Genomic DNA, 72089 nt, shown 5'->3' on the forward strand with positions numbered 1-72089 from the left:
TTGGGGCAAGGATACGGAGTGGCCATATTGGGAGATATTTCGCTAACTTTGTTTATTAGCCACTGTAAATAAAAGTAATATTTAGACTTTTTAAAAAAAATCAAATAATACAGAAGAGTTTATGTTGATAAACTATCAGTGTCACTCTCTTCCACCCTCTTCCTACACTCTCACTTCTTAGAGGAAGCTTCTGTTACTGTTTCAGTTTTTAGTTCTTTTTAAATTACCTCCATCATTTTATATATGTTTTTAAAATTACTGATTAATTTATCAGTGATAATGTCTATTGGCTGCATGCTGTTACAAATGTGTATTTTACTTACTTACACAATCACTCTCCCAATTATTTATATGTGTATTGTTAATTGAATTTTTCTATTGTTTACTTCTATTATTATAAGTATCTCTAAAATTCTGTTTCTTGACTACCTACTATTAACACCCTTATTTTTTTCTTAACTTCAATCTACTTTATTTCATCCAGCATTATCAAGGTTGAAGACACTGTATTCTGCTCTTTAACCAAATTTAGACCTCTCACCTACTGAAAATCACAATTTAAAGCTTGAAGACCAATATGTAGAATTTAAATTATTATCATGCAAATATTCACAACTGATGAAGTTGGAAATGTGCTAGTACTATATTCCTGTCTACAATTGCAGTGTCCTGGCCCAAAGGGCACTGGAAAGAGCAACTCCTAATATCCAGTTAGTTGGGTTCTACTTTCCTATACACAGTTACTCAAATTCACATTACAGTTTAGCTTTGTTTTTTTCTATTTAAATGATCACTTTCTTGACCAGGTTTTAGATTTTACTATGCCTTTTATATTTCCCTGAGAGGAGAAATTCGTTTGTTTTCATCATCAGATAACTAAAACTGTAGCATCTCTATATTGTTTAGAGTCTATTTCATTCAAAGGAGAAGTCTTCTCAGAGTTCCTTGATTTCCTCTTCTAATTTGAATTGATTACTTTATAGGCCTGCTTTTGAAGTCTTGCCTTGCATATTGCTAGCTATTTGGTTCTCTATGGTGGTATTATAATTTTGAGATTCACCGAATTCTGGGTGAGACCCACCATTTTTCATGTTATATATTTCCGTTCTTTGACTTTTAACATATTTGTATCTTTATATTTAAAGTAGATAGACAGAATATAGCTGTTACTTGCTTTTTATGTAACCTGATAATCTCTGCTTTTTAACTGAGGAGTTTAGACCACTTACACTTAATATAACTATTGATATAATTGAGTTTAAATCTAGTATCTTGCTATTTGTTTTCTATTTGACCCATTTGTTCTTTGCTCATTTTTTCCTCTTATTCTATTTTGAACTAATTGAGAATTTTTATGATTTATTTTATCTATTTCATTGGCTTATTAGCTATACTTCTTGTGTATATGATTGCTTTAGCATTTATATAATACCTCTTTAATCACAGTGTAACCTCAAGGAATATTGTACTATTGTATCATTTTACAAATAGCATAGAAATCTAACAATATTATGCTTCCATTTCACTTCTCTTGCCTAGTTTCCTACTATTGTCATAGGTTTTACTTCTCTACACATGCTATAAACTCAACAGTAAAATGCATAGCTATTATTTTTGCTTGAAATAGTAAATCATCTTTTAAACAGTTTTGCACAATAAGAAAAATGTATTCTATAATTGCAGGTATAGTTACATTTCTGGTGCTCTTCATCCTTATGCTTAGATCCAGATTGCCATTTGTCATCATTTTCCTTCTTCCTGAAAGGCTACCATTATACTCCCTGATTCAATTCTTTCATCTTTTGAATAGCTGAGATATTTTTTATTTTGCCCTGATTTTGAAAGAAATTTCATTTGGTATAGAATTTTAGGTTGATCATATTTTCCTGTAAGTAATTTAGGAAAATACACTGTCTTTTCACTTGCAGTTTTTCTACAGAAAAGTATGCTGCCATTTTTATTTTTGCTCTTCTATATGTAATATCTTTTTTTCCACCCACATAGCTTCTTTCCAAGTTTTGTTTTTTTCACTGGTTTTAGGCAATTTGATTATAATGTACTTTGGTATAGGTTTTTGTTTGTTTGTTTTTAAATATTGTGTTTAGTGTTTTTTCAGCTTCTCGAATCTGTGTGTTTATTACGCTCAAATTAGGGAAAAGAATTAGCCATTATTTTTCCAGTTGCCCATAGAACCCTTGATGTTATCTCAAAGTTCATTATACTCTGTTCAACTTTTTTTCTTTTTTCATTCTTTCTGTGTTTATTTTGGATGAATTCTATTATTATATCTTCAAGGTCACTAATCTTTTCTTTTGCAATGACCAGTCTACTTTTAATTCCATATGGTCTACATCTCAGGTAATTTTAATATGTCTTCTATGTCTTTTCTTAAGATGTTCATGCTTTTCACTACCTTCTTAAACATAGGAAATATATTTGTAATGGTTATTTATAATCTTTTGTTCCTAGTTCTATTATCTCTGTAATTTCTAGATCTGTTTCTATTGATTGATTTTCTTTTTATTATGGGTGGCATTTTCATGCTTCTTTGCATGCCTGGTAATTTTTAATTTAATGTAAATGTTAATTTTATGAATTTTGTGCTAGAGGTTTTTTTGTTTTGTGTTGCATTTCTTTACATATTTTTGTGCTTTATTTGTCTAAGGATGCAGTTTAATTAATTGGAAACATTTTGACTTAATATATTCCTTTAAGCTTTATTAGATGGAACCAGCTAAACCTTTATTTTAGGCATAATTTGGCTTCACTACTGAGGCAATACCCTCCAACTTCTCAACCCTATATATTACAAGGTTTTTCCACTCTGGCTGGTGGGAATATGAACTATTTCCAACCCTACACGATTCATAGAAATTGTTATGTTTCTTCATTACTGGATCTTTTCTTGGTCATAATATATTATAGTATGTGTATAACATAATATATACTATATTATGCACATTTTATATCCTAGTGTTATGTGTTATACTTTACTAATTTCCATAATGTTATACCAATTTTATATTATAGTATTAATTTTATTTATTTACTTTATTTTCTTATATAAAGCTCTATGTAAACAGGTACTTTGCATCCTTATTCATTGCTGTATCCTTATGCCTATAACAGTATCTAGTGCGTAGTAGCAAAAAAGTATTTGTCGGGTAGTTTAATGAATGTCCTGAACTAATCTTTGATATTTTAAATTTGTGCTTCTCAAATAGAAGTTTATTAGAAGTTGTTCTAGAAGATAACAGGTTTTCCATTGGGAGGTATTATGGAAAGAGATACAGTGATAGAATTTAACAGGGTGAACCCATTTTTAATTGGGTGGATAAGATGGATTTCTTTAAGAAGATTGGATTTAAACTGAACACTAAAGGAAGATGTAGGAACACCTGTGATTGTTGTAAACCAGACTACGTGTGTGTGCTGCAGGCGTGTGTATCCACAGACAATGCAGTACAACTGGTCAATTCAATGACAACTTATTCATGCTGCTCTTATGCAGCATTAATTTGTAAATTGGTAATTTTGCTTTATCTAGTTGAAGTGTCATGTAAGCACAGTCTATGTTTTCATTTTTAGTGTATTTAGCTTATATGTCATATTGGCTTATCATGTAGAAACGGCATGATAATATCTTCATTTTGAAATAAGGATTAAAAAATAGCTGATAGCTCTTACTAGGATGTTGTAATGATTGATGTGGTCACCTCAATAGTGTTGGAGTTTCACTAAAATTTTTTCCATGAGGCTTGCATAGGATTATGAGGAGAAAATACTTGGATTTGAATCCCAACTCTGCCTTTAATAGCAGAAGAACTGGGCAAATCAATCAATGTAGGATTCTCTTTGCAGGTAGTAACAACATCAAAATCTCATCATTGTTATAAGAATTAAGTGAAATCATGTTATGAAATTGAAAACTGTGCTTCTTGTTCCTCTTTCCTATATATTCTTACTCACCTGTATCTTATTTCTTTTCTTTGCAAAATAATATTTTCCCTACTATTATGGCTAATTTTCTCCACTTAAGATATTTCTTCAGAAACATTTTAGCATTGATTTTCCCCCAATTTTTAAATGATTTTAATTTTACCATTCTAATAGCTTTTTCTTTTTATCAGCACATACACATAATCAACTCTTTTCTCATTCTTAAATCCTTGTTGCCATATATATAGTTTATGTCCTACTTTTTTTTTCTTCACAGCCCAGGTTCTTGAAACAGATGAAAAATTAACTTCACACTTGTAAAAATAGTTTTACTTGACTCTCCACTATGGTGGTTCATGTCCTTGTATGGTGTATAATATTTAGAGGCTACTCTTCTTCAATGAAGGATGTTTTCATTGTAAGTGCTCTGAGTTATGGAAGCAAGTTTGAAGGGTAGATTTACCTTTGCCTCTCCTGAGAACCTATGAACTTCTGAGAAGCAAGACTATTTTCATTCTAATTCCTCACTTTGGGTTTCAGGAATTATACAATAGTTTTTGTACCTGGAGTTTTCACTTGCATATATTGCAAATTTGGGATTACAACTACTTATGAGTGACTTTTAAGAAATTTACTGTCCAGTAAAGTTTTACTTTTTCTGGCTTTTGCGATGGGTGGTAATGAAGTTATCCAGGAAGTTGAGCTGATAATAAATAACTTCATTGTGCTCAGACCTAAGGCCTTGTCTCACATTCTCCAGCAGGCATTAAAGCACCAGCCTCCACTTTGCATCTTGATTTCCAATATCCTTGTGGATCACTTGAGTTTAGTTACCATTCTTTTCTCCGGCTTTGAGGTTCCTCCTCAATTGTGGCATATAAAATTTTTTTTTTCTTGAAAGTTTGGCTATAAATGTATATTTGTTATTGTAGGGAAGAAAGAATAATTATTTCCTCTAGCCTTCTGAGTTCTTAGCTGAGAGCCCCTGTGATAAAAAACAGACTAACAAGAGAAAACAGAAGTTTATTAGCATGCATGCCTCATGTATACATGGGAGATACCCAAGTTAAAATGAGTAACTCAAGGAGATGGCTTAGAATTCAGGCTTAAATACCATATTAATAGGGGAAGGGGATGGAGGATGTAGGCCTCTCAGCAGAGAGTGAATGAAAGATGAATGGGTCCTTAGAAGAATAGATGGGTGGTATGATAGTTTGTGACAAAGTATGTCTGGGAATCTCCTCCCCTGTAATGAATCAATCCTCCCTGGTTGAAGAAACTCCCTGGGAGGGGATTTATGACAATTGAATTCTTTTTGGATTTTCTGTTTTTAAGCAGATAAGAGGAGTTCAGAGAAAGCCTCTCCCTGCATTTGCTGTTTTTCAAGTGCCTACAGCTTTAAATAATATACTAAAGTGGCATATTTTGGGGTGGCATGTCCCTACTGCCTACAACCCCTACAGCCACATTTTGGGACAGCATGGGATATTCTTCTACTCTCAATTACTCAATTATTTTGTTCAATATTGTTATTTATTTCAATACTGAAATAAATAGGAAATTTCTGCAGCAGTTCTCTATGACATACTTAATTCTTAGTTCCCTGCAATACAGTCTGAGTCTGAACCCCTCCAAAGATTCTGTTTTTATTCAAGTCACCAAATATATAAAGACAAAGAACACATACATTCATTCCCAGACTTGGTAGCTAACTCCTTTTTGGCTTCTGGGATATTAGCCTGTCCTGACTTTCTACACTTAGAGGCATTTTACTGTTCAATCTTATCACTGGCCCCACTCCCCAAGACTTTCAATTAATTTTTCAAGGTCTATCCTTGATTTTTTAATCTGCTGCTTATGGATAATTCCATAGCTGCAGACTATAATAGGCTGATTTAAAATTTTATGTTACCAGAGATCTCTCTCCTAAGATTCAGAATGAATTTATCTGACTGCTAGTTATCTACTTAGGTATCTCCTAGCAGATAAACTAACTGTTTAGAAACTGCTTAAATTCACATGTTAAAAATGAAACTGATCACCTTACATACATGAGACCACCCTGGAAACACCTGCTTCCCACTCCCTCCCTACACGTGATCATCCTTGATGTTTTAAGTCTAGTAAATGCCACTCCATTCATCTACTTACTCAAGCTACTTCCCTGGGAATCACCCTCCTCGCGTCCCTCTCTTTCTGCTTGCATCTTCAAGGAAAATATGTGTCATGTCAGTTTTCTCCTTTGAAGCTCCGAAATTCATCCTTTTCTCTCCATGACCATTCACACTACTTAAGAAAAGGCCATCTTTCTTCTCACCTTGGTTTATGGCAAGATTTTTATTACCTGTCTCCAGTCCTCCAACTTTGCCACTCCACAATAAAGTCAACTTCTTTTTAGAGGATATCTTCTGTTTAAAATCTCTTACGCATACTACTGCCTCAGCCTGTGATCTCTTTTATGCCCCCTCCTCTTCACCTGGAGAACTCCTATTTACTATTCAGTACCTATGTTACTAGTCATCCAAGAAGCCTTCTCACAACTCCCAAGGATGACTTTATCACATTATGTTCTACCTGCAAACAACTGAACTAGAGAGAAAGCTCTTTGAATGCACCCATCTATATCCAGGGCTATGTACAGAGTCTTGCACATAGAAACTGAGTAAATATGTGTTATATATTTAAAGAAGAAGAATCTCAGTATCTATGTCATTGTAACCAAAGCCAATGAAATGTTTGGCAAAAAATATTTCCCATTCCAAACATTGTTAAAACCAAAATAGATTCTATTTAATGTTAATTTTAGTTCAACACACATGTATCTTGAAAGTAGTAATGAAATATGCATGAAATATCTTATTCTATATTTGCTATAGGGTTTATTATATTTTCAAGGACTTTACCAAGTTCTTGATTATATATAAACAAAATCTGATAAATGGTCTTCTATGATTTAAAGTTTTCACCAAAATAGTCATTGTGCCAAGCTAATAGACTCTGCCAAAGAATGATACCTAAAGTTATATGCTTTACTGTGTAATGTTCTTACATAATTGGATGAATTATTTTGAATTTGTGAAAGTGCTATTACTTTTTTATTTCTGACCATTTTAGGAGTTTATATGAGACTTTATTTTCATGAATACTATAATTGATTTCCAAGAGTAATGCTTCATCACAGGGAAATATTTAAAATGATCTTCAGAGATATCTCACATGAAAAGATGAATTATTCACATATTTTACTATGGCAACCATGTATCAAAGTATGATAAGTATGGACTGTACAGTTCATATCTTTAGACCCTTAAATCAATGTGGCAATCAAATGTCTGATGGCAGCTTCACATAAAGAACACCAGAAGAAAAGCAGGACAAAATATTTGGAGTAAACTCTTACAATATTTTTCTTAAAACTTTATTCTATATGGTATTATAATGGCTATGTTGGCTATATTAATATCCGACAAAATAGGTTTTGAGGCAAGAAATATTACTTGAGACAAAGAAAGTCATTTCATAATGATAAGAGGGTCAACATATCAGGAAGCTATAACCATTATAAGTGTATACACAGCTAGAACCAGAGCCTCACAATTCATGAAGCAAAAAGCGAAGGAATTGAAAAGAAAAACAGACCATTCAAGAATAATAGAAATTTTAATACCCATCCTCAGTAGTAGAAAGAACAACTAGACAAAATCAGCAAGGATACAGAAGACTTGACTAATACCATCAACCAACCTGACCTGTTTGACGTCTATGACTATAGAATGATCCACTTGGACAACAGAACATGTGTCTTTTCAAGTGCATAGGACACATTCTCCGGATCATATGCTATGCCATAAAACAAGCTTCAGTCAATTTTAAAAGATTGAAAAAAAAATCGCCCAAGACACAATACTAAAAACCCAAAACAGAAAAGACAAAATTTCCCTCTCAAAATGAGTATGTAAATCAAAATTCCAATATCCGTTAAATCATGTAATGCTAAGAAAGAAACAAAACAGTAACCATTGATAAAGTTATTGATAAAGAACAGACTAAGGTTTAAAATATTTTTAGTTAGAATAATCAAAGGTAAAAATGAAGCAATAACACCATTAAAAGCAGCAAAAACATAAAGCTAAATTATAGAACAGGTGGAAATTAAAAAATGGTATGAATTGTTGAGAAAAAAATGCTAGCCATTAAAATATAAAGTAGGATATGGTCAAAGGTAATTTACAAATAGTAATGAGTGATTCACCTAAAACAGTTGCTTCCCTTTTCCATTCATGCTTCTCTGTTGATTGGTAATGTCCAGAAATATTGCAAGGTTTGCTTTGCTTCTTGTTCATCTATTCTCTCACTCAGCAGGTATTAATAAGCATCTACTGTGGCAGGCAATTTTTTAGATGCTTTCCTGGAACTTACATCCTAGTGGGAAGAAACACACATTAGTTTTTTTTTTTTAATAAGATAATTTCATTGTGTGGTAAGTGATAAAGAAATAGCACTTCTGCATTTGAGATTAATATGACTTCTGACTCTAGTCATAATCAGAAAATCAGTTTTGGACGCTTGTCTAAGTAAGCAAGTCAGGATTGTCTATGGTTATTCAGCAGGGGAGTTCCAAATAGCTCCCATTAGTGAATATAGCCCAAGGCTTGTGCTGGCTAGGGGGTGGATCATTATGGTAGTTAAAATGTCATTGCACCCATAAGTGCTTCTTCTTTGGAAAGCATTAACTAGAATTACAGATATCAAAACCAGTACAAGAAATCTAAAAATATAGGTTCTAACAGCTGTTTAACAGTGTATCAATGCAAGATTTCCTTCATATGCAATGCAAATGGAGAATTAATGGAGGAGAGAAGAAAACCCAAAGAAGAGGCATGGAAACAGTAGAGAATATTTGATTAGGGTGCTTTCCTTTTCCTTTTATTTCCCTTGTGTTAATTACACTGGTAATGCAAGGTCATAAGTTTCAAGAATGGTAGTTATATATCCAAGTTTATTGTATGTATGAATAACTTTTTTCTTACTTTGGATGGTAACTAGTTTATAAGCCACACATTCCAACGAGCATAGTGACTATTATTGCCCTTGTAAGCCATAAAGCTTATTTTAGAAAAAAAAAAACAAAAAACCCACATTTTATTTCTTATTTATTAGTTGCATTTTCAACTAAACTGCACAAAATGATGATTTTAAAAAAATCACTAAAAATAACTTGTATCCCTATTTAGTAGCCAAAATTAATTTATCTGGATTAAATTTAAAACTTCCCAAGATTCAGGTCTAAGTCCAACCCAAAGTAAATATTATTATCCAACTTAATCCTGGAAGTAGTGAATTGTACCATGTTTACTATAGAACATGTTAATGACCTCAATAAACATTCTAATAGTAAGAAAAAATATTTTAGAAGAATGGAATCGTTTGAGGAAAAACTGCCATGCATGCTAAAAGGGTGAACCTTTCATATCAGCCCCAAGTGACAAATCAGGATCATATTTTTTTTCCTTCAAGAGACATTTGGTGGCCTCGGAGGAGCCAGGCAAAACACCTAAACACATTAACTAATGCTTAACTCAGAGCACAGTCATATTTATTCAAAGATCTTTATCATTCCCTTAGGGAAACTCTGATGTTGTGGAAAATTATTGCAAGGAAATAATTTCCAAGAAAGGACATCATTTCAATGGCTTCTGCATCTTACAAGCCTGATAAATATAGGAGTAGGAAAGCATAACTTGATGTTCAGACTAAAGGAATGATGCTAGTTTTAGTCGAATATGGAAAGGCTGCATTTCAAGCTCAGACCAGCAGACAGGGAGGGAGCAGAAGGAGTAGACAGGGAGGGTAGTTCTATACTCTGAGGACTATTCACACCAATATTATCTGCAGGAATCTAATGCAGCTACTCACACATCATCCAATGAGAAAACACAAGGTTAGAGCTAAAAGACTGAAGTGGTTTGTATGACTCTATGGTTGTGTGATTTCAAAGAAATTACTTAACATCCACTTTCTCTCTGAACTCACTGTATTGTTAGGAAGATAAAGCAATGGGGATAAAACCCATGATGAAGTTAACTTCTCTGGAAATGTATCCTAACTACCCAAACAGGTGAGCTCAATAAAGGTTTTACAGGAATCAGTAAAACTTTCCCAAGTTAATATTTGCCATCTGTAGGTGCATTATGTTTGAAGGTATCTTTCCTGTTACATTAGACCGTGTTTCCCTGAAAATAAGACCTAGCTGGACCATCAGCTCTAATGCGTCTTTTGGAGCAAAAATTTATATAAGACCTGGTCTTATTTTAATATAATTTTAATATATTAAAATAAGACCTGGTATAATATATAATATAATATAATAATATAATATAATTAATATAATATAATGTAATAATGTAATATAATAATATAATATAATATAATATAATATAATATAATATAATATAACCGGGTCTTATGTTAGTTTTTGCTCCAAAAGATGCATTAGAGCTGATGGTCCGGCTAGGTCTTATTTTCAGGAAAACATGGTAGCAATCAGTACAGCTCTAAAAAAGGTTGTTTCTCAAATAAGTAAATTAGCCAATCCAGTTAATTAGTACACACAAACTTTGAGAGAGAACCACTCTAGCATAAGAAATTCAGTATATAAGATGTGGGTAAGTTCCTGCCATGAAATCATCTTTTTCCCAAGACTTTTGAATTGGGGACTGCACACCTGAAAGTCCTTAGTGGTGCCATCTCCAAATCCCATCCCGAGCTCTGCCTACCAGTGCTAATCTGTGTACCCCAGGTGTGCGTGCTCTGGACTTCACATAGAAAAGAATCATGAATCAGCTTTTATCTGTTTGCCAGAGAGAAGAGGTGATGATGCAATCATTTTATTGAAATAAAACGGTCTGCTGAGACTAGTGTTTGGCCAAGTGTCTCAATTTTCAAGTCTATCCGTTTCCCCTCACCTCCCATTCCAAACTCCATCCTCTATAGATGCATTTCTATAAGAACAATAAGTTCATGGAAAATACACTGATGAGGTAGGTTCCTGAGCCTCTTTCCAAAATTACAAACACATTTTTAGTACAGAAAACTCTTGTGTGTGTAGTTTTTTGTTAGATATTTCATGAATAGGTTGGAAATCAAGGGTACTCATGTCAAAACTTACTCTGCAAAATGCATCAGTGATTGTCGTGCGGGGCGGCCTGCGGGGTCTCTGGTCCCGCTCCCCACATAAGAACGCAGGATACGGTGAGGCCAACAAGGAACACCCACGGAGCCATAGGTAGGGGAGCCATACCACCACGGTCTCACTGGAGGCTGGGCCCACCGGACGCCGACCTGCCATCCGCTTTTCCGCCAACCAACCGACCGACGACTCTTCTCCACTCTCTCCTCTGTTCCTCTCTCTCGGCTCTCCTCTTCCGCTCTCCTCGGCCCTCCTCTTCCGCTCTCTTCAGCTCTGCTAGGCTCTGCTCGGCTCCTCGGCAATCCTCGGCAATCCTTTGTAGCCGCAGCAGTTATACCAGCGGCCAATCGGCCAACCGGCCACAGCTGACGGCCAATCAGCCACAGCCGACGGCCATTCACCACCCGAGCCAGCACCCTTCGACGTGAGGCCGAGAGCCTGTAAACTACTCTCTGGGGCTCTGTCCCCACAGTTATACCCTATGAAAATGGTTTACTTATTCTTTGGAGAAACTGTTTCCAACTCAGTAGAAAAGAATACAAATTTTAATTGTAATCCACCTGTAAGTAGAAAGAGAACATATTTTCTTAAGTCTTAACCATAATATTTTTATTTTCCTAATTTTAAAATGTTTCATGGATCTCTATTCATAGCCTTGCTTTGAGACCAAGCTATTCTCCTGCTTGCAAACCTGCTACATTTCCAGTGGCTTGCACAATAAAGTTCAATCTGTCAGGTGTTCAAGGTATCTCTTGATTTAGCCCAAGCTATATTCCTGCTCTTAAACTTCCTGTTTCCCATCTCTCCTCTGCCTGCCATGGCACAATGCACTGAGTTACTCCTAATTTCTTTAAAATACTCCTCTCTCAAAATATCCAAGTGTAAATTTGCTCACATATTTTTATCTAATATGTTCTCCATTCTTGCTGCTTACTAAAACCTTCCACCTCATCAAAGCTCAGCTGAATGTGATCTTCTTCATAAAACCTATCCTAGCTTCTCTAGTTGAAATATAAGCTCACTTTCCTCATCGCTCTCATCTTTTTGTGTACTTCTTTCATGGCATTGTTTTGTATTTAGATAGTTATGTACCTGATCATCCAACTCCATAAGTTGCGTGATCCTTAAAACAAGAGAGATCTTTTATCTTATGGGAGTATAGAATTCCATTGTGTATATATACCACATCGTGCCATTTGCAACAGCATGGATGGATCTTGAGATTATTATCCTAAGCAAAGTAAGTCAGAAAATGTCAAGAACCATATGATTTCACAGATATGTGTATATAAAACTGAAAACAAGAAAGGAACAAGACAAACAAATGAAAGGAAGCAAAAGTTCATAGACACAGACAATAGTTTAGTGGTTACCAGAGGGTAAGGGGGGAGGCAGGTGGTAGAAGAGGGAAAAGGGGATCAAATATATGGTGATAGAAGGAGAAGTGACTCTGGGTGGTGAACACACAACGTGATATATAGATGACGTATTACAGAATTGTACACTTGAAACCTACGTAACTCTACTAACCATTGTCACCCCAATAAACTTTAATAAAATAAAAAAAGATCTTGATTTGTTCTTCTTTGTTCCACTTATAGCCACTAGCAGAGCCTTGAATATTTACATACAGAAATTGACAAAAGGAGACATTTTCATAAATAAAGAGAGAGGTTCCAAGCATGATCATTCTTGGATTATATGGTGACCAATAGAATCTTTTGCTTTGTCTCATCCATTCACACTCCTGCTTTCTGGTTAACTAATAGTAGTAAAGTAAGAAAACCTGTGAAGTACAGATAGAGAAGTATATGTGGCCAAAGACAATTGTAAATAACTTTTTGACTGGGGTTATTTGGAGGCTATTTGTCCGTGAATGTATCCTCCGCAAAGATGCAAGGATCAGTAGAGCTCAAGGTCATTGTCTCCCTTCTAGGTGGCATTTTTGTTCATCCTCACAATCAGTTGCCATTGATGGTTTCAGTCTACAGTTCTTTCGCTTTTATTCTTCTATTTCTAAACTGGTACTTGAAGTTCAGCACAGACCAAAAATCTGAGATTATACAAAATAAACTAAGGTCAGAGCTGCTGAGCAGGAATATTTGTAGCAGGATCACCTCTGTCCTCCTTGTTTTAAGGTTAGTAATGAGTGATCCCTTCACAACGGGGTAGCCATTTCCAGCTCTAAGATGCCTTGAGGAGATGCTTGGAGAAAACAGTAATAAGGCAACAGAAAAAAACAATACATGAGGATAGCTTCACAGGAAGTTCTTTCCCCTATTTCTCTTTGTTCCATCAGAGGCATGCAAATCTCAACAGGGACAATAGTTTGGGAGATATTAATACAATTTGTTTTGCATTTTGTATTTGTGCATATGACCTCCTTCTTCCTTTCAACCAGAGTTATGGATCAGTCTTGTAGTGGGGAGGTAGCTGGGAACGAGGGATTAGGATTGTTACAGGCAGAATGTGGAGAGAAAGAAAGATAATATTTTGCTTCAGACATTCAAAATAAGATTTATAGCAAGATAACAGTCTTATAAGCCAGACTTTTCGGAAAGTTTTTGTGTCCCCCCTTACATCCCTGTATCTCCTCCACTAGCATGTCAGTAACCAGGCCAGGCAAACCATAAGTTAAAAGGCAGGTCCTGATCAGACTGAATGAAGGTTGAATATCATGTTATAGACTGGAATACTTGGGGAATACTGAGAGAAGCAGAGAATGAAGGAGTTTATGGGTACAAATATTCCCAATCTGAGATTTAATGTTAGAGAATGCCTAGACAATAGGCTTTTGTCTGATTCATATTTAGAATTATGGGAGGAATAATCTTCTGCTGCCTCTCACCTTTGTCTATCTGGAAAGTGACCCTGTCAAATGTAGACAGTAGCATAGAATGGTATGGTAGAAGAAGGACCAGAGTTTAGTGTTCAGTGTAGCCCTTGGATCCTGTGCATTATGGGGAGGACTCAGAACTTCCGGTTAAGGCTTTAGAGGTTTGTAGCTCATCTGGAAGTAATCTTGCTTTGGAGAGAGGAGAGCTGATCTGACAGCATAGCTGGGACTGGATCCCTAGATGATGAGCTCAGTGAAAGACACAGAGCCCAGGTGACACCAAGTGAATCATAGAGTACCATCGGTGGGGGGAGGGGGCCGGGGAGTGGGAGAGGGAGGAGAGAGAGAGAGGACCGAGGAGGAGGAAGAGAGAGAGAAAGAGAAACAAGGAGGAGGCGGAGGAGGGAGAGTTGGAAGAAGAAGAGGAGAAAGAGGCAAAGGAGAGGGAGAGAAAGGGACAAGGGGAAGGAAAGAAAGGGAAGTTACACCAGATTTCAATGTTAGTAGGGCAAACGATGACTAGGTGGACAAAGATCATTGTCACAAAACATAGGAACCCCAGGACAGTACAAGGACACTGTTTTTGCACAGGATCTCCTCATTGCCCCTGCCAGGAAGTTAGAATAAGCCTCACCCGACCCTCACAGCCAGACAATGTGCAGGAAGGAAACATATTAGGGTGATGACAATCTTAAAAGATTAACTTGTTTTTTAAGCCTAAACTGACTAAAAATTATAAGGACTAAATTCTTGCATTGGATAAGGGTTACTTTAGCATTAAAATGTTTAAACTATAGATTGAGACTAAAAGCTTTTCTCCTGTCTAGAGGATGGGGTTTTATTGTGATGATCACATTATTTAAGAGGTTATGAAGAATTTGCATTCTCTGGAGTCATCTGAAGGTAGTCTAAGTGAACCTGCCATCTAAGCACGTGGAGAAGTATGGCTTTGGCCCTTATTGCTCTACGGATGATTAGGGTTGACTGGTCTGAACGGCTAGGTGGGCTCCCCCTTTTTCTGACATCTTTAACACAGCTGGGCAATGGGTCAAAGAAGAGAGCATTCTCAGATCAAACAAAGCTGCTCCTCTAGCTATAGGATGCTTTTTGGCTGAAACTTTGAGTAAACTTCTAAGAAGTATTAGTTGGAGAGTGTTGGGTACTGTCTCTGAACAGACAGAAATTCATACTCTGTTTTATCTCCTTTTTATTCTCTTGTTTATTATATATTTTCTCTCTACCATTTTTCTCTTTGTTCTTTTCTCTTTCTTGGAGACATTTTATATCATTGCTAAAGCTTTCAAAAGTCTGCTATTCAATTATAAATTTCAGAAATCAGTATTAGTTTTATTTTTAAATCACCAATGCTATAGTTTCTGTCATATTTTAACACATGAAAACAAAGACACATACAAAATCAGAATCTGTATGATGTAAATACAATTTAATTATTTAATTTACTTACAGCTGAGAATAATAATTTCATTGCAATATTAACTCATGCAGTAGCATCATTGCCAGTAAAACTTCATAAATGCATCTGCCCCATGTAGTAACTGATTAAATACAGTTCTGTGAAATCTAAGCTACCTTAAGAAGGCTTCGTTTTTTAATTTAAATATTTTTTTGAAAAAACCCTGTAGTTTATTGGAAAATGTTAACGATGACTGAAACAAAACACAGTGTTCATTTTATCATGCACGACCTGTCGTGTGCAAGTATGATTGTGCCTTACAACCCTTTAAGACAGGCCCTCCACAAGCACCTTTTATCCAACAGTCAGTTCTGTGTGTATGAAAAGTATTGAGGATCAGTGCTCTCAGCTATCAATATAGGAGCTATAATCATCACCTGAAAGCTGATTGAAACATTATAGAAATAAAAGTCCCAACAGGCCAAAAAGTATTTCTGTGTTCTTTTCTTCTGGAATCTTTTCAAGTGACATTTTCTATGCCTGGAAGTAGTCTCTGTACTTTTGTTTTTTTGTTCATTTTTATTAACATTTAAATATACATGCTATCGATGCATCTCGAGCATTTTGGCTATGACTCACTGGTTTAGGTTATGTATACACTATCCATTTAGATTATGTATAACCTATCCATATAAATTTTTAAAAGATAGAATAAAAATAATGTAAAACAAAAAATTTTATACCCATCATATTGTTCCAGATAACCAGAAGGGGAGCAAAAGAAACCAGGTCTATAATGGGCATAATAGACATTCCAATAATACACTGTTTTTTACAATAATAAAATAAAGTTATCAAAAACAATAGCCAACATAACTAAAAATTGGTGAGAAAACACACAAAAGGGAGAAAGCATACAGGATCTGAATCAATTCCTTTGTGTAGAATATAACATGTAATGAATGTTAGTCTTCTAATATTCCCTAATTATAAGCTCTTAACTTCTGTATTGACCAAATTTTTATAAATCTATGAATCCTTCACAATGATTTCTAAAACTCTTAGACAAAGATCAGGAAAGAATTCAAATCCAAGTCTCTATAGACTAACACCCCAACATATGTACACTCTCACATATCAGCCAGGATGATTCCACAGTTACGATCCATGGTTAGGTAAATGTCTGATATAAGTAAAGAAAAAGGTATGGTGCCCAACCTGAGAAAACAATATTTCTACACACATTTATTGCTTGAGTTCAGCTTTGTAAAAAGAATGAAGTGTCTTATAATTACCAAATTGTGTTTCTGGGACTATTTTGGAATCTATATCTTTTTCTTTCATTTGTTTGGATAACCTGGAATTACTGTCTGTATTTCTGAAATCCAAGTATGTATTTGCCTCGTTCCACAAGAATGTTGCGGAAGCTTACCACTTATTTTATCTTTATACAAAACTTTTGTGACTCATCAGAAACAGTCTTCCGAAGTTTTACATTTTTTTTACCCTTCCTTGAGATAAAGAAGCCCTAGTGACTAAAAACTCTCCACTGAGAGAAGATAAAAGTTTCATTCTTGCTTGCTGTCTTACCTTTCCTCAGAACAGAAGAGTTGCTAGCCAAAGCAGCCATGAATGAATGAATGAATGAGTGAATTAATGAATAGGTAGATAGGTAAACAAGAAAGAAAGACATGTTAAGAAATGAGACAAGTTGTAGTCTCTCTTGGTGGATCTTTGGAGGGATACCCCCTGATAACAAGAATGATTCTTTATGTGCATACGAGATAATAGCTTTCATACTGTGTTTCCCCAAAAATAAGACCTAGCCGGACCACCAACTCTAATGTGTCTTTTGGAGCAAAAATTAATATGAGACCCGGTTTATTTTAATATAAGACCGGTATAATATAATATAATAAATATAATATGTAATTAATTTAATACCGGGTCTTATATTAATTTTTTCTCCAAAAGACACATCAGAGCTGATGGTCCAGCTAGGTCTTATTTTCGGGGAATCACAGTACTAATTCAACTATTCTGTTACAGAAACCAAAATTAATTTTTGACTGTAATAAAGGATAAAAAGCATTTATATGAGCAAAAGAAGTTGCAGTCCAGGAGGCAAAGATTCAGGTAGCAGCTTAAATTGTGTCCCACTGAGACAAAGGGGAAGCTGCCTTTTATAGTGTAAGTTCCCACCCAGGTACTCAATCAGTCTGTTTTATGTAACTGATGTATCCAAATTGTGCCATTCTTATTGAACAGGGCAGGTCTCAGTCCGTTGGTAGAAAGAGGAAACCAGGGTTTCCTTGCAATGGTTGATTATGATAGTGGAAACAAACTGGGCACTGTGTGAGAAGCCGAGAGTACGGTCTGAGGTTCTGCCCAGTAAACAGAGTACCTGAGGAGCCCCGGTCAGCAAATGGCTATTAGACTCTCAGTCATAAAACGTGGGTCCTTGGTTGAACATGGGGAGTTCATCTCAGCAGATAAATTCCTTCACATAAAATGCATCTTTCCTTTCAAGGTCCACAGTTAGACCTGAGAAGTAAAAATTTTCATCAGTGAGGCACAGGTCCATTAAAGCAATTACATAGCTTGTAAGAGTAGCAAGACTCTCCGTCTAACCCATGTCTTTGGGCTCTCAGTGTTGTGCTTTGTATAGGACGCCTGCATTACCTGCGGGGTCAGCTTTTCTGTGTATAACTCAGGTACTTTTTTTGTGCCTCTTATGCCAATACTCTTTCAAATCCATATGCAGTTAATAATATGGTTATCTTTCTTTCCTACTAAAGTGCATGTTCCTTACCCAGTTTCTGGGAGCAAGGGCTGCATTATAAATTTCTCTTTTTAAAAAAATCTTCCATATTGCACAAAGTAAAGGTTAATAATTGTTTGGTGAAAAACTTGAATGAATAAATCCCAGGGGACCTGGACTGACTTTCCTTATCTCAGAACAAATCCTAGAGATAGGTAAGCAATGGATTGGGATGTTGTTTGACCAGCTTAACTGTCTGATACAGGAATCTTACACCTTAAATTGGACGAGCTATTATTTTGACCTATTTATTCCAATTAACTGATAAACTCAAAGAGGTCAGTTTTAGAGCACTCCTAAACGATTCAGTGAAGACGCTAGAAATGTTCATAGTATATTCTTACTAAATGCTTCCTCTTGATGGTGATGATAATACGAAGTGTATCATTTACATGTAACTTCTTGCAAGATGAAGTGTTTCATGACGATAGAAATTGCAGTGATATTAGGGAGTCTGTACTTCCTGTCTGGCACTAATCACGCTGATGCCTAGACACAGGGCTATGACAGTGGCTTGCAGGCAGGAATTAGCATGAGAACAGTCCTTTTGTGAACATGCAGAGAGGTCAATAAGTACATGATTATAAATTAGCTTGGTGGACTAGTGTGGTCATTAGCTGGGTCGAGTGTTCCTATTTCATATAATTGTTTGCTGCACCTGAATTAATTTGAGCGTTTAAATCCTGCATATTCATTCTGTGCTGCAGGATGTAAAGCTTTGGACTAATCCCTTTAATACTCTTCAGTATAAACACCTTAATCAAGCAACAGCTTTATAATTAGTTCTCCTTACAGGCTGGATATAATTTACTAGTTTTACAGCTCATAAGTTACCGCAACTTTTTAATCATAGTAATTATGCTTTAGAATGTAAGCATAAATGGACTTTTCTAGTTTATTTTCCAAGAATGAAACTAAGGCAGTCAAAATCAGGAGATTAATAAAATCCAATATATGGATACACTTGGTATTTTTATGGCAGCTCAGGATCACTCATCCTTGGAATTTAATCACCAGATTAAAGTAGGCTATCGAGCTGAGAAGGTGATTTTGTTGTTCTTTAAAAGGAAGTACAGTTCTCTATATATTACATATTTCTTTTGTTGGGTGTGAAAAATGCTGCCGTGATTTAATTTTATCGCAGCAGTGAGCACTCTAACAATATACCTCTCCTGTACTAAACCGAGTAAGTAAATAACGGGTTAGCTACTAAAGATGTGCTAATCTGTTTTTCTTTTTATTTGTTTTATTCCACGAGAATTTTAAAGTACAAATCATTTCTGGCATTAAGGACATTTGTATGATCTGGCTGCACAACACTTTAAGTCATAAGTAGGCATTTAAATTAAATTTATTGAGATATATTTATATTAATTAAAGTAAAATTATTGAAAACAGTTTATTGAGGTTTAGGAATATTATAAAAGGTAAGGATCTACCTTTTATTAAATCTACCTTATTGTTAAACTTCAATAAATATACATTATTGGTTGATCTTATATACTTTAAGTATATAATCACTGTCTTCATAAATCTTGCTGAAATATGTATTAGAGATTCTGGTGCAAGTTCAACACATAGATAATTCTTCTGAGAAAACGTCATTAAAATAGGCTAAAACCTTTCGGGTTTCAATCTTAAAATCTTTAAGTATATGAAATAATATTTGTATATGTGTAGATACACATAATTTTATGAAAAAATATTTGTGTATATACATATATGTAAATATAAATAGTGAGGCTTTGTTATAATGAAACACAGAGGTTAAATACTTTGTTTTGAGCACTCTAGCAAAAGGTGTTGATTACCCTGTGGTTAATTTGGTCATAGTAAATTGTATTGATTATAAAGGTAGTCAAAATAATTGACAATGTCATAGACCAGGTCAGAGGTTGCATATCACATGGTTACTCTGAGGGTCCTCCAAGACTAGTCACAACGATCAAATCAAGTATCTCTTGCTCAGCATAATGATGTTATCCTCACATAATTTATAATCGATTGGTGTTATGGACATTTGGTTTGCTAAACTTTTATACTATTGTAACTCAGAGCTCTTTCACTTTGCTTACAAATATTTGAGGAAAGTTCCAGAAATGAGGGAAAATCCGTTAGGATGGGGAACAGACTGGAATGTGACCAAATTCTGGGATAAACAGTCTGACCAGAGACAAGCTGAAGCTAACTGGAATCTTAGAGATTGCAGAAGGAAGACTTGATCTGCAAGAAGAAAGATACATACAACTCATCAAGCAAACTTCAGGTGAACCGTCCCTGGCTCTGAGGAGTGGGGGTCTCTTAAGAATCCTTGTTTGCTGCTAAAAAAAAAAAAAAAAAAAGAGAAAGAAAAAAAAAAAAATCCTTGAGGTTGTCTGTGTAAGCCTTAAATCTGTGACAGGCCCAGAAAGTGCTAAACCAGCATGCTAGCCCTAGAGGCATCATCAGAAACAGTTGTTATTCTGTGGGATAGATACTGAGCTAAAAAGAGGAAAACACCAGGGCCCTTTGCCTTGTCATTTTCATGCCAGTGGCAGGCCATAGTTGGGGGAGAGTGAGAAATCTCACCTTTGAATGAAGATTGAAAAGGAGATTATCATGTAGGTCATAAAATAAAATATATGTAACACTTCTCAAAGTGAGGTCTGCAGAGTCCTGGGGGGCCTTAAGAAACCATTCCAGGTGTTCTGAAAGATCAAAGCTTTTTTCATAATAATACTAAAACATTATTTCTCTTTTTCACTATGTTGACATTTGTACTAATGTTTCAAAAGCGATGATGGGTAAAACTGCTAACTCAGTCTGCATCAAGGCAGTAATGCCAAACTGTACTAGTAGTCATTGTGTTCTTCACTCTTGCTCACTGTCAGCTAGTGATATGTTAAAAAATACTAGTGCCAAGTCAACTTTACTTCCATTGCTAATGTGGCTAATGCATTTCTTACAGCCAGATTTAGCATTTTCTCTTCTCTTTCAAGGCCTCCTTTTTCTCTTCCTCACTACTCTAGCTGACTTTCCATGCAAACAACGCATTCCTCCAATCATCTGACCCCTTCTTACCTCCAGTTGCCCTCTACCTCTTTTTGAGAGATTTTTACTAAGTCTTGATCTCATTGGACAAATGTCTGGGATTCTGAGCTACTCTCCTGCTCCTCTCAAATTACCCTGAGCAGTGTCCAATTGCTTCGGGATGCCGTTTTCTGAGTTTTGAAATGACAGCAAAGTGTTTTGATAAGATTATTCTTAAAGTATTAGAGGTTACAAATATTTTTATTGATTCCATCACCCCTACTACATGGCCCTGCCCTTATTAGATGGAAGACACCTCAATTTATTAAAGAATTCTTACGGCATTATGTGGCTGAGTTACATTTTCATGAGTTTTGAGACATTATGGATAAAAGAATGGTGTCCAGGATAAAAGTACTCATGGGCCTTATCTCTTGACAAACAACATGCAGGGGTTCAAAATGGCAAATAATCTAAAATTATGCAGTAGTTTCCCCTTCTCCATGGTTTCGTTTTCCACAGTTTCAGTTACTCGCAGTCAACCATTGTTCAAAAATATTAAATGGAAAATTCCAGAAATAAGCAATTCAGAAGTTTTAAATTGAGCATCCTTTGAACAGCATGATGAAATCATGCCATCCCACTCTAGCTTAGGACATGAATCATCCCTTTGCCTTGAGTATCCACACTGTACACGCTGTCCACCTGTTAGTAACTTAGTAGCTGACTCCATTATTAAATCAAATGCGGCAGTATCACAGCACTTGTGTTCAAGAATCCTTTATTTTACCTAACAATATTTCCAAAGCACAAGAGTAGCTTAACGCTATGTCATGATTCCTACATCGTTCACTTTACTTCATCTCATCACATAGCATTTTATCATCTCACATAATCACAAGAAGGGGTGAGTAAAGTAAAATAAGATATTTTGAGAGGAAGAGACCAAACACATTCACGTAACTTTTATTAACTTTCATTGGTAATCTCTTCCTGTACCTAATTTATAAATTAACCTTTATCATAGGTATGTATGTATAGGGAAAACCATCGTATATATAGGGTCCAAACTATCTGTGGCTTCAGACATCCACTGGGGGTCTTGGAACGTATCCCGTGCAGATAAGGGGGAACTATTGTATTATCAGGCAAACAGAGGTGCTTAGCCCAGCAAAAAGAAGACAGATGAAGTTCTGTTAGCTGAATACAGAGAGTTAAAGGGCAGATTCGTGATACCTGGCCTACAGTGGGTGCTCAAAGAATGCTTCAATAAGTGGGTAAGCAACTATGACACATGCCTGCAAATGTGCACACAGTCACGACTATACTCACCATTGGATGGGTGAAGTTTCTGTCTTCCTATTGACGGCCCAGATCTAAGCTTCCCAATCGGTGTATTCAATCACATTTTAAAATGAAATCCTAAATCCATGAATATTTTTGTATTTAATAGATTAGAACAGAATACTGAAACTAAAGGAGTATGACATGAATTTATTGTGGGTTTTGCTAGAACCCAGGGCCAGAAGTAAGGTAAGGGAAGTTTGTTTAACCTAATATAAACCTTGGTTTTAATTTTTAAACTTCATCCTTTTATACATTTTATAAATTTATATTTTTGGATGTTACATGATTCTGCTATGATCTCTTTTTGTTGCCAACTATGTATTAACTATGAATGGAAATGAAGTAAAAGGGACAAACTCTTAAAATTCCGTTTTTATCTCTTTTGATTTCCTTATTGGCAAAGCATTATCTAGTCAAGAAAGACATCCTCCAGCAGCCTTTTGGGTGGTGTTCTTTGTTATAGGAAATCTTTTATTTCATTCCAGCAAAGAAATGAACCAATTTGATATGATCCTTTTATCCCAGAGAAAGGGCACAACTTCTTTATTTTCAAGGTTGTGCATTTTTTTCAACTGTAAAACATACTGTGCAATTGAAGCCATAATTATATGCACTTGTCAATCAATCTTAACCTACTACACTATGGTTATGGCATTTTATCTAAAAAGAGAAGGATTAAAGGCTTTGCGTGAAATGAAAGGTACACACAGTCAGGGAAGTATAATGCATATCATTAGCTATCTGGGAAGAGAGAATGGACGGAGACAGATTACCAATATTTGATTTCTCACAGGCATTAAAGAAGTATTTAAGGCTACCTACAAAATAATGTTAGGGAATTTGACACTTTGATTTCTATTTTGTTCTCTTGGCAATTATTTAAAAGAGTTCCTTCATCCAGCGGCTGCATTAGTCAAATTTGGAAAGGATAAAATTTTAAACTGAGTCTGAAAAAGGGGAAAAAAAAAATCCTGTTTTAAGTGCCACAAAAATTTAGGAGAGGATTTTAAATGTTATTTTCTTCAAACACATTTTGTTTCTTTGGATACAGTTTTTACGGTGGCTGGGGTATCTGGAATTATTTTTAGATATAGTTGCTGCCCTTTGGATCTCTAAGCAGCACTGTGTCCATTGGGAAGGAAAAGCAACTTACAAAAAGACACCAGAAAGGAAGCCAAAACAGAAGTGGTGAATTTATTTTCTTAGAAAGATTGATCTGGTGGGAAGTGCCAGCTCTGTTCAACACTAAAAATATTGGGAAAACACTAGTCACGAGGACTCAAGAAGCAAAATTGTATCTGATGACCTCAGGGAGTGTTTTGAAAGTGAGACTTTTTGCAAAAATCTTCTCTCATTCAGTTGGTTGTCTCTTTATTTTGTCGATGGTTTCTTTTGCTGTGCAGAAGCTTTTAAGTTTCATGTAGTCCCATTCATTTGTTTTAGCTTTTACTTCCATTGCCTTTGGAGTCAAATTCATAAAATGCTCTTTGAACCCAAGGTCCATAATTTTAGTACCTATATTTTCTTCTATGCGGTTTATTGTGTCAGGTCTTATGCTTAAGTCTTTGATCCATTTTGAATTAATTTTGGTACATGGTGACAGATAGCAGTCCAGTTTCATTCTTTTGCACGTGGCTATCCAATTCTGCCAGCACCATTTATTAAAGAGGCTGTCTTTCCTCCATTGTATGTTTTTAGCTTTTTTGTCAAAAATTATCTGTCCATATTTATGTGGTTTTATTTCTGGGTTCTCAACTCTATTCCATTGGGCTATGTGTCTGTTTTTCTGCCAATATCATGCTGTTTTGATTATTGTAGCCCTGTGTATAATGCTTAGCGAAATAAGTCAGACAGAAAAAGCAGAGAACCATATGATTTCACTGATATGTGGTATATAAACCAAAAACAACAAAAGAACAAGACAAACAAATGAGAAACAAAAACCCATAGACACAGACAATATTTTAGTGATTACCAGAGGGTAAGGGGGTGGAGGGTGGGAGATGAGGGTAAGGGGGATCAAATATATGGTGATGGAATGAGAACTGACTCTGGGTGCTGAACACACAATGGGATTTATAGATGATGTAATACAGAATTGTACACCTGAAATCTGTGTAATTTTACTAACAATTGTCACCCCAATAAATTAAAAAAAAAAGAGAAAGTGAGACTTGCTTATTTGTAAACAATGGAATTGCAAATTATTATTAAAAATGTTCTGGGTAAAAATTGCCTGTGCAACTCCCAAGAAATGTATTTTGTTGTTGAGCAAATGTGTTCCATATTGAAAAAAAAGAAAAAAATGGAAGACTGTACTTGAAACTTCTGTTTTTACAAGTACTGATGGTTACTTGCTTTGTCATCTCTGTGTGGCTTTTTAATAAAAAACTTCAACAACCTGATGCAGAAAACTAGTTGTGCCCAGCTCCAAGAGGTCTGCCAAGTCCAGAAAAAAATGATGGAAATCATGACCTAAGAAGGTAGATAAATGACTTGAAAAAAAGTGTCAGTGAGCTGATTCCAAACAACACTGGGGATGACATAGAATAGCGTGGTAGGCAGTCTATTTACCTCCTTCAGGACATGTTGGTTAGAAATAAACCATGAAATGGTAAAACTTAAGGAACTCCATGGTGAAGGCAGTAGTTTTGGAAAACCTGGATAAGACAGCTGGATGCTCAGGTTGAGTAAGTTGATGGAGACAAGTCACAGAATGTATTTAAAAGTCAGAAAACTTAAATGATAAAAAAAAATTGCTTACCAGCAAAATGATACAATAATAATCATTGTGTGACTTTTATGCAACTAAGAAGCTACAGAGTCATTGAGGTAAAATTCTAATTAAAATAAATCTATTTAAATTGCAGTTGAACTAATACACCAGTACCACCATACCTTTTAGTTACTCCATCTGGTTTTCTAATTTTCCCTGGGAAAAAGGATATGAGGTGGGATCAAAAATATATGGTGAATGTTTAAACTTAAAATAAAAAATTGCAGTAAAAGACACATTGCCATTAATTCCTCTTAAAATACTGCCCTCACTTTGAACACACTTATCCCATCATTCTTGCCACTTTCTGAAACAGTTCTCAAAGTCCTCTTTCGTGAGTGTCTTTAGTTGCTTTGGGGTGAAATGCTCTAAAAACATCAATTAAATCCATCTGGTCTAATGTGTCAGTTAAGGCCGCTGTTTCCATGTTGATTTTCTGTCTGGAAGATTTCTTCACTGATGTCAGTGGGGTGTTAAAGTCCCCTACTGTGACTGTATTACTGTCGATCTCTCCCGTTGTGTGTCAGTATTTGCTTTATATAGTTAGGTGTTTGTACAGAGGGTACATAGATATTTACGAGAGTAAATATCCTCATGTATCCTCTTGTTCGATTGATCTCTTTATCATTATGCCTTTTTTTGTCTCTTGCCACAGTCCTAGTTTTAAAGGCTGTTTTGTCTGCTATAAGTATTGCTACTTCACTACTTTTTTCCCCATTTCCGTTTGCACGAAATATCTTTTTCCATCCCTTTACTTTCAGTTCGTATGTTTTTTAATCTGAAGTGAGTCTCTTGTAGGCAGCAAATGTATGCCTACAAGAGTCTTGTTTTTTTTTTTTTAATCCATTCAGCTGCCTTATTTCTTTTAATTGGAGCATTTAGTCCATTTACATTTAAAGTAATTATTGAGAGGTATGTAGTTATTGCCATTTTATTGTTTTCTGATTGTTTCTGTAGTTCTTCTGTGTTCCTTGCTTATTCTCTTGTATATTGATGACTTTCTATAGTGTCATGTTTGGATTCCTTTCTCCATATTTCTTGTATATCTCTTGTAGAGTTTTGGTTTGTGGTTACCATGCCCTTCCTATATATCAAGCTATGTTTGTAGTAGTCTATTTTCAGTTGGTGGTTGCCTAAGTTCGAACAAGTGTTAAAATGACTACAATTTTTATTCACCTTCTCATTGGTAATGTTTTTGTCATTATTTTTTACTTCTTTTGTGTGTGTGTATGTTTGTGTGTGTCCCTTAATTTATTTTTGTAATTACAGATGATCTTCCTACTTTTGCCTTTTATCCTTTGTACTAGCTTTAGAGTTGATTGATCCACTCTGGAAGTTTATACATTTTGTTTCCCTTCACCCATTTTGCCAATTCTCCATTCCTTTTTATATTCTCTTTTTGAAATAAGTTCTCATCTGATATTATTTCCCTTCACTGTGACCCTTATGAATATAAGTATCTCATATGTGTCGTAAGTATCTCTTATGAGTCTGCTGGTGAATTATCTTTGCCTTCTGTTATCTGGTAAAAGCACTTTGCTTTCATTTTGTAATAATCATTGTCACTAGATATATAATTGTTTACAATTTTATTTTTCTTTCAGTTCTTAAGAGATGTCACTCCACTGTATACTGGCTTCAAGTGTTTCTGATATCAGTTATCAGTCTTATTGTAGTTCTCATAAATACAATGTTTCTCTTTTAAAGCGCTTTATGTCTTTCTCTTGTTCTTTGGTTTCAGCAGTTTGACTTTGAAGATCTTAGTTGTGGATTTCTTTGTGTTTATATTTTGAGCTTTTCCAATATCTGGGCCACTATTGCAATCATATATGGAAAAAAAAACTTGGCCAATGTTTCTTTAAATTTTTTTTGTTTAATTTTGTCTTCACTCTCTTGGAGACTTCAATTACACATGTGATAGATCACCTCATACTATACCTAATTCATTGAGTCTTATTTCTTTCAATTTTTTTCTCTCTGTGCTTCAGTTTGTATAACTTCTATTATCCTATTTTTATGTCCATTGATTATATACCCTCTTGTGTCTAATCTATTGTTGTTTACATCTAATGGATTTTTATTTCAAATGTTATGTTTTTTCAGTTCAAAGATTTTCGAGTTTCCTTTTCCTTACATTTTTAATATCTGTCCTAAATGTTCTCATCTCTTTACTCATTATATCTAAATTTTCTTATTCTTTCTTTAGCATATGTATTAGGTATTTTAACATTCTTGCTTATTAATTTCAAAATATGGGTCATCTCTATATCTGTTTGTATTGTATATTTCTTCTTTTAATAATGATATTATTTTTCTGTTTCTTTATGTGTCTACTAATAGTTGATTAATAGACATTGTGGGTAGTACATTGTAGAAACCTCTTAGTTTTATCTTTCTCTGAAGGTTGCTTCTTTTGCAATGGCAGGCATTTAAATTACTGACAGGTCATTTGGTCAAAGGGAAGCTTGGTTTAAGGCTTTGATGGATGGGTTTACGTACATTTGCTTTTAGTACTAGGATATATCCTTTAGTTCTGGGACATGATCTTTACTCCTAAGTTGTGGTCTTAATAAGATTTCAGTGTATAACTCAAGGTGTTTTCCAGTCCTCTATCACTCTGTTTGAATTCCTAACTCTGTGTCCCAAGTGGCAGGCAGCTTCTGAAATCATCGATTAGCTCCTTTAATCTTTTAGCTTTGGTTTCTCTGTACTTCTTAGAATTTGTCGTCAGTTACGTGTAGTTCAAGAGTCAGCTAAGTATTTTAGCAGTGTATGTACTCAGATTTTGGACTTCCTCTCCTTTGCATTCCTCCATTACATGATTCCTCCTTCAATTTCTTGGAAGCCTAGGACTGCAATCATTGACTAATCCCAGCAAAACTACTGTGTTTTGATACAGCTGTATCACCTAGATAAGCACATCTGGAAACTCTCCTTAAGGGTAAAAACAAACAACCATCACAAAACAGATAAATGTGGATCTCATCCTATATAGTTTCTTTTTTCCACATGTCCTAACTCCTCTACTTACTTCCTAGTCTCCAGCATTTTCAAGCTTTTCCCCAAACATTTTCAAACAGCTTTTTAATATTTTGTCTAGCAGTTTAAATTGTTATGGGTAGAAGAGTTTTCGGACACAAGCCACTCTGCCATTACCTGAAACTAAAACTATTTTAGTATTTTTGTTACAGAGTTTGGAATGGAATTTTTACTATTATCTCAGAATTGTGGCTGAAGTCCCAAAGGTCGGTATAGTATGTACCAAATAATCTCTATATGCTCACCAGACCTAATGTGGGTAGCAGAACATCTAAATTAAGAAAGAAAATCACAAGAGAACTACTAAGAGATTGGGAGTGACTATAAGAAGGAAAAACTGGTAAATCATTTTTTGGTTGGATAGCTCCTTAGGCGATACAATTGCTGACCTATCTGTGGCCTGTTTGTACATAAAAAGGAATAGGACTAATAAGGCAGCAATTGAGTTAAAATATAACAAGTTTAAATTTGTGTCCTGCTAAGTTCAGACTGTTTAATATACTGTGTACATCATATTCGTTGAATCATGAGGATCTAAGTTAATACATGTGAAAATGAAATATTCAATGGTTTCAGACAGGAGAGAGCTTTGTTAAAACAGATTCTGGAATGGATACAACAATCTGGTTCCTACTGCAAGACCATTCAACTGAACCATAGATGCTAGGTATCTGTAGTGCTGTCAAAATACTTACTCTTTAACCATTGATTTTTATAGACAACGTTGCTCCCTTCCAATTTCCTCTCAGATTACTAGCTGCCTACTCTGTATGGAAGAATCTAGTTCTTTGACCCCTTTCTTCCATTTGGTCTTTTCTGTAATCACCCCTTACAGGAAGGGAGTTTTGAAATCTAATTATACATTGAAGTTATGCTGAAGCAGGGATCAGTATAAGCAAAAGAACAATGCCCCACTCTAAAAAATGTGAGAACACTGGGTAAACAATTTTCTTGTGCCTTCATTACAAGGGGGGCTTAGAGCTCTCTGGCCCTTGAAACAACAGGTGGTAGCAGTTAAACCAAGGCCTTGGCCAGGGTAAGTGAATGATAAGAATGAAAGAAGGCTAAAATTAAAAGACTTCAAGTATGTGACATTTATTATACTTCACATTATCTTTGATATCAATATCAAGATTTAGAAATTGCAGCCCACAGATGATTATGAAAAATGTATTTCATTTTAATGATGTCCAAACCACATATTTCTACTGTACAAGAAAAGTGATCATTGTTTGAGTGACTAGGAATATTAGGGTTCTCATGTTAAAAGGAAATGCAGTTATTGTAATCCTATGCCTAGCAGAAACCCTTTCTATTAGTGTATGCCTTGGTTCTGACAATATGGAAAATAACGTTTTGGCTTTTCTGTCATCGGAATACATTGCACAAAAAGATGTTACATACTAGTAATGCTCTATACCTTTCAAAGGTCAGATCTCTATATGGCGATGTTATATTTTATATTTTACATGTTCTCTTAGTTAGGGTACACAGACCTTGCTGTATAACTGACTTTTTTTTTTTTTTAAGTCGTCCTGTTTCATTCAGAAACAAAAACCCAGATATGTAGTACATAATAAAAAGGCAATTTTCTAGAGGTCAGAGAAAAGGTGAAATATCACATTAATGATAGTTCAGTGAAAACGTATTTTTAACCCTCCTGTCATGCATTTTAGTGCTAGTACAATTTATTTAAGCAACATGTCCTTAAAGGGAGCTGAATCGTACATCTTATGTTAAAACATTTCACCAGGCTGGTTTTATGAAAAGCTCCTGTTATTGGCTTTTAACCCTCTAAAATCCCCAATATATTAGCTTTTCCAAGTCCAAGTTCACAGTGTTTGAGCAATAATTATATAATATACTTATCCATATTTATATATTCATTTTTATGAATATTCTACTATTTTAAATCAAATTAGAAGACTGTCTTAGAAGATATTGTGTTCTCTGTACAAAAGCCAAAAATAAAACATTGAATTTTAAGAGAAGCATTTTTTCAAGAAAAGATACAATTTATTTGGAAATTTCCCAAATTAATGTATTATTTTTCTTAAAATATTGCAGCTGTACTTTTTATGAATGCTGAACATAACTTTTGGATGACCACTGGGCTTAGTGGCACATGTTATGACTAGTACTGTTTTTCCACGTCTGTTGCATTACAAAAAGCTCCAGTTGATCCTTGCGTGCAGTGTGGTTTGTCTCTTTTGAGCTCCCAGGCAACAATAACCTCTCATCATGATTACAGAGTCTCTTGCAGAAAGACGGTCCTAATCCCAGTGCTCCATCAACTCCGTAGTAATCTATTCCAATCAGTATTTGATGGATTTGACAGGCCATCTCTATCCAAGTGAGACAGAATCAGGCAGGTCAAGCAACTTAGAGGTCTGCTGCAAAATATTGGGGAAAATCTTTGTGCTACATCAAAAATTACATACACTATAATGTCTTCTGGTCTCTTCTGTTAACAGGGAACAGATATGAAAAATTTCCACATCCACAGTTCAAAATACCACCATTTTTGTCATCATTTGACAAATTCATTTAACGTTAAAAATGAAAGATAACCTGGTATTAGATTTAATCAACAGCAATATTTTAAAGTTATTAATTAAGCTAATTGTTTCAATGCATGAATTCTGCTTAGTGCTTTTTATTTTTCTAACACAGGCATAAACAAATCCCTGAATTCTGATAATCATGAATCAAGTCTCACAATTCAGTTTCCAAAGGCATACATCAATAAATAAACAAACAAATATTTATGTTTGTATAAAAGTCTTCTCCAACCCTGAAGGTTGGAAATATGTGATATTTTATGTAATATGTCACATCTGAGCATTTCATTTTAATTAGGGAAGATTAGTCTCACTTATGTTTTTCCTTTTTATATTAGCACTTACAGGAATAGAATTTAGAAACCTGTAATTTCTCAATACATATTTATTGCTATAGCCAATAATAATCATAGTAAAAACAGTGTACAAATTGTCCTCTAGAAGAGACAGAATCAAAACTTAAAATTTATAGATAATAAGCAGTGTTTCATGTTTTCATCCTACGGACAAAACTGAGCTGCGAATTTGAAGTATTTCTTAAGATAAAAAGAAGTGATGTGTAATAGTTAAACATTATCTTATTTCAGAAGCCTTTATTCTTTTTAAAATATACACCCTGGCAACTTACATGAAGTATGTTTGATTCAACTGCATTTGAAAGATTTCAACATATTCCATGCAGTGGAATGAAAACAACTTACTAAATGTACTCCGCTTTAATGTCTGATAAATGCAGGTTTAGAGAAATTTATGAAGCGATATCAGTTTAAAGTGCTTACATTTCTTGTTCTACTATTTCCTGACTTTTCCCCCCAAGAGCTCAGCTGATTACCATGACTTCACAGCAAGATTTAAATTTTTAAAAAAATCCTACTCTATCCTTCTTTGCCTTCAGGGTAGATTCTACACAGTGGCTGTCAATCTAAAAGTTTTATCTAAGATTTCAAAAAGTAGCCTCACATGTGATGTGAAAGTAGCATAACCTCAGAACACTACCGTGTTTCCCTGAAAATAAGACCTAGCCGGTCCATCAGCTCTAATGAGTCTTTTGGAGCAAAAATTTATAATATAATATAATATAATATAATATAATATAATACCCGGTCTTATATAATAGGAGCCTGGGTATAATATAATATAATATAATATAATATAATATAATATAATACCAGGTCTTACATAAGATTGGCTATAATAATAATATAATATAATATATAATATAATATAATTAATATAATATAATATAATATAATATAATATAATATAATATAATATAATATAATATAATACTGGGTCTTATATTAAAATAAGACCGGGTCTTATATTAATTTTTGCTCCAAAAAAAGCATTAGAGCTGATGGTCTGGCTAGGTCTTATTTTCGGATAAACACGGTAACAGGGATTTCCATTTTCTCAATGAGAACGTAACTCCCAGAAGCAGAATTCTTGTACAACTGTATCTTGAGTCTTCAGTGGCCACATGAGTATAAGAGTGTACATCTTAATACCAGCATCTGTTCCTATTCCTCTCCCCAGCACCAAGTGGTAGGACTTGCTTGAAATACCTAGAGGGTGGTGGGAGGGTGTCTGGTTAAAAATGCGTTGGAAGCTAACTATTTTATAGCAGTACTGAAATGGGTCTTTGTTGTCATGTACCGGCCATAACCTTTTTATATGCTAATGTCCTTTATTATTGGGTTTCTGCCCTGGGCTCATTCTCAACCAGTAGTGATTGGAGACTATTCTTAGGATTGGATCAGGTTTGGCAATTTAATCACTGGAGTACATAGCCAAATTCCCTACTGCCCATAATAAAGGAAGTAACTGGTTTTAAATGAAAGAACCCGTCATATAATAAAGGTAAAATTTAAGGAATACTAGGTAATATGTCTGGTTTGGTAAACACCAAATAGATTTTGCTGTGATTGGGTAAGTAAAAATATGTTTAAAAGCTATTTAGTAAGATACATCTAAGGCAAGCATGAGAAGCACAAAGGAAAATGCCACAGTCAACCTGTCAAAAAGATTTGGCATATTTGGCATATCCTTGTTTTCTTCTTATCTCAGGAAAAAGAATGCCTTTTAAAAAGTTTTCTTTTCTTTTCTTTTTTTTTCCCCTGGACTTTTCAGTCATCATTTTTTTTCCCCCCTGGACTTTTCAGTCATCATTTTTGTGTTTATAAATTTCGTCAAGCTTCACAGATGAAAATTGTAGAATTGTTACTGGAGCACCAGTATTGGGCTAAGGTTAGAGGTAGCACCTCACTTAGCAATTAGCCACTTAACAGATTCCTTCTACTTACTCGGAGACTGAGAGGACAACTTAGGTAGAAAACAGCCCCAAAGAAGCAGGCTAAGGTCACTGAGCTGTGTAATTCCACCCTTGACCACACATGTCATTGCAGTCCCGCAGAACCTTGAACTGTACCTGCCAGAAATCTGTATTAAAGTCCTGCACTGACTCCCACTGCCTTTCAAGAAGTTCTGTGGCTGAGCACAACCAAGATTAATATGTGCTGAAAAATAAAATGCCCTTACCACATTTTTGTCTGACCTTTGCACAGTTAAATAAAAATATTTCCTCACTGGGAGTTTTTGGCTTCATGTCAGGTTTGTAAAAGGAGAAAAAAAGAAGCCCTCACAGCATAAGGAGAAAGGGACAGTCATAAGTAAACCTTGACAAATAGTAGTAGAGAAGTGATTCCAGTCAGGTTTGTCTCCCCTTCTTCTCCTCTGCACTTGGTGTTCTACTCTGGGGCAGAATAACTGATGGAAAATTACATCTGTAGGAGACTTGAATATTGCCTTAAAATGCCAATCAGACAAGGTTGGGAGCAGACAGCAGAAGCTTTATTTCATTTTATTTTGCTCTGGAATGCTTTGTATGTCAAAGCTCTGAGGCTCTGGGTGAGTGGGAGGAAATCAGACTTGTTAAAAGTTAACCTTGAACAAAGAAAACAACAAAAGCATCATGTTGTCTGCTATCCTGAAAGCTTTTTCAGGGACCCAGCTAAAACAATTGCCATGAAGTATGTGGGTAACACAAATGCAAAGACTTCCCTTACTTTGTCGCCTCTCACAAAGGTTCTTCATAGTCCATTTATTTCTCCTCCTCCTCCTTCTCCTCCTCCTTTTTCTCCTTCCAAATTGCCTCAGGGTAGCAATACCTGCTAGTAGCAAGAGACTCACATTCCCTTTGTCTTGTGAACACAGGGAAAGCTTTAAGAGCTAAGCTGGGTCCACCAGTGGCCAGGCTGCTCCCTTCTGTCCAATCTTTCATCTGTGGAACTTTGGGGGACTCTACTGTCACTTTCTTCTGGGGGTGATTTTAGAAAAAGAATAAGCAATGCATGTAGGTCACCATGTGTGGAAGCCATGAGGAGAGAGGGAAACAGACTGTTGATCTGAGAGAATGTAGCTCTGAGAGGGGCCAGATAGGAGGGCTGGGGTTGGTTTCATGAGGCAATGGGGAATCCTACTGTGTGGTGGGGTAGGAGTTTAGACTCTGTCTAGCCTGCGGACCTAATGTTGGATATGTGTAGGAATATTGCTTGATCACAGGAAGCAGAAGCCAGGATGTGGCCCACAGTCAATAAGGAGATTGGGGGAGGGAGAAGCAAGAAGTACTTAACAATGTTAACAGCAAAAGCAATCTCATTTTGAATAGAAAAGCTTTCAACTTGTTTTGACTATTAGAAGAAAGCCAAATAAGGAAAATAAATTTTAGTTCATTTTTTCCCTTTTCTTTCTTTCTTTCTTTCTTTCTTTCTTTCTTTCTTTCTTTCTTTCTTTCTTTCTTTCTTTCTTTCTTTCTTTCTTTCTTTCTTTCTTTCTTCCTTCCTTCCTTCCTTCCTTCCTTCCTTCCTTCCTCTCTCTTTTTCCCTCCCTCCTTCTCTCCCTCCTTCCCTTCTTTTTTCCTTCCCTCCCTCCCTCTCTTTCTTTCCTTCTTCCCTTCCTTCCTTCCTTCCTACTTTTATAAGTAATAGAGAATAAAGTTGAATATATTTGACCTTCAGAAATTTAAGTCATTGTCCAGTTCTAATGGGAATTTACTTTTTTAAAACATGGAAGTTTTGGTGATCCAATTTAGTTGGCTATTTGATGTTTCTATGCGTGTGTGTCTTTGTTTTCCCAACAGAGTAATCATAGCATGATTTAGTTGAAAATTATTTTTTGCTGTGAAATATCCCTGGGACCATTTGGTGAGACCTGAGAATAAAAGATGTGATGAGATAAGTACTTCCCTGGTGTTGGCGTATCTAAAGGGTCAAATTAGCTATCCTGTCAGAAGAAAAATGGAAGCTGTAGCCATAAAACATTATTCCAGCAGCAATCTGAAGGGTCCTTTGATATATTAAGATCGTTAATAATAAGATGTCCTCCATTTCTTTTTGGGTTTTTAGGTAATATGAGGATTATTTGATTTGAAAAAAAAAAAAAATTCTTGTGGATAGTTGTTTACTAAATTAAGTTTGGCATTTTGTGGAAGTATTCTTCTTAATCATTAAAATAATTCACATTGCCAACACAGCTTTTAAAGATTAAATTGAACGTACTTTGGGCTAATTAACAAGAAAAATTACTTCATAGCCTGGAAATAGAGATTCTTCTGTTTTTTTGTGTTTTTTTTTCTTTTCAAACCTGGACGTCTTTTCAAAAGGAATGGTTCTGTTAGCTTGGGTCAGTATATTCTCCTTATTTTTTTCCCCACGGGGAAACATTAATCAGATTCTAATTACTGTCTTCAGCTTGTCAGGAGGTGAATGGAACTTTCATGAAGAGTCTAAGAGAATTTGTAATCTCTAGCATGGGGAATTGAATAAACACATTAAATGTGGAAAGTCAGTCACCAGGGTAATAGGCTAGGAAGAGCATTTAACTACATTCTGCTAAAAATAATATATTTTTTAGGAGCTCAAAGAGACATGGTAGGGCTTTAGCCAAACTACCTGCATTTCTTTTTGCCTCAGAATTTGGGCTTTTAATATACGAGTATATAGAGACTATCAGTTTTACATAAAGTTCAGAGAAAAATTAATGTTTATCACAATTCAACAAAATACAGTCTTTAAAAGTAATATATTATTAAGACGAATAAAACTGCAAACTTACACTAATGTATCTCTTTCCACTTGATGAGGTATAGGTTGAGTCAGTCCCATTCAGATGTGTTTTTTTTTGTAAGTTATTTCTTTTAAGATAGAAAATTATTCATTTTTATAGGTCATTGAGAATGTCAGCAAGTGCATCATGACTGTAAGACAGTTCTGCATATTTTTAGATCAAACATTAACCTGAAATTATGGAGAAATTTCTCACTGATGATATAAGTTAACATTCATACCACATTAAAAAAATTGAAGCTTGAATGTTATTAACTTGAGAAATAGTAGCAAATGAACCCTCAATTTCCTCCTCGGTTATAGATAATTTAGAAACATATTCATTCATATGCTGGATATAGTTTGTATGTTGCCCCAAACCATTATTATTGATTTCCTTCACTAATATGGAGAGGAAATCACTAATATCAGAGAGTGAAATCTTAGATGATTGAAGCATTTGCATCACAGCTCAGTCTTTTTAAGAAACCTTATTATATTACATATCAAATTAAAAGCTTTGCTATTTCATCCCTTATCTTATAAGTTGAAACTATTTAAGATATTGCTGTATTGCTGAGGCATACCACTTGATCAAGCCAACTGAAAGTATGGGCATGGTACTTACCAGCATGATCATGTACATGAAGAAATGTTTTTGTCACTTGCTATAGGAATACCTTGGAGATATTGCGGGTTCAATTCTAGATCCCTGCAATAGAGTCAATATTGAAATAAAGCAAGTCACACACATTTTTTGGTTTCCCAGTGCATATAAAAGTTATGTTTACAGTATACTGTAGTCTATTAAGTGTGCAATAGTTATATGTCTAACAAACATGTGCATACCTTAATTAAAACATACTTTGTTGCAAAAAATGCTAACCGTCATCTGAGCCTTCATCAAATTGTAATGTTTTTTGCTGGTGGAGGGTCTTGCCATGATGTTTATCGTGACTGCTCAGGGTCATGGTCACTGACAGTTAGGGTGGCTATGGCAATTTCTTAAGACAACAATGGAGTTTGCCACATTGATTAACTCTTTCATGAGCAGTTTCTCTGTAGCATGAGATGTTGTTTGATAGCATTTTACCCACAGTAGAACTTCTTTCAAAATTGGAATCAGTCCTCTGAAACCCTTCTGGCTCTTAATCAACTAAGTTTATATAATTTTCTAGATCCTTTGTTGTCATTTCAATAATCTTGCCAGCATCTTCATCAGAAGTCAATTCCATCTCAAGAAACCACTTTCTTTGCTCATCCCTAAGATACAACTTCTCATTCAGTAAAGTTTTATCATGCAGTTGCAGCAATTCAGTCACATCTTCAGACTCCACTTCTAATTTTAGTTCTCTTGCTTTTTCATCACTTCTGCAGTTATTTCCTCCACCGAAGTCTTGAACTCCTCAAAGTCATCCATGAGGGTTGGAATCAACTTCTTCCAAACTCCTGTAATGCTGATATTTTGACCTCTTCCCATGAATCATGCATGTTCTTAATGGCATCTAGAACACTGAATCCTTTCCAGAAATGCTTCAATTTACTTTGCTGAGATGATCCATCAGAGGAATCACTATCTGTGGAAGCTATTTCCTTAATGTATTTCTTAAATAATAAGACGTGAAAGTAAAAAAATCACTCCTTGATTTATAGGGTGCAGAACAGCTGTTGTGTTAACAAGCATGAAAATGACATTACTGTGTTTCCCCAAAATTAAGACCTAGCCAGACCATCAGCTCTAAGGCATCTTTTGGAGCAAAAATTAATACAAGATCTGGTATTATATTATATTATATTATATTATATTATATTATATTATATTATATTATATTATATTATATTATATTATACCCAGTCTTATATAAGACCAGGCCTTATATTAATTTTTGCTCCAAAATACACATTAGAGCTGATGGTCCCGCTAGGTCTTAGTTTCAAGGAAACACGGTAATCTTGTTGTACATCTCCATCGGAACTCATTGGTGGTCATTGCATTGTCATTAAGCAATAATATTTTGAAAGGAATCTTTTTTTTCTGAGCAGTAGGTCTCAACAGTGGGCTTAAAATATTCAGCAAGCCATGTTGTAAACAGATGTACCCTCATCCAAGTGTTGTTGTTGCATGTATAGAGCACAGGCAAGTAGATTTAGCATAATTCTTAAGGGCCCTAGAATTTTTGAAATGGTAAATGAATATTGGCTTCAAATTAAAGTCACCAGCTATATTAGCCCCTAATGGGAGAGTCAGCCTGTCCTTTGAAGCAGGCACTGATTTCCCTTCTCTAGCTATGAAATTTCCAAATGGCATTTTTTATAACATAAAGCTGTTTCATCTCCACTGAAAATCTGTAGTTTAGTGTAGTGACCTTTATTAATTATGTTAGCTAGGTTTTCTGGATAAGTTGCTGCAGCTTCTGTATCTGTACTTGTTGCTTCACTTTCCACTTTTATGTTATAGAGATAGCTTCTTTCCTTAAACATCATGAACCAATCTCTGCTAGCTTCAAACTTGTCTTCTGCAACCATCTCATTTCTCTCAGGCTTTGTAGAGTTAAAGAGAGTTAGGGCTTTGCTCTGGATTAGTCTTTGGCTTAAGATAATTTTGTGGCTGTTTGATCTTCTAAAACTCAGCAACAAGGCTGTTTTGCTTTCTTATCGTGTGTTTATTCACTGGAACAGCACTTTGAATTACCCTCAAGAACTTTTCCTTTGAATTCACAACTCGGCTAACTGTTTGACCCAAAAGCCTGCTTTTCCACCTATCTCTTCTTTTGCCATGCCTTCCTCACTAAGCTTAATCATTTTTAGCTTTTTATTTAAAGTGAGGGACGTGCAACTCTTCATCTCACTTGAACACTTAGAGGCCATTGTAGGGTTATTAATTGGCCTGATTTCAATATTGTTGTGTGTCAGGGAATAGGGACAGAGAGGAACAGAGATGGGGAAACAGCCAGTCGGTGGAGCAGTCAGAACACACACAACACTTATCAGTTAAGTTTGCTTTCTCATATGGGTGAGGTTTGTGTCACCCTAAAACAATCATAACAATCATCAAAGAGCAATGATCACAGATGACCATAAAAATACAATAATAATAAAAATTTTGAAATATTGTGAGAATTACCAAATTGTTACATGAAGTGAGGAAATGCTGTTGGAAAAATGGTGTCGATAGACATGCTCGATGCAGTGTTACCACAAACCTTCAATTTGTAAAAAATACTATATTTTTGAAGTTCAATAAGGGGATGTGCAATAAAACAGGGTATGTCTGTACTCATTTCAAACACTCTTGAGTGTACCATTCTCCTTGGCTGATCCATAATTCAGTGTTGACGCATAACTTTTGTTGTTGTTTGTTATTTTGGACAGTCTCTAAAAGTGTATATTAAATGAGTTTGGTTTTATCATCTTCTAATTTCACCATTGTTCAATACTAAACTAACATATGAAGGCGTATATTGTTTACTAAAACAGTAACATAGTGTAGGGATTGACATTCAACACAGTCTTATATTATTCATTGAACAACACCTGGCTTTGTTATCATATAACTGCTTCGTGAGCACTGATTTCAGTGCACATTTCATAATTTACATCACGACTTATAATAACATTGTTAGTTAAAAAAAAGTCTTCTTCCATAGTATGGACTTTTGGTAATATTTAAAAAATTGTTTGCCACGTACTTCTTCCCTATATTTACCACACTTATACCAAGAGCTCTTGTTTTGAGTTAAAGGCACTTGAAAAACAGCAAATAAAAGAAAAATACTCCACACTCTTCTTAAAAGCAAGAGCTGCAATTCCTGTATGAAAGATCTCTTCCTTACACCAAAATGCAAGTAACATTCTTATCAGGGATGAGATGCTGACACTGAGAGAATGAACATTAATGGTTCCATCCAACTGTGAGATATCTAGCAGTATGGTTTTCAACATTTTAAGCAAGTGATAGTATGTGACATACCACAGTCATTTAAGGTAGGAATCTTGCCAGTATTCCAATCTGCTTTCTTTCAGAGGAGGATCTTTTTCATTTCATTTGTAGGTGGCTTTGCTTTTTCATATTCTTATAGGCAGCACAACTTCGGATGGTGTCCCTATAGTTTTGATTGCTTTTCTCTTCCTTTAGTGACAGAAGCCATACATTTCACATTATAAAACTATTTTTAGGATTTGTTATGTAAAAATTCAGTTGTTGACTAGAAAGTTTACTATGTTGTGCTAGGAAAATTTGGGGGAAAGCCTACATGATTTCATTCCTTCAAATAGGGCTTAAGGTGCTAAGTACTAGTTGCTTATGAGAGTAGTGAGCAATACAATCCTTGGAGAAGTTTTATATATATATAAAACTACATTTTTTATCATGAACCCATTAGCTAAAAAGTAAAATAAACTAGAGCTGGAACCATTGGTGCCATTTCCCTTTGCAGTTACTCCCACACTGTGGTTTTTTTAGGTTCTTCTGAGTAAGACTCTCTATGGTAACATGGCCCAGCTTTTCCCAGAATGGTTGAGGGGAGCTCCCAAACCTCTGTTTTAATTAAAATGAAGCAGCAGTATTGCTGTTCCAACGTGGCCCTGTAGGAGTTTAGAACATGCTGCCCCCAAATATGCTGCTCTGGCATATTGACTGTTTTGAGTTAAAGGCACTTAAAAAACAACAAATAAAAGAAAAATACTCCACACTCCCCGCTTCTTAAAAGCAAGAGATGAAATTCCTATATGAAAGATCTCTTCCTTACACCAAAATGCAAGTAACATTCTTATCATCAGGGACGAGATGCTGACACTGAGAGAATTCTATACAGTCAGACCTTGTTAAAATCATTCTTATCTTCCTTAAGCCTCTCCACATAGTTTAGTCACTTTTCCACAACTCCCTCTCTTTGTTCAATCTAATATAAAAGCAAATAGGTTTTGCTATTTCTTTAGGTCTTTATTTCTTATGAGGGCTCCTGTGTCAAGTAAAACTTGTATTAAATACATTTATATGCTTTTCTCCTGTTGTCTGGCTGAGGTCAATTTAATTCTTAGCCTCAGCCAAAATGACGTAAAGGTTTTTCTCTCCCACAGCCCCAATTTTATTGTGGGAAGATTGTGTACAAATGTACAAAAATGTCATAAACCCTGGATTGAGTACTTGAGTTAGTTCAAAATCCAGTTTGATTATTTACTGTTAATTTGAATGTCTCATCTCTTTATATTTACAATGACTGTGATCATACTTATCTCAGTGGGTAGTTATAAGCATCAATTATGAAATAAATTTCACCCCACTCTTGCCCCACACATGCTCTAAGAAGCTTGGTTTGCTGAAAAGAGCTAAGCTGACATGGACTTGTAATTCATCCTGTGAATATATTTATTTGTCTTTATTTTACCAAGAATTCCGTGAGAAAGCTGCAAAAATAAATACCACATGACATTTAATTTAGGTTTATGACACTAATGTTACCAATGTAAGGATGAGATTGCTTAAATAAATTGAAGTTAGAGCAATAACAAAGTTTTCAGCTGACAGGGACATGTTGATTTAAGAAGGCAGCATGTTTTTAGCTGGAGAGGACATTAGAGAATGTAGTATTTAACTCACTTATGTTACAAATAAAGAAACTGAGGCCAGGAATGTTTATTGACTTGTATTTTAGTGTCATTCCACAAGTCAGTGGGAGGCCAGTCCTAACATAGTCTCTCTTGGGTGCCAGTTTAACTCAGTGTCCTTCAGTTGTGACTGTTATGGAAGGCCTGTCTAGGGAAAAAGTTAGAGATGCTTAACTGGAAAAAAGTTAAAGAGATGCTGTAACTTGTAGTCTCTTTGAAAGATAAATCAAAATTGCCACTTGAATAATGAAATACGCTTTTGAATTTAGTAAAAATCTATTTCATTTTCATTTAGTTATCACTTTTTTGTGGAAGAGACATTTAATTCTTTTTTCTTATTTATTTATTTAATTTTTTTTAGCGGTTGCAATAGGTTTTATTTATTTATTTATTTATTTATTTATTTATTTATTTATTTATTTATTTGGAAGGCATGTGATTTTCATTTATTGTTGCAGAGGTTTGTAAACTTGCCAGCTAATTTTGATTAGAATATTATGAAAATCAGTTTGCATTCTTTTTTTGACATTCAATATTATTTTGTATTAATTTCAGGTGTACAGCATAATGGCTAAACATTTATGTAATTTAAGAAATGATCTCTCTGACTATTCTGGTACCCAGCTGGCACTATACATAGTTATTACCACATTATTGACTTTATTCCCTGTGCTTTACTTTACATCCTCATGACTATTTTGTAGCTACCAATCTGTACTTCTTAATTCCTTCACCTTTTCACCCTGTCCCACAACCTCTCTCATTTATCACCTTACCAAACCTAGTACCCATCTGATGCCATATATAGTTATTACAATATTATTGACTATATTCCTATGCTATACCCTACATCCCCATAATTACTTTGTAATAACCAATTTGTACTTAATCCTGTCCCCTTTTTTCACTCACTCCCCCTAACCCCCTCGTATCTGGCAATCATCAAAATGTTTTCTGTATCTATGAGTTTGTTTCTGTTTTATTTGTTTATTTTGTTCTTTAGATTCCACATGTAAGCAAACTCACATTGCATCTGTCTTTCTTTGTCTGACACTCCATTCAGCACAACACCCTCCAGGTCCACCCATGGCACCATAGATGGCAGGAACACATTTCCTTCCATGGCCGTGTAATATTCCATTGTGTATATGTACCACTTCCTCTTTATCCATTCATCCATCAATGGATACCCAGGCTGCCTCCATGTGTTGGCCATTGTAAACAATGCTGCAGTGAACATATGGATGCACGTGTCCCCTCTAAGTATCATATTGAGTTTCTTCAGATAAATACTCAGAAGTGGGATTACTGGGTCTTTCTTTCTTATTTTAAAGTCTATTTTGTCTGGTATAAGGATTGCTACCCCAGTTTTTATTTTTTTAGTTTTTCATTTCCATTTTCATGAAATATATTTTTCCATCCCTTTACTTTGCATCTGTTTGTGTCTTTCAATCTGAAGTGAGTCTCTTGTAGGCAGCATATGTGAGGGTTGTGTTTCTTATACATTCATCTGTCCTATGTCTTTTGATTGGAGAATTTAATCCATTTACATTTCAGGTAATTGTCAGTAGATATGTAGCTATTGCCCTTTTATTATTCATAGTTTGATATTTTTTTTCCATGTTGAAGAAGTCTCTCTAACATTCCTTGTAATACTGGTTTGGTGGTGATGAACTCCTTTAGCTTTTTCTTGTCTGGGAAGCTCTTTATCTGTCCTTTGATTTTAAATGATAGCTTTGCTCTCATTTAAGAGTACCCTTGGTTGTAGGTCCTTGCTTTTCCTCACTTTGAATATTTTGTGTCTATCTCTTCTGGCCTGCGAAGTTTCTGTTGAGAAATCAGCTGACAATCTTCTGAGAACTCCCTTGTAAGTTACAAGTTGCCTTTCTCTTGCTGCTTTTAGGATTCTCTCTTTGTTTCTAACCTTTGCCATTTTAATATGTGTCTTGGTATAGGCCTGTTTGGGTTCATCTTGTTTGAGAATCTCTGTGCTTCCTAGACTTGTATGTCTATTTCCTTCACCAAGTTAGAAAACTTTTCAGTCATTATTTCTTCAAATAGGTTTTCAATTCCTTACTCACTCTCCTTCTGACACCCTGTGATGCAAATGTTAGTACACTTGATGTTGGTCTTGAGGTCTCTTAAACTGTCCTCATTTCTTAAAAAAATTATTTTTTCTTTTTGCTGTTCCAATTGGGTGTTTTCTGCTACCTTGTCTTCCAAATGACTGATTTGTTTCTCCTTCATCTAGTCCACTAATGATTTCTTCTGGTGCATTCTTCATTTCAGTTATTGTATTTTTCACTTCTGACTGGTTCTCCTTTATGGTTTCCATGTCCTTTTTTTATGCTTGCTATCTCTTAGCTGAACTTCTCACTAAGTTCCTTGAGCATCCTTATAACCATTGTTTTGAACTCTGTATCTTGTAGGTTGGTTATGTCCATTTAATTTAGTTATTTTTCTGGAGTTTTCTCCTGTTCTTTCATTTGGGATGTATTTCTTTGTTTTGTCATTTTGGCTGCTTCTCTGTGTTTGTTTCTATGTATTAGGTAGATCTGCTACATCTCCCAGTCTTGGCTGGGTAGCCTTATGTAGTAGGTGCCCTGTCGGGTCCAGTGGCACAGTCTCCCTGGTCACCTGCTCCAGGTGGTCCAGGAGTGTCCTTAGTTGTGGTTTGTGTGTGTCTTCCTGTTCATGTGTCCTCCTGTTATAGTTTAGCCTTGATTGCTATTGACACATTAGTGGAATTGACCCTCAGGCTTACTGGCTGTGGGCTTTGGCCACATCCACAGCTTACAGGCTTCTGTGGGGGGAGGGGGTTTTACCCCATGGATTTGAATTTGCCCCAGGTGGCTCTGCTTCCTATTGAGACCGCCCTTTGAGTGTGCTGCTTGTGGGGCTAGTTGGGTGGTGCTCTGTTATGGTCTGAAGCCAACCTCCAAGTATATTGGTTTTGGGGCCTTATCCAAGGGACTCTGGTATAGGCCCAGATCATCCACTGCCTGTGACAAGCTGAGGACTATCTAGTAGGAGCTACAAAGCAATCCATGGTTGTTTGCTTCCTGTGCTAAACCTGTAGGCATCTGGGAGAGGCCATGCTGCAAACTGAGGATGGCTACCACCAGTACTATGGCCTGGGTTAGGTCTGCAAATACCCAGGACACCCCAAGGCCTGCTGTACCTGTCAGCTCCTGTAAGGTTCATCCACTGCTAAATCTTCATGTGGTACTAGAGTTGGGTGAGACAGGGCCTCAGGGAGTCACTAGAATGGGAAGAGTTTTGTTCACCATGTTAATACAGATTATGTTTTAGTGCCAGTTCTGAGCCTAGAGCAACTCAGCAAATGTCTCAGAGCCCACCGAGGCCAGCAGTCACCTGCGTGGGGCCCATGGACTCTGATAGTTTTCCAAGAAAGAGTGCAATGAGGGTGGAGAAAATGTCTCCAGCATTGTGGGAATTGGGTGGGGCAGCATCCTGGGGAGTCAGCACGGTGGAGCAGGGGAGCTCACCATGATAATTCAGATTCAGATTTGGGTATGGGTGGAGGGCTCCACACAGGAAAGATGGCACCCACCTGTGACCTGCATGGGAGCAGGACACTACACAGGGAAAATGGCAACTTTCTTCTAGCTCTCTGCCCCAAAGCCACACTCCTCAGTCTGCCCCCTGTATGCCTCTGATGCCCTCTGGTACTGTCCTTCCACCAAAGCCTAGGATGAGTGCCTGTGAGTGAGTGAGTCTGTGTGTGGGCCATTTAAGGGGGTTCCTGCAGCCTCCTATCCCAACCTGATGGTCAGAATCCCCACTGTTTTTCACACCCAGCTGTTGTGGGGGATCCTCTTCCCAGCACCAGTACTCTGAACTGGTGAGCCTGATATGGGGCTGGGATCCCTCACTTCTCTGGGGGGAAACCACCGTAGCCGAGATATCCCTCCTGATGCTCAACTGTGACATGGAAGTTCTATTCCAGCCCATTTCTCATCTCTGCCCCTCTTACCAGTCTCAACGTGGCCTCTTCTTTATATCCTTAGTTATAAAATCTTTGTTCAGCTGGATTTCAGATGGTTCTCCAGGTTAATTGTTCTATAATTTAGTTGTAATTTTAATGTGTTCACAAAAGGAAGCAGGCAGTGTTTATCTACTCCACCAGCTTGGATCTCCTTCTGAGACATTTGTTATCACATATTTACCTGCTCTCCCACACTTTCCAGCCATTGCACATGGGAAGTACCAAATGATTGGTTTGGCCAATAGATTCGGGCAGTGACATGTATCACCTCTAGGCAGAGGCATTAAAAAGCCCCACAGAGAGCCTTCCAGCTTACTTCCTCTCTGTGGAGATCTAGAAGGCACATGAAGCTTCATGATGTAAACAGACTTTCATACTGCTTGGTATGTGCTTCCCCAGAGGGCCATGTGACTCGTGCAGATTTTGCAGAAGTGAGAAATAATCCACTGAAATTTTAGGATTTGGGTATTACTGCAATCCCTACTCTAATCTGACCTATGCAATTTTATTTCATTTTTATTATTATAGAAAGTTATATTAATTCAGTAAAGAAAAAAAAAATACAACAACCACAACCCCACCATTAAGAAACCATCACTTGAAAAATTTTGGTGAATTTTTGGCCATAAACACATATTCAATATAGCATATTGAATATAATATTGGTATATTATATACATATAATATTAAACAGATAATATGAAATATCACACAAAATATTCATGTTATATAACAAGAATTATGATATTAACATTGATTTATCATAAATGTTAACTAAAAGCCTTACATGAATTATCTCAATTGAAATCTTACAAATGCCCTATAAATTTGGAATTTTCTCAACCCCATTTTATAGATGAGGAAACTGAATTTCAGAAAGGTTAAAGTAACATCCTAAAGGTTACATAACCAGTAAATGATACAACCAAACTGGAATTTATGAATCTAACTCTAAACTGGGGTTTTAGCTACAAAACTATATTGCTTTCAAACTAGGATCATATTATACATATAATTTCAGTCTGATTGGTTTATTTAAACTACATATCATAAATGTTTCTAATGGTAATTTATTCTCTTTTTAAATTGTCTGTTACTGCTATATTATTAAATAATTAATTGGTCACTCTTCTATTATTGGATTCTTGGATTCTTTTTTTGTGTGTATCATCATCAACAATAAAGCTACATATTTGAAACTAAATCTTTGCATACATATATGATTGTTTTCTTAGGATAAATTCTGATATGTTAGATTTGAGAAACATGTTTTTATGATTTTCTTTAAATTATTGCCAAATACGTTGCACAAAATTTCTTATCAATTCAAATTCCATCTGTCCCATATAGGAGTGCATGTTTCCCCAAAACCTCACCAACACATTAGCTTTTTTAATTTTGCATTTTTAAATTATTTTCTGAAGTTGAATATTTTTCTAATACTAATAAGCTTTTATATTCCTTTCTTAATTTCATATATATATATACGTTCTTCACCCACTTTTTAGTTTAGAGGTTAAGATATATTCTGAAAAGAATTATTCATGTCATGCTATTATGGCAAGCCCTACCAGGACAAAATAGCCTTTGAAGCTACAATATGTATCAAGTTTCTTACGGTTATATAAACCACTTAGCTCTTGAATTTGTGGAATTTTAATGTTTTAATTTATATTTGTGGAAATTGCAAAAAAAGACTGTCTGTTTTACAGAGCTTTATGCTTGAAGCACTCTCTAGTTTTATGACCTTGACCAAAAAAATTATGTCTCCTCTAATTCAGGGTTTGCTATGATTATAAAACACAGGTGATACCTTCATGAAGTACCTTGAAGGGCTATTTAGAGCAACAGTAGAGATAACACCTCTACAACCAGTTTTACAGTTTGGACAGTATGACTATAAATTTTAAGCTATGCTTTCCATGTAATATATTTTTCTTAGTTATAAAAAAGTCTAAATAATTTAGTGAAAGTGGACAATTTGGGGTGGATGAAGGATATAAACAAACACCAAACGTCTGGGAGAACACTGGGTAGAAAAGTAACACGTATAATATTTAAATTTATGTAAGATTTACTTTTTCCTCAATTGTATTGTCATTTTTATTGCACTCTTCCATGTTAAGTCTGTATATTTGCACACACATTCTCTCTCTCACACACACGCGCGTACTCAGAAAGAATAACTGTAATTCAGTAGTACCAAAAATGTCCTCTCTTTTTGGCAAAAACAAAAGACATTTTTTTGCTATGATTATGCTAAAAAGCTAGAGCTTTAAAATCAAACATGCCATTTTAAGTAACTATAAAATTATGTGAAAGGATGTAGGCAGCTAGACTTATAATTTTGGCAACGACGACAATTTGCGCCGATTAACTGTAAATGTCAGGTATTACATGGCCTCACATATTGTACTAAATGTATACTTGGCTTTTAGAACACTTCTATCTAAACAAAGGCATATTTTAGTATGTCAGAGGAAGAGTTTTTCTTTCTTATTTTTCAGCTTTATTGAGATCTAATTGAGACATGACGTATAAATTTAAGGTGTGCAATGTGATGATTTGATACACTTTTATACTGTGACATAATTACAGTAAGATTGGTTAACGCCTCTATCACTTCACATAATTATCATTTTATTTTTGAGGTGAGAACATTTAAGATACACTCTATTAGCATCTAGCAAATATTTAATACAGTATTAACCATAGTCACCATGCTGCATATTATATCTATAGATGTAGAACTTACTCATAACTGGAAGTTTGTACCCTTATGACCAGCATCTCTCCATTTATCTCATCCTGCATCCCTGGTAACCGCCGTTCTGCTCTCTGTTTCTATGAGTTCAGCCTTGTAGATTCCACACATAAGTGATATCATACAGTATTTCTTTCTATAACTGACTTCTTTTACTTAGCGTAATATTCTTGAGGTCCATCCATGTTGCAAATGGCATGATTTCCTTCTTTCTCATGGATGAATAGTATTCCACTGTGTGTATGTGTGTGTGTGTGTGACCAAGATATAGAAGTAGCCTTTTTGTCCATCTGCAGATGAATGGGTAAGAATAACAGTAATAAAATCTATATCTCAACATACATAGCATTATACAGTATACATAAGAGTATTGTGAACCTTTGGAAGATTATTGTGTCATGTTTCCTTGGTTTTTCATGTTCCTTGAAGTCTTGCATCGCAGTCTTCATATTTAAAGCAGCAGTCACCTTCTCCAGTCCTGACTGACTGCCTTTGGGAGAGAATACGCTCAGGATTCTGAGGCTTTCTCAGACCTTTCTCTGTGCCTGTTCCACATTACTTACTCCCGTTCCTGATAAAATTCTTAAGTTTTTATGCCTTCCCTCAATCCTATAACTCACTAGGCTGGGTGCTGACAGCTTCCTTTTTGCTTTTCCAAGGGTGGAGCTAAAACTGAAGTTTGTGGTTTCTCTCTGGCTTGCAGATTTGGGCTGATATTTGTGTGCTCACTAGCCATCTGCCAAATATTGCTCTTGCTGCTCTTGAGAGGGCAGAGAGCCAGCCACAGGGTCGGGGTGTTTGTGCCTGAGGTACGCAGATGGCTAGGATGCCTGTGGGCCAGTCGGGATGTGTGTGTGTGAGGTGTCGCCAGCAGCTTAGGGGCAGACTTCTTGAAGGAGCCCTCGATGCAGTTAGTAAGATCTGCATTCCTTGAATGTGCTCTGAGGGTCTTATCTGCTGTTCTGTTAGGCTCTTTCTGATCCTTGGTCAGGCAGCTCATGACTCTGTACTCTGGATGGGGCAACAGAGAAATAGGCCTCTTTGCCAGTGTTCTGCACAGCAAGGGAGCTGGGCACTCACTCACATGCTCTCGCTTTCTTCTGCGGGAGAAATCACAGGCTGAGAAGATCGCTCTTGGCACTGAACTGTGCCACCTTGAGGATGATGTGGGTAAAGTCAAGCTGTTCCTCTTACCCTCACCAGTGTACCCAAACTCATACTCTTCTGCTCCTGTGCTGTGCAAGAACTTCCCCACTGAAAACCTGGTCTGTCTTTTGCAAAGGTTCCTTTGTCTGTGGGTGATTATCTAAAATAGTGTTCTACAATGGCTCCCAGACTACTGCTGAGAAGGGTTGGACCTGGACCATAAGCCACTGCGTGATCCACAGCTAGTTCCAAGGTCTGTATGTCTATTTCCCAACACATGGGTGGGTAAAACCACTCCCAGTTCCTTTGGTGTATGGTGCTTGTATCCCATAGCCCCACAGATGCCCTTTTCTTTGTGGATGGATGCCAAATACTTGCTGAGGTGGGGACACAAATGAGGGACATATTATTCAGCCATGTTGCAGAGGTCACTCCGAAAAGTTATTCTTGACTACAATTTCAGAGTGATCCTGAAAGTCAGTTTTATAAGGAAAACATATTTCAGTGGCCAGTTAGCTTAAAATTAAGTTTGGCTGAACACATCATTGGTGTACACATACTGTGGCCAAAACACATTTGGCTATTTTCCTGGTGTATTAAGTCTTATCAATTTAAACACCCTCTAATTAAGTTTGATTTCAAAGAAAGAAGAAAGAATGGTGAACTTTTGAGATTATAATTTAGACAAGGCCTTGAAATCATACTAGCCATCTAGTATATAGCATTTTTATAAATGTTATTCCTTTATTATTGTTGCCCTAAAGTAATGTCATTTTTAAATGCAGTGGTACCTCGGTTTTCGAACGTAGTCCGTTCCGGAAGACCGAATTCTGAAACATTTGAAAACCAAGGCACAGTTTCCCCATAGAAAGTAATGCAAAATGGATTAATCCATTCCAGACCTTTAAAATCAACCCCTAAAACTGCAAATTTAGCATTAATTTTACTGTCTAATGATACCATAGATCCATAAAATTTATGGCATTCGTAAACCAAAATGTTTGTCAACCGAGACATTCAAAAACCGAGGTTCCACTGTAATATCACAAAAATAGGTTCTAGTTAGGATAAAACTTGTATGATATCCCATTCTATGAAATGTCTACATTAAACTTGTAACTGTCAATTCCATATTTTTTGGTATATTTTCACTTAGAATTGCCCTTGTTTGTGAGTATAAGGAGTATTTTTAGAATGGTTCTGGCCATAAGCAAAACACTCTCTAAAGAGTTACTGTAGATTTAGCTATAACTTCTCAAAGAAAACTTAAAATTAAAATACAAACATTAAGCCTTGGTTACATTGCATGCTTTCAGAGAAATCAAAGCTATAATTTCCCAAGACTACATATCAATTCAAGTTAACATGTTATGGGACATTTAAATTAGTAACTTTTTTTTGGGAGAAATGTAATGGATTTTATTTGAGATGAATGCAATCTCCAAGACAAACAGATCGTGCTACTGATGTACTGATGTTTTGAAGAGCTAAGATCCTGTAATTAGTGGAAGTAGGGTTCAGTGAAAAATGTCAGAAAGTCAGAACTCACAGAAAGAAGAGAGAGAGATTTCCATAACAGATATATTTAGGTAAATTACCTGTTGTAAAAACCTGAAAAACAAGAATCTGAAAACAGGAAAAAAATGGGAAATAGGAAAAGCAAAATGAAGAGAAAAGACCACAGTATACACATATCAACAACTGAAAGGGGATGATGGTAGAGATTGAGGAACATGAGCTGAGCTTTTTGGCTAGTATTTTAATGAATTTTTATGGATTGTCAAATATGCATTAGTTTAGGGGACCTGTTTAGCTGACAAAGTGAAGGTCATGTTTTCTTCTTCTAGTCTAGTGAGTAAGACACAAATAAATAAAATTCACAGTGATAAGAGCTGTCATAGAAATACCTACCAATGGCAACAGAAGCACAGAGAAGGCACACCTAGCTCAGTCAAGAGAGTTATAAAGTTAGAAAGCCTCTTCCTTCATATTGATGAAAGCTGAGGGGAATATTAGAGAACCAGGAGAATGTGATTAATTGAACAATAATGTGAAAGCTATTTCAGGGAAATTGGGAAAGTATGGGCAGAGCCAAGAAAGGAACATGTACAGAAAGAAACTTCAGGGGTCTACAAATATGTCAGCATTCTGATAGCACACACACACACACACACACACACACACACACAGAAACAAATATATATATATATGAATGCGGTGGGAAGAGAAGATGATGAAAGATATATTTCACGATAGACTTTATCCTGAAGCTAATAGAAAGACTTGGAATGATTTAAGGGAATAATGTGATCTGATTTATACTTTAGAAAAATCACTTTTGTGGCAGTGTAGGTAATACATTGTGGAGGGAAGAAAGGAAGACTAGAAGAAAAGATAAATAGGAAATCCTGGTAAGAAAAGATGAGGGTCTAACATAAGGCAAAGGCAGAGATAGTAGAGAGGGAAAATAAATTATTAAGTGTATCAAAGGTATAACTGACAAAATGTTGAAAAGGAGTGAATGTAGGGAAAGTGAAAAATCTATAATGACCTTTGGGCATCTTGGGAAACTGGCAGTATTTTGATATAAGTCTCCAAGATAGAGAATGAGATTTGTGAGTTGTAGAGGGTTCATGTTACATTGTTTTTGCCAAGTTATGCTTGAACTACCCAAGTAGTGTTTTCTAGGCCACGGTTATATGGGCCAACACCTTGAGTAAGATGCTAAGCTGGAGATGTAGATAATTATCATGGCTGTATGTCACCCAGTGCATTGAATGAAAGAACACTAAAGATGGAATAATTACAACGCAGAAACAGGTAAAAGAAAAGGATGACATGGGTCTCAATAAGTAGCCAGAGAAGTTTGAGGAGAACGAGATAGAGTGACACTGTTGGAAAATGAGAGAGGTAAACTTCCAGCAGAGGAAGATCAACATTTACAAATATTACAAATAAAGACTAAGGGTGTATTGGGCTTTACAGATAAGAGATCAGGGTGACCAGCCGGAGAATGTTGTCAATGGAAAGGTGGGGTCAATAGCAAGATTTTAGTCCTTAATGAATGAATACAAGTGAGAAAATTGGATCAGCAGGGTGGTTACATTCAGTACTCTTAGATATCAATGGAAGAAACTAGAGGAAGCCTAGAGGTTAAAAGCGAATTTTTTTCTTTCTTAAGATGGTATATGCTGAAACATGTTTATAGACTAATGGGGATAAAAGGCAATCTCGAGAAAGAAAAAAATGAAGGGGAAAGGATAATTGAAAGAGTGAGATAACTATAGAAGTGGAATAAAATGGGATCCATAGGAGTTTGAGAAAGTACTATGAACCAGAGATAACTCTTCTCTGAGGTATACAAGAATGAATTTGAATGCAGTTACATTAACATTACAGGGGTGGGGGTGAGGGGGGCATAGTAGGAGGTTGAAGTAGTTCTCTGTTCAGGAAATTGATAAAATGCAAAATCACGTTGCAGTCAAAAAGAAGCACTGTCCTGGGCAGAAAAAGTCACTATTTCTTAATGAGATGAAAGAGAGAGGAACTTAACCTCTCTGTTGAATGGAAATAGAACTGACAAGAATATTCTCCCCCAAGATTAGAGCCTGGCCTGAAACTTCAAAATGAATAACCAAGATTATTGTCTCATAAGTATAATAGATGCCACTTACATAGCTCTTCCTATATGTCAGATACTCTACTAAATGCTTTGTCAAAACTGGTTTTGTTTTAATCTTCTTAACAGCCCTATTTAATAGGTATTATCTTTTTCTCTGATGAGGAAAATTGAGTCTCATTAAAGTTAACAGACTTCCCAAATAGACACATGTACGAAGTAGTATCAAAATCAACATTTCAAAACAGCCTCTGTGTCTCCAAAGCCTACACCTTTGAAATATATTCTGTTTTATTCTATATTCTATTTGAACTATATTCTATTTTATTATAGGACTGCAGAGTACTATAAACTTTGGCCAAGCTAATTGGGTAATATGATAGTATCTATTTTAACTTCAAATTCATATAATTTCTAAAATGTTTTCATACTTCAGTAACAATTACCTGTCACCTTGAGTATGATAAACAGGTTGAGGGAAGAAGACTCAGTAGAGAAAAAAATGTGGGAATCAAGAATTTAAACTTTAATAGAGAAATCTCTCCTTTTTAAAAACCTGAGAGAAGTCAGTGGAATAAATCCTGAGCCCAGAGGACTTTCTGTTTGGCTGTTGCCCTTGCAGACTTCTCCAGTTTCTTAATGGGTCCCTTTACTTGGAAATCTCACAATTCTGAGTTCTTTTCCCAGTCACATTCTCCTTATAATTTTCAAATCACTTCATTTGGCTCAACGTTACCTGTAGTTTTTCCTTTCTGATTTACTTTGCAAATAGAGAGTGATGTTCTCCAGTGTGTCACCCAAGAGACATCTTGCAGTGACATAAAATTTGTGTATACGTAGAATATGTGATAGATTAAAAATAAAGAAATAATAATACACATACCCACATACTCATATATGTGCTACTGCATGAGAGACTAGTCTCAGTGTTCAAGTAATTGAAATACTTGTAAGATTCGATGAGCAAAATCACCAAATTACCTTAGAATGTGAATTCCTGAATGATCTTTGCAAGCAGATTTAGTTAACATTTTCTCTTAATGGAAGAAAGAATTAGTAAGTGTATGGCTGTTAATAGTCTTAATAGTTTTTAACCTTTGAATGAAAAGGGTTTCTGATATTAATTCCCCTTAAGAAATTTAGCCTCAAGAAGAAACCCCAACCATAAACTATTTTTAAAAGTAAAACACGGAGATAGTTGAATCTTGATCAGAACTATTACAGAGCCCATAATTTTTCTCCCTTTTCATGACACAACAGCAAATAAGGTCAAATCTCCGCATCTCACCTTTCAATCCAGAGGCTTCATACACAACACGATTATTTTAACCATGGCTTTAAAAACCACAGTCAAAATGACAAATGCTTGCATTATTTGACCATGTTTGTAAGTGATTTGGACATTCCTCGTTAGGACTGGGAGGCCACCATGTGTTGCAGGCACTGTTTGTGAATCTGTCCCCCTGATTAGTTTGTGTTCTCTGTAATAACCCTGATAGCACGGAACATATGTTGTGGGCAAAAGCTGTCAAGCAAAAAAACAGAGTTAATCCCATCTATCTTTGTCACCTTTAATACGCACACTTACTCAGTTACTGAATAAGGTGGTGAAAGATCTGGATTATTATACTTTCAGTATTTTCACATGTAATAAAAATAGTCTGATGAATTTGAAACGACTAGAAGGAAATCATAAAAAATGACCACTCATTTTACTCAATTTAAATTCATAGCCTAGAACACTATGGTTAATAATTAGCTGCAGCTAATGAAACAAGGCACATGTAATTGACAAGACTGTACCAGAGAGGCTCACTCTATCATTTTCAGATACAGTACACTGCATATGCCAGTATTTTATAAAAAGAAAGCTTGAACTAGGCAGAATCTACATATGTAAAGGGAACAGATTCTTCCATTTTAGAAACACATGGTAGCTTTATCGACTCTTTATGTGATTTTTAAATGTGCCTGACGTTTTTATTAATGTGTTTAAATAAATGTTTACCTAAGCAAGATCATTTTCCAGTACGTTTTGCTAAAAGTTCTCCATTAACCACGTGTTTTACTTTTGGATTTTACAATCTGACAAATAAAAAATTCCAGAATAGCATGTTGTGCACACAGGTTTACTCAAGCACAACTGCTATAATCACCTGGGGCTGCCGAGTTCTCAGTACAGCTGGTTTGTTGTAAATCAATTACAGTCATTTCCTAAGGATTATGAATCACACTCTAAGAATGTGCTCTTATGTGTCTTAATTTGACGTTGGTAAAATTCCGCTGGATTATAGAAACAATGTAGGGTTTTATTATGAGCCTGAGATGAATCTTATTAAGGGCTAGGATATTTATTATTCAAGTCACGTCCACACTTCATTAGAAGCTGTATTATGAATAACTTACTCATACTCAACACTGATTTTATAACATCTGAAACCAAACATCAATACCAAGCACAACATGGGAGAAATAAATTTGTCCAATCCTTAGGTTACCCTGCAGAAACAAAACTATGTGAAAAGTAGATAAATTATTTAAAAAATGAGCTGAGATACTAATGCCACAGCACTCAACCTCATAAAACATAACTCTGTTAATTGTGTTGATTTCCTTGAAGACATATTTTAAAATATCAAATCTGTCTCGGATATGGTATACTAAGAAAACATGGGGATAATAATAAAATGTGGCTGTTACTATTTTGGAAAGTATGAAAATGATCGCACAGATATTTTCCCCCCAGTCTGTATTGCAGCACTTTAAGTAAACAGGGAAAAAGACAAACTAAAAATGGATAGATTACAAAGAAATACTGGCACAGTATACAGTATGTACAAAAAGATAAGGAAACTTACGTTCAGAGCAACCCTGGAGAACCTTTTGCTTTTACAATCTGACAAGGCTCTGAGAGGCAGAGTGTGGAACCAGGAAATTACAGAGTACTGAGGGTCAGCAGTCCTCACCGAGTTAAGCACCAGTATTTACAAAGAATCTTTGTTCCCCCCCTTTTTACTTTCTATTGTCTTTTTGTAGCAAGGAATGTGTGAAAAGGATGCTAGCTAAAGCAAATGGAAAGCTCTTCTAGCTAGCATTCTTGGCCCGAATTTCTTATCAGACTGTCTTCATAAAGATGTTATTACTGTTTAGTGGGAATTTTAATTGCATATCTTACTCCAGTGCAAGATGCAGGCAGAATAATTCTCATTCAGGCTCATTATTTTTAACCCATTATCTCATCACTATCAATCAATATTTGTCTTAAGCTTTCTGTTTTTTAAAAGGACATCTTTTAAAAATAACTGCAGAAATAGATTATTTAATATAGACTTCATGATTACAGTGAATGAATGCTACCACATGCCAAAAGAATTTCATAGGTCACCACATCAAAGGAATCATTTTGACATTATTACATTTATAAATATAAAAATAAAATGCTGTACAATAAGATTTTCATTCTAAGTGTGAAAAATAATATATTTAAATCAAATGCTGCCTCTTTAAATGATTTTTAAAGCATTTTAAAAATTACAAGCTCTGTAGATACGTTTGTTTTCTTTTATCTGAGCTAAGCTCTGTTCATACACTGAATGTATTTTAACCTTAACAATGAACAAGTGGTAATGACCTCAAGAGCCTGTTTAATCTACTTTGACCCAAAGATAAAGAGCTTGAGAAACTTGAAATCATGATTTTTCATGATCCGTGGGAAGCCAAGGATAGCAATTGAGCAATTTCATCATCTTTAAAAGCAAGATATACCCACAGAAGCTATTCTCTAAGAATAATTTAGGAACTTTTGTTAGGTCCATTTATTCTTTGGGGTTATTAAGAAATCAATTGGTAAGTAGCCACTGTAGTACAGTAAAATTTTCTTTTACAACATTTTGTTAAATGTCAACATTTATATTAGTCTTCATCATTATGATCTTTTTATTTTAGTATAAAACTGTCAGAGACTTAATTGTCATGGAGCTCAATTTCATTCTTGGATCACAAATTCAAAAAAAATAGTGGTACTAACAGTGAAGACAGGAATACTTAAAAATAGGATATTTTCTGGGTTTTTCAGTAATGCTCAGATGTTTACATCCTGGCCACAACTCCTCAGTGTTCTATAGTCTTGTATATTAAAGACTATGATAAACATGTACTAAATATCAAGGGGATTGCACAGAATATTACAATGAAAAGTTTTATCTTTTCACAGGATTAAAATTGTGCATGTGGAATTAAAGATATTAATGATAAACACTATTGAATAGATTTGATATTGAGTTGATTTGATAAACACTATTGAATTTGTGTTTAGTGAGTGTTACCTATAATTCTTAACTTGCATTGGTGTCTTTTACTAGAAATCTATTCAAACCTATCCTTGGCATTGGGACATAAATCTTTCCATAACTCTAGCTCCTCATTCCCTAAGCCACAATTATTTTTCTTTTCATAATATCATTAACTTCTATTTCTGAATTTTAGTTCTCATTTATATTTTAATATTTATTGCTTATTTTGGTTTATTTTCTTTTATGATTCTCTATGTTGACTTTATAAGTCATGCTTATTATTTTTAGACCATTATTTCATCTCTATCAATCAGTATTTGTCTTAAGCTTTCTGTTTGAGCCCCTCTTGGCTTTTGTTATTTGTGAAGATAACACCATCCTAACCCCACCAACATTTTTTTCTTTTGTATGCTTGCTGTTGTTAAGCCTTCTGTGTGTATTTGTTTTGTTCTGCCTTTTGTTCTTTGTAAATATGAGTACTTTTTCTTTTTGTCATTTTTTTCTTCAAGTATTGTACTTGGGTCCTGGGCTTCTGAGGCTTCATTTATGTTTTGCATTTCAGTTTTCTTGTAGAACAAATGCGTAAAAAATCAGGAATAAACCTCAGTGGCATGCAGAAAGGAAGGCTATAAAGACTACAAAGGTCCACTTCAAACAAAAGTCATGGCTTAAAATGAATTAATTCAAGGACATTTATCATTAAATATTTTCAACCACATCTCTCTGAATTGCTATGTGGTTTTAAAAAATATTGAAATATGATGAACACAGGAAAAATATAAAAACTAAAATAAAAACTATTGCATAATATGTATCAGCTTCAGAAATAATGTTACTGAGGAATGAGCTTTGAGCAATTACTGAAATAGTTGGCTACCTAAGGATATTTTCCATGCACTTGTATTTACTGCCTATTTATGGAAAAATTAATGGTGACATTTTGGCTCGTCCTGTTGTTGTTCATGCAAAAGAGAGCTGGGAGTTTTTCTTTCTCCAAAATCTGTACTTTGTTAATTTGTTTTGAAATCTATAAATGATGTATACAATAAAAATGCTTTTTTAAGAAAAACAAAATGAAAAATAGTAATCTCCCTATGGGTGGTATCCATTTCCTTTAGGCGAACAGCACAAATAGCACACTTCTCTTTTTAGTTCTCTATCTTACCATTTTTGTGTGTTTTACATAATTTATGTATTTTTATATATCATATAGAGTATTATGTATTACATATAAAATTATATGTAATTTGTATATTTGCTCTATATATTGTTTATATATTTACTCTATTTCTTGATTTATCTACTCAAGAAAAACTTCCTGTATTTTCCCCCATTCTTTAATTTCTGACTGGTTTCTATATATAACTTTTACTTTCTTCTAATGGTTTACATTATATTAAGTAATATGCCAATGCTTGATTTATCAACAGTAGCTTGGACTTCCCTGCTATGAAAGATGATAGAATTAGAGTATTTATTCATTATTGAAACTCTCCTCTATTTTTTACATTCATTTTTTGAAAATTTAGTTGATTCTTTTTAAATCATCACGCCTTATAACACTAATTGTGTTTTAAAATAATACTAAATTTCCAAACTTTGTTTAGAAACTTACTTTTACAAGCTGAAAAACAATGCAGTACCATTATAATATCATAGGTATGTCTTATTCACTATGCTTTGAGCCATGTAGAAGGTAAAATAATTCTACACTGTTTCAATTTTGCCAAAGGTATTCTAGTAAGCATTCAGTTCATTGATTATTCCTTCAGTTAATTCCAGCTTTCTTCGCATTTTCTGATTTTTCATTTGCAATCATAATTTATATTCCACGTCATCTTTTATATTAATTTATTTTCATTTGCAGGAATATCTCACTAAGGAATGCAACTGACTCTGCAAAAAAAACCCACACACACACAAAGAAAAACTAATTGTAACTTAACCACTTAAGGAAGTATCTACCTCACACATTAAAAATTGTAGAGCTAGAATGGCTGGCCAATGCCCCAAGGATCTAGCCTTCTTTTGTCTTCCTTATTATGTAGCCTTTATGCTTTTGTTAGTAGGCTTTGTACCTGTATTCCAAGAAGAGGGAGGAGAAAGGGAGAGAATTCCAATTGAGTCTCACTGGCTAATTGTGTCACATGGTGAATTCTAGCTGCAAAGGAAGCTAGAAAATCAAGTTTACACAACTTTTAGCATAGTGACTTCCGTATCTTCCTCTAGTAACTTATTTTTCTCATAGTGTAAATGGATAATAAATTTTCCAAGTTTTCCCATGCCTGAAGATATCTGAAGTTTGCCTTCCTCTTGAAATCACCTTTTTCTGGATATAGATTTCTGAATTCCAAATTGCTTCCCCTCAGCACTTAGATTATATCTCTTAATTGTGTTCAAACAACTTATTGTGAGAAGTCTGAGTCTGATCTGATTCTCATTTTTTTGTGACAAACCTGTGGTAGTTGTAGCTGTTTATTTTTCTCATCTGAAATGAATAATTTTATAATCCTGCTAGTAGTTTAAGTTTCACCATATTGTGTCCAGTTTGGGATCTTTTTTCATTGATATAGCTTGTCACTAATTTCTCTTTTTAATATGAATAATCTCATTTTTAACAGTTTTATTGGGATATAATCTATGTACATAAAGTTCATCTGTTTAAAGTATAGAATTCAGTTACTTTTAGTATTGTACTGAATTGTACAACAATCATCATATTCTAACTTGAGAATATTTTCATCATCCCTAGTCCCTGTCGGTGGTCACTCTCCATCCACACCCCTGCACTGACCGTAGCCCTGGGCAACCAGTAATCTACTTTCCATAGCTACACAGTTGCATATCCTGCACATTTAATATAAAAGAAGTCATATAATATGTGACCTTTTATGTCTGGCTTTTCATTTATCATAATGTTTTTGAGATTCATCCATGTTGTAGCATGTGTTGGTACTTCATTTATTTTTATTGCTGAATAATATTTCATTGTGTTTACATTTGTTTACTCATTTATCATTGCTGGGCATTTTGGTTGTTTCCACTTTTTGGTTTATCAGTTCATCTACTGATATGCATTTGGGTTGTTTCTACCTTTGGCTGTTTTCAATAGTGTTGCCATGAACATTTGTGTAAAAGTTTTTGTTTGAACATCCATTTTCAATTCTTTTGGGTATGTATCTAGAAGTTGGATTACTGGGTCATATGGTAATTCTATGTTTAATTTTTTGAAGCTATGTCAAAATACTTTCCACAGTGGCTTTACCACTTTACATTCCCACCAGCAGTGTATGGGTGTTCCAATCTCCACATCCTTGACAACACTTATTTTCCTTTTTTTTTTTTAATGTCTGTCTTAGTGAGAAGTCATATTTCATTGTGTTTTGATTTTCATGTGCTTATCGGCCATTTGTAGATCTTACTTGGAGAAATGTCTATACAAGTTTTGCCCATTTTTAAATTTGCTTGATTGGGAGTTTTTGTTGTTGTCATTATTGTTGTTAGTTGTGTAGCTTTTAACTCTTATTTTTAAGTTTGTGATCCACATTAAATTAATTTTTCTATATTATGTGGGGTAGGAATAGATAGCCGTTCTTTTACATGTAGATATCTAGCACCATTTGCTGAAAGGACTGTTTTTCCTCCATTGAATTTTCTTGTCATCCTAATTAAAAATTAGTGATCATAGATGGTAGGGTTTATTTCTGACATTCTATTCTACTGATTTTTATATCTATTCATATGCCAGTACCACAGTGTTTTGACAGGTGTAGCTTTGTAGTAAGTTTTGAAATCAGGAAGTATGACAACACAAACTTTCTTTTTTTCAAGATTATTCAGAGTCCCTTGCATTTCCAAATGATATTTAGGATCAATCTGTTAATTTCTTCATTTTATTTAACCATGCAATTTTCTACTGTTTTATTATTTCTCTCACTTTATTTACTTTGTTTCTCTTTCTGTGAATCCCTATTAAGTAGATTTTGAGTTTCTAATGCATTAGGGTGACATGGATCTATCCTCTATGTCTGCTGACTTCCCCTGCACCCCTACTCTCTGTCCCTTTGCTTTTGTGTGTGTATTCATTCTCCCCTTAGTGTTCCAGGTTTTTCATTCACCCCTCATTTATTTTTGTTAAACTATTAAATACCATACTGTTTTTTAAAATACTGTGAAAATTTAAATTTCCAAGATTTAGGATGGGTTCTCTCACTTTTCACATACAGATTTCACATCCTTTATTAATTGTCTCCTCAACTGGACATTTCTTTGTTACTTTCACTTAGTGCCTTTCTGTTTTTTAAAACTTTTCTCTAAAAGGTTGGTGATTTGGGGGGGGAAGGGGGGAAGCTCATCTTTTCAGAACTCCTCACTATTCTCTGCAACTTCTGAGGATAGGATGTACCTTCTATTACTTTGGTGAAAAAGTATATTGCCTTGTATGTGACATTGTTTTCTCCTTCCAGTATATCCTACAAGTTCGGTAACTTCTTGGGGAAATGCTCAATGTATCAAAATGTCCTCACTCTCATATCTAGTTTTTTGGTAATTAACATTGTGGTCTACTCCATAGCTCAAGTAGGACAGGAAAAGGGGAGAACAATGCAGTGCCTCTGATTCCACTCCCCTGTTTTCCTCAGTGAACATTTCTGTTCATTTTATCCATTACCTATGATCTTGGCTTGCTGCACTGCTGTAGCAGTCTTTTGTACTCATATATCAATTCGACTGTGTTTGCTTCCTAGTGTTCAGTAATTTCTCATCATTTCTAGTTCATTTATGGCTATTTTTTCTTTTGTCAACTCCTTAATGTTTAGCTCTCTTAAAATAATTTTTGTTACATTTTAATTGAGGAGCTATATAAATAGGAGGTAAGTCTTCTAAGTGCACCATTTTGATACAAATTTGCCTCACAAAGAGGTTTTTTTGTTTTTGTTTTGTTTTTTCTTTAAGCAGGGCACAGCTCATAGTGGCCCATGCGGGGATTGAACCAGCAACCTTGGTGCTACCAGTACCATTCTCTAACCAACTGAGCTAACCATCCACCCCATACAAAGAGTTTTAAATATGTTAGAGCTTAGTAGTTTTCTAACAGGAAATTATTACACATGTATCTATGGATTTGTATGGAGATTGATTTTTCTGATATGTGAATTCCTGTATCCTACAATAGGAAAGAATATTATCTGTGAGCTTAAATGTGTATTTATATGTTTGTGCCTGTGTATGTGTGTGTGTGTGTTTGTGTGTGTGTGTATGTGTGTGTGTTAGAGAGAGAGAGAGAGAGAGAGAGAGAGAGAGAGAGAGAGAGAGAGAGAATGAGAGAATGAGAGTACATACCTGATTGTCACAATTAAACAATCATTGCTGGCTGTAGCTATTGTATTTAAGATATTTATATCTAAACAACATATATTCAAACATATTACCTTATATTTAAACCATTTAAAAGTAAGAAAATAGCAAAATTCAAGGATAAACAAGAGCAAAAAGGAGTATTTCCAAAACACATATCCACTTCAGAACAGAAGAGATAAAGCTAATTAAAAAAACATGGAAAAAACATTCCTGTGTCTCTCTATGTCTATATGTCTATAAGTAGTACTTTCTGTTATATGTTTTTAATCCAAATTGTAAATTTTAAAAAACGGTGCTCTTGTTCTCTTCAATTTTCTGGAGTTCTTTCCATAGAAAGGTGAACCTGTCCAATAAAGTTGTTTAGTTCTTGTATGACAAATAAAATATACTTATATTTTAAACTAACACTGAAGTTTGTTGAAAACATCTTTAAGGATTGTATGAGAAAATATTTTTAAGATATCTTTTACAAAAGGCCAAGTTATAAACAAAAACTGCTGGAAGGCTCATTCAAATAAAGTTATTTCTATCTAAATAATACAGTGATTGAAGAGGAAAATATAAGGTAGAGTGAAATGATAGTAAGTACAGTTGCCACAAGAATCATTTTTTAAAATTGGATAGATATTATCATCACTTGATAAAAACTTCATTGATCACTCTCTGGCACATTTTCTGCTTTATTTCCCATGAAAGGAAGACCAAATAAGAAAAACTAAAGAGCATTTCAGAAGTAAGTCACGTAATTCTTAGAAATCCACATATTAAGTAAGCCAGTGTACTCCCTGGAGACAAATGTTTAGAAGGTTCAGCAACAGTTGTGAGTTACCTCAACAGAGTTTTCCAGAGATAAGCCCTTCTAAACCTAAATCTAAATCTAAACATAGATAATATAAAGATAAATATAAATATACATATAAATATACATGTAAATATATCTATGACTGAAAGTTCAGATTTTGTTCTGATGTACAAGATCGAAGAGCCCAGAACATACTACGTTATCTGTGGTGTAAGAAAAACAAGAATAGATCCAGTATTGTGGCATTTGGATGCTAAAACTTAAAGGATAGAAATTTAAAGAGCTCAATTCATAGCAAAATATAAATAGACTAAAATAAGGAAAGTTTAATGTAAAACTTATTATAATTACATTGATCTTTATATTTATTTTGCTTTTCCTCTGTATTTTAGGGCCTACATTATATCTGTTGACTGAGATTAATTGAAATTTATACAGTTTTTATTTAATAAGTTTTTGCTATGTACCAAACAGGTACTATGATAAATGTGGACAACAGACATGGTTACTACATTCATGGAATTAACAGTCAATAGGGATTATATTATTAAACAACCAGTTAAAAAATAGACTAATAAATGCCCCAATAAGGAAAACACAGGGTACTGTAGGGGCATAAACCAGGGGTAACTCTTTGAATCTGGGAGTGAGTTGAGGTTTAGGAAAGGTATCTTAGCGGAAATGATTAATGAATAAGTCAATGAGGAAAAAGTGTCAGCTAGATAGAAAAGTTGAGAGCGGTAGAAAGAGGAGGAACATTGTTTCAAATAAAGAAAACAGCATATACAAAGCCTGTGAGAGAGAGTGTTACACATTCAAAAGCCTGAAAGAAATTAGCTATGGCTGGACAAAAGGGTGTGAGGCAGGGAAGAGCAGTAGCAAAAACCTAAGCTGCTCAAGGCCATCCTACAGTATTTAAATTTGATCCTAAGGGAAATGGAAAGCCACTGAATGGTTTTAATTAGGGAACTTTCTTTACTAAGTTTGTGATTAAGAAAGGTCACTCTGATGGTGATGTGGAAAATGTGCTTGGGAGAAGCAAGACTGAGAAATGAGAGAAGAGACCAGTTAACAACTTTTTCTTGTAATCCATGTAAGATATGATAATATGGTGATGTCTCACACTGGCATTGTAGCAATGTGGATGGAACTATTTGGACAATTAGTAAAAGTCCAGAGAATTTGGTAATTAATTATACATGGGATAGCTGAACAAAGAAAAATTAGTCAGTCATGGTACTTAGATTCCTGACTAGGCTAACTAGGAGAATAGTGGTATAATTCATTAAGTTTGGACCCATTAAGTATTATCAGATCAATTTGACAATTTAGTGTTACTATAGATGGGCTTGCTGACTCCATTCCAGAAAGGACATTGAACCTTAGAGAGTTTGGACAACTGACTTGCAGGACATCCCTAGTTATTAAGTGGCATGTTAAATCTCACTCAATCTAATGTCCGGGTATTTGGTAAGTAAGATACTTTTACTTTCCATTATTTATATCTCACGTTATCCTAACCATTTAATTTATCAATTGTCAATCTGTAGTAATTCCATTTCCCTAGTGGATAAGCACTGAGAATTAAAGTAAACAAAGTACAGTCCCTGTCTTGAAGGAGATTGCAGTCTAGATTCTGAATTTGTAGCTAGTGACTAGGGAGAAATACCCTGTTTGAGACTAACCTTACAACTACATACTTATTTATTGGCAACATTAAGTGCTACAGCATTGTTTGAGGAGCAATATTAAATTTCATAGTCTTCACCTGTTTTCCTTTTTCTATTATATTGGGAATTTTTTAAAAGGGGGGAAATGGGTATTGTGGAAGAGTGAGCTGGGTGCTTTATAATGTCCCTTTTCTCCCATCAGAATCCCAATGTTTAGCTCCACAAATTGATGCACATTTTTTTTTACACTTCCTAGGCCATCGTGCAGCTAGATTTGAACATGGGATAAGTTCTGAATAATGAGGAACAAGGAGAGTTATCCTGTGGGACTTCTAAGATGCCTCCTTAAAGAGAGGATACAAACATTTCTCCACCTTTTTTCCTATCCTGCCACCTGGAATGCAGATGTAGCAGCTAGAGCTCGAGCAGCCATTTTGGACTCTCTAGATGAGGGTGACAGTCCAGTGGTAGCACGGCAGTGAGCTGGAAGACGCCATGTTGCATGACGATATCAGGGTCTGGGATCAGAAACATCAGCCTTTTATGTGAAAAGAAGTAAATTGGTATTTTGTTTAATTACATACAATTTTTTTTATAAGCAGCCAAAAACGATTCCCAACTCATACTTCCTTAAATAACAAGCAAAAGAATCTGCACATGTTGGTTTAGGAACTCTTTTTGAGTCAATTTAACCTCAGCTAAGGGACTGTCCCTACACTTATTAAAAGGACAAGCCCAGGATAAACATTATAAGAACTCTTGTATCTTTGTTATGCAAGTGGAGAACCAGGAGCAGGAAATTACTCCGATCAGAACTTACTTCCCATTTACTTCCTAAAAGTCACAGGCTGTGGGGAAAGGCTGCATTGATTTTGTCTCCCAATATACTAAGAAAAGCAAGTTACTTGTGAAATGATGATATACTTGTATGTTTATGTTCTAAGGAAAACAGCAGCAGTGGTGCACTCCAAGGACATTAAATCCCAGTATACACATAATGAAAGAAAAACAGAATCTTCCTCACAGGTCTCTTCCCATCAGCTGAAGATGAATCTCTTTTAGTCCAAGACAAGAAATTGATCACTATGTCCAATAACCCACTTGTTACTCTGTACTTTGTCCTACCTGTCCCTTTATCAGCTAATGTATACAGGATGAATTGGCAAATTTGCCAAATAACTGTTTTTGGCTTTGTTTTGTCATCTTGATTACTAGTGTGTTCAGATCCCACCTTTATTTCTTCATAAGAAGAAAGCTGTATATAAGGAAAAGTCTTAATATTTATTTCAAAAGGTTAATAAGTGCTCATTTTAATCTGGTTGATTTGAACTTCCAAAAATGCTATAAATTTATCTAAACAAAACTTCTTTCCTATATAGAATGAGAGAAAAAACAAAAACATAGTTTTTTACCCAAATCCTGGTACATTTTAACATATCAAATTCAATAATAAAACATGGCAATATAGCTACATTTTTGGTAATGAGAATATATGACAAATGATGTTTTCTCCATTATGTATCTTAGGAGAACAGTGAGTACGAAAATTGATTTATGATTACCACTATAAATCCCTTATCAATTGTGATCACATGTGTATGGCATAAGAATTAACTTTACACTATTACTGAGGAGAAAATAAATTGTTGATAAAACAGGTAATCGCTCAATACTCAGAATATCTAAATTGATCTGCAGTTTTATCTTCTTTATTCTTATAAGAATAATTATCCAGAAATGACAAGCGTTGCTAACCATTTATTTTTTCCTAGACAATATAATTGTGAAATAGCCAATTAGACTCAGAGTTTCAGATCAATATTTTGATAGCTCTTCAAAATGAAGCATTCTTTTGATAGTGACCAAAATTAAAGGCTACATTAAGAGGAAGATTTTCAATAAATGATTTAGCACTGCATCTAGCACAGTGTAATTAATGATCTGTCTATAACACTGCTAGAGCATTAAGTGGAATTTACTAACAAATGCTGTTACATTTTCGCTTCTGCTTTGATGATTTGCTTTACATTAATATAAATGAGGTAAAATTAACACCAGCTCATAATATAGCAGCCCATTTAATTGGGTTGAATATTTTTCAACTGCTTTCAAGTAATGCATTTAGTTTCAATGATAATAAAATGACACAACTATTATTTTTAATTTTAGAATAAATATTTTGTATATACCGTTTAATTTCTTATCAATTTCTGCCACTATCTCATATGCAAGACAAAAGATCTTAAATATTTAAAGAAATCAGTTCCTAGTCAGAACTTTTGTCTTTCATACAGTGTTTCCTCGAAAATAAGACCTAGCCAGACAATCAGCTCTAATGTGTCTTTTGGAGCAAAAATAAATATAAGACCTGGTCTTATTTTACTATAATATAAGACCAGGTCTTTATAATATAATATGATATGATATGATATGACATGATATAATGTAATGTAATGTAATGTAATGTAATGTAATATAATATTATATACCAGGTCTTATATTCATTTTTGCTCCAAAAGATGCATTAGAGCTGATTATCCAGCTAGGTCTTATTTTCGGGGAAACGTGGTAATAAAAGAAAAATGTCCTCAGGAAAATACCATTTATTTTCTAGGAATAATACTTGGAAATACGCACCCCATTTCCATTGTAACTAAGAATATATCACTGAATTTATCATTAAGCAGTCCTACTTGCTTTATATTAGAAAAATAGATTTAACTTTTTCCTCTCTGCTTACCCAGACAAAATTTTATTTTCTTCAAATAAATTTTGTTACTAAACATTAGGAGTCACTTGAAAGGAAGAAAACATGTTTGTAAAATTTTTTTAAAGAAGATTGACCACAGAATATTTATCAAAATTGAAAACAAAACCAAAAAGCTCTGAGATAGCTATTTTAATATATTTAAGATAGCAATATAAAGTAGAAAACATATGGCTAGGTTGATAAACAGAAAACAGTGCATAATGTTATCACTTAAAGGATTGATAAGTGTGGGTAAAGATGGTTAGTTCTGAGGAAGGAAGAAGAACGTATGGCAGCGATGAAGCCATGTTCTGATCCTGGTCACAGACGTAGGCAAAGCTTAGAGCAAATCATTCCTGTGCTTAATTGTCAACATGTTTCTAAATTTAAAAAAAAAAAAGAAATCTTAAGTGCATATGTTGCATTTCATTTGGGGAACTAGAATTCAGCAGTTTGGTACAATTTGACATGAAAGTGTATGGGAGCATATTCTTTTTGTCTACACTTCACTGTTTGCATGTTTATAGTACCTGATACCTAAGTGTTCCTTAAAAATTGATGCACATTGATTTCCATTCACAACTTTGGAAGGAAGAATGAAGGGAAAATTATTAGTCTCAGGCTGAAGGGGGAGGCAGGCCATCTCTTTGGAGGCATGCATTTGCAGTGCTCCTTTTTCTGGCGTAATGGCCAGGTGAGGGTAAGTCCCTATTGTTTGGGTTGAAGGCTGACGTCCTTCTCAGGAATGGAGGTAAATGTATGATATGGGTAACAGGTAGATTCCAAAAGGAGGGTTTACACTCTGCTCTGCCAGGTTATGGATGTGTCTCTAAGAGGCCTTCTGAGCTCATTCATTGTGCTATCTGCATGGGTGTGTGCCCTGTGCCCTGCTTGTATTTACTTCTATGGGAAGTCTCACATGAGAGGAAAAGAAAGTGACTGGGAGGGAACCTTTTGGTTTTTCTTTGATTTGACTTTGGAACCTATAACTTTTGGCTGCAGCCTCAGGCTATGATTCTAGCCCTGGCTGGACCACATTGGGTTGCTAGCAATGAGAAACACATCCAAAAACAATATCTATGGTTCTAGAGTTTTCACCTGTATTTAACATTGAAGTTGTGTTGTAATATTTTTAACAGTGCCCTGTGGAATGTTGGGATTCGTATTTTGAATTTTGTTTCCCTTAGTAGACAGAAAGGATTAGACCTGCTTTCACACATGGAAATTTAGACTTAATTTCCACCAGAACCCTCTTATGTATGGAAGTGATTACATACAAGATAATTTAAAAATCCCATGCTATATTTCAAAGCCATAGTAGCAAAATAACAAGAACAAAAGTACTTCTTTAGGGGTGGCCAGTTAGCTCAGTTGGTTAGAGCAAGGTGCTCTTAACGAGGTTGCCAGTTTGATCCCCCCATGGGCCACTGTGAGCTGCGCCCTCCACAACTAAATTGAAACAATTACTTGACTTGGACTGATGGGTCCTGGAAAAACACACTTAAAATAAAAGTTTATATATATATTTTTTTTTTTAATAAAATGTATTCCTTTATATAAAAGTTGTCGTGAATTAAAAAATAAGCACAACACCTTTCTCACAGAAGGGTGCTTCTCTCTATTGCTCACCATTCCTAACACCATCAGGAGGTTATTATTATGTTTACAGAGACTGAATTCCCTTCTGCCTGACAGATGAGTAACTCCTGGCCCCTCCAGTGCTGCCTAGACTCGGGTTCTTCACATTTGTTTTTTCACCCTTTCTGGGACACTGACCCCAGCTGATGTTCTTGACACTTCTATTCTTATTTCAGGGAGTGAGATTAATGGCAGGACACTATTATAATAATGTCAGTGTTAGGATGATAAGTACAGTGACTATGGTACTGTGCATAGAAATGGGGGATTTAAAAGGCTTTTCCATAAAAAGGAATTGACAAACCCTGATAATCCTCAAGACAGGGATAGGATGAGTCAAACCTTTCAAGCATGGTTTCCTGAGCAAGAAATAACTGGTGACATTAAGGAAGTGAAAGGGGGAGCCAGCTGGAAGAGGGAGATAATGAGATTTTTTTGTTTATTTGTCTTTAACATGGTCAAAGTGGTGTTGAAATATCTATGTCAGCATTTCTAGCAGGTAGTTGGGATGGTAGCTTAAGGTTGGAGCTGTAGAAAAAGTATTTCAGAAGTGGCTATATGGGCACCCCTGTGAATGTCATGAGAGTTCACTGAGGAGAGAGAGAGAGAGAGAGAGAGACAAAAGCAGGAGTCTGGAGCCTGGAATCGGACTCTTGGGAAGTACACATTTGCAGGGCAAGGAGAGGAATTAAAGAAGGTGGCCAAAGAGCCATAGAGTTCTGTGAGTGGTGGGAGGAGATCCACATATTTTCTCTTTGTTTCCTGAAAGAGGACAACAAAGTAAAAGTGAACTTGTAAAAGTAGATACCTTTTCCCCCTGGTTTTCCTTATCCATAAGACATATTCTTATGGATGTTGTTTCTCTTCAATTGTGACTCAGTATAATGTAGTAATGGTGAAGAAGAAAATTTATTCGATGTAGATGATTTTTTCTGAGTTTTATCATATGCTACCATATCCATATATTGTGGCATCCATGGAAATGTACCACTGAGACCTCTTTCAAGAGAAACTGCTTCGAGAAGTAGACTGATTGAGGGCTCTAGCTGCTGTCTGTGGGTCTACCTCTCTTTGAGAACAGCCTTTCCTGGAATGTTCCTAGTTGGTTACATAGTACAGTGTGGGCACTCTTTCTGACCATTCCTACTCAACGTTTTCTAGTAGGAAACTTGCTTGGAGACAGTCCACTGTCCTGGCAGAGATTTGCTCAGAATGGTACTGCTGCCTGAGGCTCTTCCACCCTCTCCCTTCAGCCTTACTCCTTTTGCACACATCGGGCCTGCTCTTGCTGATTACTCCTTTATCCTTCATAGGTGTTTCTCCCAATACTTCTCTTGGTATCTGCTTCTCAAGACCCACAATGACACATATATCAACCTAAGTTTAATAGATGACCCGGGCAGCCCTGATAACTCTGATCCCTCAGAAGCTAGAGCCAAACCTCCTGAAAAGTTTATCTGAAACTAATTTGTTACCTCCCAAGATTTTAGGATTTAATTATATTCTATTTGAAGTAGGATCTGTGCAAAAGAAACCTAGACTAGATTGAATGGGATCATATATCGGCCTTGACTCTGCTGTATTTAACTTAATTGGACCATTGATATCATCTCATAAATTATGCTCATTTGGAAAAAATAACTGACCTGCATAGTTTTAATTTACTTTAATCTTTTTGAGAATTCCCTTTAAAAAAAAACAACAAAAAATTGATTTCCTAGTAACAATTCTGAAGAACCAATGATTTTTTTCAAATAATAAATTGAACACTTTGTATTATGTAGAAAAACTTTTTAAAAGTTTAATTCAAAAGTAAGTCAATAAACTCTTAAAATTAGGAAAAACATAGGGACATTTCATATGGCAAATTAACAAAATCGAATTACTCAAAATGAATATGTTCTTAGAGAATCAGTACCTTCTGAATGGGATAGGCAATTTAAGTTATTTTATCAGATAGTTTTTCATATAAGTGAATGGATGAATTAATTGATTATGCAAAATTGAGAAAATAACTTTATATAATCAGCAAATAATTTAGCTTAATAATGAGAATTTCCAAATAAATTGCCATGTCAGAATATTAAATAACAATGTAGCTATTTAAGTGACTAAATACAACTTCTCACTATATATCATGTTCTATTTGAAAGCTAATTAGTTGGCATGAGAAATCTGGCTTTAACTCCCAGCTGGCTATGTAACATTGGATTTCCTTTAACCTCTCTGTTCCTCAGATTTCTCAACTGATATATGGGTCCTTCAAAATTTGTAAATATATATATTTTTTTGTTGTTGTTGTTGTTCTTGTTTGTTTGTTTGTTTGTTTTCAGTTTATTTCTGGAAGATTATGCACTAAGCAAAACTGACCCCATTTTTGTAAAAGCTTGATGGACATATAC

General features: G+C 35.1%; 1 long non-coding RNA gene across 2 annotated transcripts; it reads right to left on the reverse strand.

The window, feature by feature from the left end:
• Positions 1-7377: 7377 nt before the first annotated feature.
• Positions 7378-56153, reverse strand: LOC141570666 (uncharacterized). 2 transcript variants are annotated; one of them, XR_012494956.1, is made up of 4 exons: positions 56037-56137; positions 36662-36745; positions 11108-11688; positions 7378-8361 (listed from the first exon to the last, which is right to left on the reverse strand). It is a non-coding gene; the product is annotated as an uncharacterized LOC141570666 (long non-coding RNA). The 2 variants fall into 2 exon arrangements; XR_012494957.1 differs by lacking the exon at positions 36662-36745 and having other exon boundaries at positions 56037-56153.
• Between the last annotated feature and the right edge of the window lie 15936 nt (positions 56154-72089).

Source organism: Rhinolophus sinicus, linkage group LG03 (assembly GCF_036562045.2).
Source record: "Rhinolophus sinicus isolate RSC01 linkage group LG03, ASM3656204v1, whole genome shotgun sequence".
NCBI classification, from domain to species: Eukaryota; Metazoa; Chordata; class Mammalia; order Chiroptera; family Rhinolophidae; genus Rhinolophus; species Rhinolophus sinicus.